The sequence below is a fragment of the Phaseolus vulgaris genome, chromosome 7 (genome assembly GCF_000499845.2).
Source record: "Phaseolus vulgaris cultivar G19833 chromosome 7, P. vulgaris v2.0, whole genome shotgun sequence".
NCBI lineage: Eukaryota > Viridiplantae > Streptophyta > Magnoliopsida > Fabales > Fabaceae > Phaseolus > Phaseolus vulgaris.
The window spans coordinates 25,641,492-25,712,499 of record NC_023753.2 but is presented as its reverse complement, the minus strand read 5'-3'; the positions used below and the strand labels follow the sequence as shown (position 1 = coordinate 25,712,499).

Here is a 71,008-nt window from a genome sequence, read left to right as displayed (position 1 = left end):
TTGCTTTAATTCTTGATGACCACAACTCCAAGATTGGAGCTTTGATACCAATTGATACAACTGGTACAAAAAAGTAAAAGAATTTATAACACAAAACAAAGGTACAGTTAAAGAGAATAGAGAGAAAAAAATGAATTGTTATTTTGTGTTGATTACTGAGAATTCAAGAGTCTCAACACTCTCCCAAAATGTGTTTCAAGAAACTTGCCATTACAGTAATAACATTGCTATTTATACACTAAATGTCTAATTGATTGAGTTGTCGGTCAATTGGGTTTGTTTTGTTTGTATTTCTTCTATACTACACTTTAGTAATAGGCCTTGCATTTTAATACTTGCAATCCCGGAATGCCATAAGGACAAGATTTTTCACGAAGCAAATATACCACATCAAATATATACCACATCAAATATTTGAACCTATCATGACTTAACGTCTTTCATGCAAAATGACTTAATAATCTAGATTTTATTTAATTAGAATGCTAATATTTATACATAATTCTTTATTTTGCAGTTTCGCTTTGTTGTGATGGGAAATATGTTTTGCACAGAATTAAGGATCCATAGGAGATATGATTTGAAAGGTTCATCGTGTGGACGTTCTTCGGACAAGATAGAAATTGATGAGAACACCACTCTTAAAGATTTGGATTTGAACTACTGCTTTTACTTGGAACCATCTTGGCGGGAGTCTTTATTGAAGTAAGTGATACTATATATTTTCTTTAATTTTGCATTAGCTCTATGTTTCTTCTTTATATAAAGATTTTTTATTGCTAGGATTATAAAGAAAATGGAGGATAAGTTGTTCACGACAAAGTAACAAAGGACAAAGAACAAAGAAAATAGACAAATTTGTATATCTTTTAATTTGTATACATGTAGGTTTATGAAGCAAATGTCTCTTTCGGTGCAGTTGAACCATTGACACATTCTAATATTATATAGAATGAATATATACAATGTTTAAGGAATAGGTCTTTTTTGTCCCCCCTCCCTATACAAATGTATTGTTGCTTAATAGAAATAGGAACTGCTTGTTTTTGTTTGAATTCCAAAATTTTGTTCAGTGAGTTTACTCAAATTTTATTATGTACCATGCTTTGTATCAAAATTAAATATTACCTCTTACAGTCTTGGTCATACTCATTGTGCAGGCAGATTGAGATTGACAGCAAGTTCCTGGAATTACAACAGATAATGGATTACAGCCTCCTTCTTGGTGTTCATTATCGAGCTCCCCAGCAGCTACGTCCATACAACCAAAGTAGGACTATAGATGGATTGCCGATTCTTGCAGAGGAAGGTGGGTATTTGATCCAGTCTAAAAAGATAATGATTTGTGATTTGTCTTTGTATGGTTGATATTTATTTTGGGCAGGTATTTTTAAGTATTTATATTGAGGTGTCTAAGATGTTTTCATGCATCATAATGAAACTAATGACCTGGAACAAAGAGACTATAAAGATAACGCCATTCCCCTAATTATTGATGTGACTAAAAGACGATATAAACATGGGTTGTTTTAGTTTCATTATGTAGGGTAGCTGATGAAAATGAGGGCTATTTCTGGAAACACTTTTTTCTTATCCCAAATTGGCTAATTTTTTCCATCTACCTTATTATTGACAATTTTATAGCCTAAAGGTTTTAAGTTGAAGGTGGTGTCAAATTCTCTTATGTTTTTAACTGGTGATTTATTGGTGAAAATCTCTCCATTGTTGCTCCCCTCAAATTGTCCTACAAGTGGTATCTGAGTTGAGGTTTTGTTTTGGTGACCACCTAAAATATGTACAATATAAGATGGGTGTTGGATCTTAGGTTTGTGGATCCCTTGCATCAAAAGTCTTTCTAATAAGGGTCTCAGGTAGTGTGTCTTGTTGTGGTAAATGACGGTACAGGGTAAGAGTCACTACTAAGGTATAAGTAAGAGTCACCACTAAGGTACCCATGAGTAGAAAATGTTTCCTCTTGAAGAGGAATGTACTATTGTGGAAAAGACTCATAAGAAAATGTTTCCTCTTGAAGAGGAATGTACTATTGTGGAAAAGACTCATAAGAAAATGTTTCCTCTTGAAGAGGAATGTACTATTGTGGAAAAGACTCATAAGAAAATGTTTCCTCTTGAAGAGGAATGTACTATTGTGGAAAAGACTCATAAGAAAATGTTTCCTCTTGAAGAGAAATGTACTATTGTGGAAAAGACTCATACTCGAGGGGAACTTGAGCTATGTAAGTAAATAAAAAGAATTATTTTATTGATAAAGATCCCACCAATTACATTTTCATTACCTCTATTTGTAACAATCAAACTTTTGGAAATAAGGAAATAAAAGTATGTTACCATGAATTAGAAGATTCTAAACATATTTTCTCCTAATCACTATGAAGATATTGGAGATATTTTGTCCTAATAATTTTCTATTTATAACACTCTCCCTTAAGTTGGTAAGTGAATATTGACCATTCCCAACTTGCCTGAAATATCCTAGAGTATGAGTTGATGAAGCCCCTTGGTGGAAATGTTTGATATTTGAAGTCCTATAGGAACAAGGGTTGTAACCACAACACCTCTGTCAAGATTATCTTTGCTGAAGTGTGTGCCAATTTCAATATGTTTCATCCTATCATGTTGTACCGGATTATGGGCGATGCTCATGGATTGCATAAGGATGTCATCTTTTATTTTAAGTTTATCTAGTATGATTTCATCTAGAGTCCTTCACACACACCTTGAGCAAAGACTCGAAATTCAGTTTAGGCACTAAAGCAAGATAAATGTATCATGTATTTTGCTTCTTGAGGTTACCATACTTCCTCAAAAAACATACATACTCAAAGGTTCATTTTCTATCAATAACAAAACTTGCATGGTCTGCATCAATGTATCATTAGGGTTAATATCTCTTCTTTCTTGAACAATAGTTCCTTTCCTAGGATTGACTACAAGTATTGAGGAATTTTGTCAACTGGTTGTGTATATCTTTCTCTTAGATCATGCATAAATTGCCTTACCACACTAATTGCATAAACAATGTTTTGTCTCATAATAAATAAGTTTTTCTACTAATATCCCATATTGAATCTTTTCAATAGGAGAACTCTCTTCACTTCCAATTTTATGATTTTATTCAATAGAAACTTCTAAGGTTCTGCAGCTTTACTTACCTGTTTCTTTGAGGAGACCAATTACATATTTTCTTTGGAAGAGGAAAATCTCCAGTTTAGAATATTTTTTCCTAACCTCCAAGTTAAACAACTCTTGCTCCGAGATCAAAGTGGGTTCTTACCTTTTTTGATATTTTTCGCCATAGAATTTGTATTCTTCTTCCTCAATGTGGGTTGGTTTGGTCCTATTTGTGGTGGTCATCACTTAGATCTTGAACATCTTGCAAAGATAGATAATGATAGGAAGAAGAGCTCCTCCGCTTCAAGTGCTTTTTCTATCTAAAGCAGATATAGACAAAAAAGATTTTGTTTCATGAAATGTGACATCCATGATAACTCCAATGATGATAATATTCGTATTCCTTTTTGTTAGAAGGATAACCAATAAATACACATTTAAGAGCTTTAAGATTTAATTTATTGCGAATAGGATTATGAGAGTTAACAAAAGTAACACATCCAAAGACTCGACAAGGTAAACTTGACAATAGAGGAGGAGAAGGAATAAAAGACATTAGAGACTCAATAGGACTAATGTCATTTAAGAAACAAGAAGGTAACTTGGTGATAGGGTATCTTACAATTAACACAACTTCTCCCCTATAAGTTTTGAAAACAAACATTTTGGGCTCTAGCTACTTCTAAAAGATTATGATTTTTCCTTTTTGCAACCCCATTTTATTATAGTGTTTACACATTTTAGTTCATGAATAATACCATTATGAGATTTTTTTTGGAAAATTCATGATTCACATATTCTTTTGATGATTTTTCCAAATTGATTTTAGACCAAAATGAAAAAATTAACCAAGATTTGAAAGACCTCAAAACTTTTCATAATGCATGTCCATGTGACATGAGTACCATCGTCAATAAAAGTAACACTATTTTGTCTAAAAGTAGATTCTAAATCGGTCCTCAAACATCAGAGTGAGTTAAGTCAAATGAGAAATTACTTTTATTATCACAAATGAGATGATGCTTTGACTATTGAAAAATATCACATTTACTCAACAATATCTTTGGTAAACAAACAAGAGAACAAGGATTTATTAAGGTTGAATGAGAGACATCTCTAAGTCTTCTATGATGAAATCATATTTGTGAACTTGTCCATGTTTTAAATGTTGCTTGTTGGCTTATAGCCTTTTGTTTTGTTTTGGTCCTTGGACTTCAATAGATATAACCTACTTTGCTCCTCTTAGTAATTAAAATCGTTTTCTTCATGATAAGGTCCTGAAACATTTGTTTCAAGAAGAGAGAAAAAAATTACTTAAATATTCAAATCTTTTATTAGATCCTGTACAGAAATAAAACTATTGGACAGATGTGGGATATATAAAACATTCTTTAATACAGTAGATGATTTTAAAGTTATATTCTTGTACATGCATATGGATACAATATCACCATTTGCAATTGTATTGAGTTGTTGTCTAGTGATTTTGACATACAAATTGAAGAGTATAAAAAATAGAGTCATGTGATCAATCTTTCTTGAATCAAGAATCCAAACTCCTAAGACACAGGTCCAACAATATCGAATGTATTCTTGCCTTTCATGGATAGGATATATAATCTAGACGACTCACTCATTGATTTAACCATTGTTCCACTTTCCTCCTTGTAGGCTTCATACTAGACATTGAAAAAAAAAACACGAAACAAAGAAGTTAAAAAAGGAACCTGTTTGGTAAAAGAACAAAAAACTCCGATGTACTCAATCGGAGCCAAATAGGGCGTTACCATCCCTTGAATTAGGAGGTCCTGACGACATTGTTCGTAGCGGCGAGGCGAGTGGGCTTCATTGCATAACAATGTGTGACAATTCTATTGACAATGCAATTATCGACGTGAGACAAACCTTTCTGGCCTACCATTGATCTCAACGGCAGCAATGCTGGCTGTTTACGTGGTAAGGAAGTAGGGCTCTGTAGGTCCGGAGCTGACACCACCAACTTGAATTATGTAAAGAAATTAAGAATTATTTTTTTTATAAAATCACACCAATCACATTCTTATCACCTCTATTTCTAATACTCAAACTTTAAAGTAAGGAAATAAAAATATTGTTAAAATAAATTTGAAGATTCTAAAAATATTTTCTCTTTATCACTATAGAGGTATTATGTATATTTTTATCCTAATAATCCCATATTTAGAATAATAGGTTTGGCTTATGTTTGGGTTTTCTTCTTAAACTGTAAGTCACGATTATTAGCAGTGTATTAAAACTAGGTCTGGACTGGCTGATCTGAAAGGAACCAAGTCCTTGGCCAGTCCAGTTGAACACGCTGTCTCGTTTTCAGTCAACTCTTAACCCAGTGACTGTTTCTTCCTTCTTTTTTCCTCTCAACTTTATGGTGTTATCCAGGTGCTTCATTTGGTTGACATATGATCGGAGTTTTACTCTACTATGGTTAGGCACCGTAGCATTTTAGAATATTTGTTTATCTTGTCATTATGCTTTCAAGTTTCAACATGATTTATATTCTTGTTTTTTCTACTAGAATTATTAATCATGGAACTGATTAATTTAAAATTTTCATTGATGGTCAACTAACAGACCCTCTAGAGGATGAATCATCCAACTATCCGCAAGGTCTTGTTCTGGTCCCTCGAGGTGCAGATGATAATAGCGTTGTTGTAGGGTCACACATTAGGGGTAGCAGATTGAGAGCTTCAGCTGCTGGTGACGAGGAGGTGGATCTACTTCTACCTGGTACAGCAAGGTATTTTCTTCAATATTTTTACTGGTTTATTTAATGTTATGTATAATGTATCATTTTCAACATCGTAGTGGTCCTTCTATCCTATTTTTATGTTTGATCCATGCACCTCCCAATTCGTTATCATTTGTATGTTCTCAAATATAAACAAATTTGGGATGTTTGACACTTCAACCTTCAAGGATAATTGTGGTGGGACAGAGAGATGATGTACTCATTGCCAATGAACTTTTTTGTTATCATCAAAGAATTAATTAAATTAAGTTTGGAGCAGTTGAGGGCTCCAACCCTTGTAAAAAAACACTATTCCTTACACAAAATCAGATAGTAACAGTTTGAAGACATACTAAGGCAAACATAACAACCCCAAATGAGTCTTAACCTGATGAATCAAGCCAAAAAAGCATTGCTGTCACACCTAAATGTTTACAGCCAAAGGATGCATGCGTGCTCCTGTTTGAAAATTAATTCTCGTTAATCTATCTCAATCGCGTATGAAAAGTGATTTTTGAAAAGCTAAAAGCTGATTGATAAATTTGATGCTGGAGAAAATACATGTACACTGCCACAAATTAAAAATGTTTGCAATTCTTGATCTTTATTAACACACTTCGGTGCTGGAATCTTTATGAATCCTAAACCTCTGTCATGCTCATTGCACATTGATGGATGGACTTGTTAAATACTAGAATATTATGGGCTGAGGGTTTTTCCTACTTTTGAATTTGTTATGCAGACTACAAATCCAGCTTGGTGTAAACATGCCAGCTAGGGCAGAGCAGATTCCAGGGAAAGAGGAAGTGCAAATGTTCCATGAGGCTTACGACGTCGTACTTTACCTGGGTATAATTGACATATTGCAAGCGTACAACATGACTAAGAAGATTGAACATGCATATAAATCTATTCAGTTTGATTCATTGTCTATCTCGGCGGTGGACCCTACATTCTACTCACGTCGCTTCCTAGATTTTATTCAGAAAGTGTTCCCACCACATGAAATGGCAGGATAACTGTGGAGGGTTAAAATTCAACCATTCTGTTTAGAGGGTGAACATTCCCACATTTCCTCCATTTCTGCATGCTGCATAATTCACTTTTTTTTTACACTCTGTATAATTTACTTGAATATGTTTATTATAAATATGCTAAGTTTTAATTTTAATCTTTTTTGTTTATTTTTAATTTAGTCTTTTTTAAATTTGATATTGACTAATTCTTGTGCCCTTCACTTAACACCAATTTAGTTATATGATCTAAGAGTATTCAAGTAGAGGATGTTTAACCCGTTGCTTAACAAAAGAGAAATTGTAGTGGAATACATCTTTGTGGCAACAAGAGTTCCTCAAATTTTAGCAGCATTGCTTCTACCAGGAACGGGTGGTTAACTCACTCCGTGGGGACCAAACCTATTATATTTAGCTAAATTAATATTTAATTATAATAATTAAATTATTTTAAAGCTGTCAAAAGGTGAAGTGTAAATAAGATATTATAAAAGTTTGACTGCTTTTATGGTTAATTTTAAGTTTAATTTAATTTTATAAAACTCTCTTAATATTTAATATAGATATTTAATATCTAGTGAATGTTTGATCTTCAATTATGTAAGAACTCTAGTGTGTTGCTTGTAAGAACTAGTTCAGAGATGTTCTAAAAACATATCACATATTTCACCATTGTCTTGTGTTTTGAGATTAAATGGTTTGTGGGTTACAACAATGTCTTGGTTACGGTAACAAATAATTTATCTTGTCACTATTATTCAAATATGTTTTAATTTCACGGAAAATTCTGATATTGACTAGATATGAGTATGAGTATGAGTATGAATTCTCAAACTTATTTTTGTTTTAAATTATTAAAATATTTTCAATTTATTAAGTAAATTAAAAAAAAATATTTTTATTATTCTCTTTAGTCTTTCATTTTGTTTCATTTGAAAAAAATCTTTTTTTCTTTACATAATTTTTCACTAGCTCTCTAAATTATTTGACTCATCGTGTATATATTAAATTCACTAAAAAGGTATTTTATTTCTCATCACAATCTGAATTACACATTGTTTTCCTTCTTTGTGGGTTTTCTTCAAACCTATATTTCATTTCAAGAAACATTAATATCAATTTTATCCAATCAAATTATTTTTAGGGTACATTTGATCAATTTTCTTTTTTTTAATATTTTTATTTGTTATTTTTTTGTCATGTGTCGAAATAAGTTTAAATCTATGAGCCAACTTGACTCACCATGGACTCAAATTGGATTAAGTGAGCTAAATTAAACATGATTCAATTAACTCATGAGTTAAACAAGTTGGAGGTGAGTTAACCCATAACCCAACAACAACAATCCTTTATAATTTTTTTCATATTTTTTATTATAATTATTTACTACTTTTAATTGTGTAGGTTGAGACTTTAGTTTTTTTAAGATCCAAATGTTCAATAGTGTTTGAATGACTTGTGTGCTTACTTTATTTGTTAAATTATATAATTCAATACTTTGACTTTTATTCACTATCCTCATTTTGTTAATTATGGTAAATGTCTAGTGAGATAGGTGAACACTCTCTTTATACTACAATGAATATGTAGGTTGAGTCCATCCACTTTGATGGTATTACAATATAAATATATGAAACAAATTGGGAGAACAAAACATGTTTACATAAACCAACTCACTTATTCCACCAATCCCTGATGATCGAGCCGAGTTACAAAGTTTCTAACCAACAAAAAAATGTGTCAAATGTTAAATTGTGTAAATTCTTAGTTTTTAAGTAATATAAAAAAATAAGTTTTTCTTCTCTCTTTAGTTCTTAATTTCATTTCACTTGAATAACTTTTTTTACACCATTTTTCATTCTCACTTTCAATAGTTCAACTCATTAAATATCTACTAAATTCACTTAAATTTTCAAAGTAATTTCCGCTAAGTATTTACAAAAATAATAAATATTATAATTATCATTTCAATTATATATAAGTTATTTTTATTTTTGATAAGAAAGTTGTTTAATTAATATTTAAAATAGTATAAAAATTTATACTCAACAAAAAAATTAATATAAATTTATACTTTAAAAACATAAATGGGTATAATCAAACTCCTCTCCTGCCTACCCCCATTGTGATCACTAAAATTGGTGCGTGGCATTGTTGACACAACAGATAAACATTGGAGCAAAGTAAGAAACATTCAGAGGGTACAAGTCTCATTTAAAGGGTGATAGCACATTAAATTTGGATTATAATGCGAGATAAATGTAATTACTGAAAAATATCAATATCAGAAAAGGAATAGTAATAAAATATTTTTCACTTTTATTATTTTAATTAACTTATTTACTAATTTGAAATCCTTACCTACGGATTAATTTGCACGAACACATAACATTGATTTTAGGCAAACTATTTTTTTTTTTTAAATACTGAATTTCTTGAATTCATAGGTACAATTAATATGAACACATACGAGGACTTACTTACGAATTACATTAACCTTACCTACCTACTATTTAAATCCTTCAAAATAATTCCTATCTCAAGGCCAAAATTTCTAACAAAGGGAAATTATTTTATAGTTACATATACATAAATTAATACATAGTATGAATTTAGATATGGAACATAAACATTCATACATATATTAATTTTGGTTCGTAACTAAATATTTGTGGATAAACTATCAATTTCTTGTATTGTTAGAGATGGAAACATGTTTAGATCGATTTCATGATCTCATAAATCTAAAATTTAAACCAAAAGTAATAGTTGAATTCATTCAACTTTCTTTAATATAGACTTTGATATATCAACCTAATATTGAAGATGAGCATATAAAACATAAAGCTCATACTCTTCTATTTTACTGAATAATCTTTATGTAATGAAATTTTATAAATGTACATTTTTATTTTGGATGATTGTGTGATTATGAATTTTGATACTATTTAATAATTTGATTTTATTATTTTTTGGATAAATAGTAGGTTTCTTTTAATGTTAAGTGTACATTAACCCTAGTTTTTCCTTTAATAAATACACGTAATAATTATTAAAACTAAACAAACACGTGCTCACTTGTATTAATCATTAATATTCAAACAAAATAATAGAATTAAAGTTGTTGACTAAAAAATGTATTTTTTGTATTATATTAAAAACAAAATATATTAATATTTATTATACTGATTTTTTATCTTTATTTTTTTAATTCAATATAATTACAATCAATTACCTTCTATAAGGGATATTGTCCTAAAATTGGTCTTAATTTAAAAATTGTGACTATGTCTTTCACCCTCATGCAACTACCATTGTCCAAAGGCCACATAATTGAAAAAAATATCTAGATGAAATTTCATATAAAGTCTAACTATTTGGATATAGATTAAGTGAATTATTTTAAAATTGGACTGATTATTGAATTATTAAATGACATGTGCATGATCTTGACTCAATTGTCTCTATTAAATATTATAAATATGTATATTTTTATTATTAAATAAAATTTTAAAAGTCATCACTATTAAAGATAATTTGGTACACTAATATTTATTTAAAAATTCAGAAAAATGATCATTTTTATTAGTATATATGATTATATTAGAAGTACCTTAAATTAATGACACAAGAGAGTATATGAAAGTTTTCAGGGTTAAACTTTAACAAAAATACAACCATATCCCTCAACGAAAAATTATATTTAGACTGAAAATAAAATGAAAAATACTTATTTTATTTTTAAAAATAATAAATGGCATCATATTGATAATTTTATATTGATATGTTATCAAATATTTTGGTAGGCTATATATATATATATGTATGTATATAATTTTTTTAACTAAATTTTTTATTTCAACTGGATATTAATCAATTCATACTTCTCGATTTTATTTCAGAACACTGGCTTAAATTACAATTGTAATATTTAAACCATTTTAAATTTTATAAGTTGAGTTATCTAAATTTATAAATAATGTTTAATTGAGTTTTTGTACTGTGTGTTGACCTTTTATCAAAGTAAAATAACATACTAATGACCCATGTTATTTTATTTTATTTTAAATCTTTGTATTTTTATCTGAGTAAAAATATTTCATGCAATGTTAAACAAATGCAAGTATAAGATCCAGATAGTAAATTTATAAATTTAAGGATAACATTACAATTTTCTGAAATGTGAAAAATTCAAATAACTAATCGATCATTTTTACCATTAATATTTGTTTTGTAAGAAAATCAGTTAAAATTTAACACATTTTGTAAATAACTATGTTTCTTAAATAAATTGTTAGATGTTTGATTCTTAATTATGCGTAGAAAAAAATTGTTGAAAAGGAAACATATACTTTAATGATTTTTATACTTGGAAAGAAATTAGTTGCACTATCTATCAACCTTTTTCGGTAACTCCTTAAATATACCTAATGTGAGAAAAAAGAAGAAGCAAGAACTAGAAATTTGGATAAACTCTTCCTTAAATTGAAGAATGGCTTTAAATTTCATGGTGAAGTAAACCATTCCAATCCCTTAGTGGGACACATACTTTGGACAAGATCCCATAATTCCCCAAAATGGCACCCAAAGGGTTGGAATTTCAAATAATAAAACTAAATATCACACATTAATATTAAGTAATTCCATCATGTATGAAATTTTTTTAAATTTAACTAAATTTTAAAAATTAGTTCATATGGAATTTATACTCATTTATATACACTATAAAACGTTCTTAATTTTTATTTAATGTTTATATAATGTTAAATATCCTTATTTTTAGATGAGATATTTGAAAACTATTATTGCATTTTTTTGTGTTTTTTTTCATTATATAATTAACTACATCAAATATTAATCTCTTTCTTCTGAATTATTCCATGATGATTGAATAAGGATTTCTTGTTATATGATTTATCTCTACAATATGTAAACATAAAATGTCTCACTACTAATCATCCAATACAATATGTAATTATAAACAATCATTTATTTTAATATTAATCACAGTTAATATATAATTTTGTGGTAAAGTGTTGTTAAGGAATTTTAAAGCAATTCTAAGTCTTGGTAATGTGTATTGGTAAACAAAATGAATTGTAGGTTGAGTTTGATTCTTTCTTCAAAACTCTTTATTGTGATACTTGTTTCTCATTCTAAATTGTTTGCCTTAAAGTTTACTATGTTGTCAAAAGAATTTTTTACCGTGACAGAAGAGGTTGATAATAGTAGTATAGAATAGGTGTACTGAGACATTGAAACAAATTTCATTCCACTACTGCACTTTGTTCAGGAAAATTACAATTGCTAATACAATAAAGAACATTTCAATCTACAACTTTCATTGACACTAATATAACAAAGAATCCAGTATACAACTTTTAATGATACTAACACAACAAAGAACATTACAATCTACAACTTTTAATCATACTAATACAACAAAGAACAATCCAGTCCAATGTTAAACATCACAGGTACTGTCCATGCAGAGGAATTGACCATGCCTTTCATTCTTCTAAAGGCAGATGCCAACCGTGGCATTTTTTATGGTCGAGCCATGTTCACCGACCTAGACCATATGTCTTAGTCGGTCTCCCACCGAGTCGTCCTTTTTTTACATGTACTCGTTTCTTTTTTCAGACATACCTGTTTCTTTGCCGTTTGATAACTTCACGATGGGTGTCCTTAAGGCGCTCAACGTGGCTCTTACTCAACTTCATCCCAACTCTTGGGCGTCCATTCAGGCCTTTCTCCTGATATGCGATGTTCTGTTCTTTCATCCCACCCCTTTTTTTTTAAGTTATTATACCTCTCACCCGGTCGAGCCGTCGAGCCTGCTCTGTGGCATTCATTGATCAGTCGGTCGGGCAACATCCTATTCAACTCCTTAACCACTTCGTACAAAAAATTCAAAGAGTGATTTTTCAAAATCTTCGTCTATCTAGAAGTCATGCCGTACTTCTTTGACGAAGCCAGTCGGTCGAGGTTTCCTATGTCTTGGACTAGGAAGCCTCAGAAGTTTAAGGAGTGGCCTTGTCCGACCATGAGTACCGAGAAGCTAGAGATTCTTTCTCTCTTCGACGAGCTCCTGAGGAAACTCCCTATACGGAAGCTCATAGCCGTGTACACAAAAATGGCTCCTTGGGCGGCCTTCAAGGATATGCTGGATTTTTCTAGTCCCGGTTGGATGTTATCTTTCAGACTAACTTGTTTTTTTCATTGTTGTAGAGATCATGGACCAAGACGCTCATCGGGCAAAGGGTTTGTTGGATGCTTTCAAGGAAAGGGTCGCCCGGCGTAAGGGCAGGTCGAGCATCGAGTCTTTGGCGGTCGGGAAAGGGTCGACCAGTGTTGTCCCTTCTAGAAGGAGCAAGAAGAGGTCGAGGGAGGGGCGTTACATAGTCATGACCACCCGCTCCCCCAGGGTGATGCCGACACCACCCACTCCTTGTCGAGCGACGATCAACATTGACTCGCCGCCAACAGATGACTTCAACTGGTCGATCCCCCTGTTAGAATACATAGCCTTAAACAAGATAGGGGGGGTGAACTTTTTATAAGAGATTTTCGAAAACTTTTGAAGGTTCAATGAAATTCTGTGTAGAAATCCAAAAGATGAATCAAGTTAGCCAAGAACACAAACTGTTTTAAAGCAAACCACAGAAAAACAATCGATTGTTTCTTCGAATCAACCGGTTGTCAGTTAAAACTTAAACAACTTAAAAACAGAATTTAAAGGAGTTTAAGAGAAAGAGAAATGCACACAAACAGTTTATACTGGTTCAATCTTACAACAAGAGCTACATCTAGTTCCCAGAAACCACTAGGTAATCCACTAAGCAATCAAACCAGATTACAAAACACCACACACCAAAGTAGTGACCTTGAACCCTTCAAGAAACACACTACCTTTGGCAAACCACACAAGAGTATTGATCTTGAACACCTCAAGAACACATAACACTCATTGGCAATACAACAACAGAAATACAGAAGGTTGAGAAAGGATTACACCTAATCACAGTACAATCTAAAAAGAATACAATTGCAATCCTATTCCACTCTCACTTGAAAATCCAAAGCTTGATGTGAATCTTGAAATCTTAAGATCAATTCTCTCAAACTGAATTTCTCAAAACTGTTTCTTACTTATTTGAAAGCATAAACAAACTATTTATATTTTCCAAAGATTGGTCAAAGTATTTAATGAAGGAGCGTATTCAATTAGAAATCATTTAAAAAAGATTCACCAATCAAAAATTGAATTCTGTTAGGATTTTCAAAGAAACAATTGGTTGAAACCACGAATCAACCTATTGATTTGGTTTGACAGTTAAGTAAACCAAGTCAAACAACTTTCAACCTTTTTCAAAACTCCTAAGAGTAAAACAACTGGTTGATTCGACATAGAACATGTTGTTTTTCACTTAGTTGGAAAAACACTTAATTTCAAAAAGGTTTTAATTCACATTAGTTTTAGATTCAATAAAAGAGTGGATCACACTTTAATCTATCCAGATCCCATCCACACACAGCAGCAACACCATCCTTTCATCAAACACCTTGGATTTGGATTCTTCAAAGCACTTGATCACTCTTGATCAACAATCTCCCCCTATTCGATGAAGACAAGGGCTTATCTGGGGGGTCCCCTAAGAGAACTTGTTGCACGGTAGCATCAAAATGAGGACCGGGGCCATCATGCCGAGGAGATCTCTTGGCTCGAGCATGAGCTTTTAGAGGCTCCGAGCAACCTAAAACAGTCTCTTGTGGATAACACTGAGTATGCAGAGAGGCTTCCTCGGGCAGACGCCGAGCGAGAGCGTCAGGTCGTGAAAATCGACTGAGAATGCCTTCATGAAGAAAGTTGTGGAGGAGGTGGACAACAAGAACTCGGTGATGCATGCCGAGAATTCTGAGCTGAAGGCCGAGAAGGGAGCGGTCGAGGTGGAGCTGGATAGGAACATCAATGAGACTTTGGAGCTACTCAACCAAAGTTTCTTCCAGGTCGTTCGACAGGCTCACATCCTTTACAACGGTCCACCACCGTCCGGTGAGTTCGACTTGGAAAGCGAAGTGTTTGAGGGTTGGATCTTGTCGAGGAACGAGGTTAGGGCCTTGGAGAGCGCAGTTCAACCCGCAACAACCAAAGGTGCTGAAGGCGAAGATCAATAGGTCTTAGGCTTTTAGTGTTTTGTTTCCTTCGGTCGGGATGTGGCCTTTTATCGCTTTTCCTCTGAGGCCGAGGTGTGGCCTCCTCCTATCTTTCTTTATGAATGTAGTGCTCACTTCTTTTCATATTGTGGCTTTTTTTATTAAGTTAAGTAGAAAGTCAGATAACTTAATTGAACAAAGAAGATTGAACAAGTTAAGTAAGCGATCAGATGACTTAATTGAACAAGTTAAGTAATTGGCCTGATTGTGCTTGTAATGCGTTTTAAGTTTTCGGTAGGGTGTGCCGATTTAGGCTTCGCCTTTAGGGTGTCAGTAGGGTATGCTGGTAAAAGCTTCATCCTTAACCGCACCATGTATTTCGGTGTCAGTAGGGTATGTCAGTTAGGGTTTCGTCCAGACCGAACAAAGGTTTTGCAATACTAGTAGGGTATGCCGATTAGGACTCCATCGAGACTGAACCGAGCTTTGTACGGTGTCGGCAGGGTATGCCAGTTAAGGGTTCATCCAGACCAAACCGAGTTTGTGAGGTACGACAGGGTATGCCGATTAAAGCTTCATCCATATCGAATCGAGCTTTGTGTGGTGTTGGCAGGGTATGCCTAGTTAAGGCTTCATCCAGATCGAACCGAGCTTTGAAAGATACGTGAGCTTTAAATTGCAAATAGTTTGAAGGAAAACACCTCGTTAAAACCTGTCCGATCGAAAACTCTCCTTAGGGAAAAAAGGTCGGATGAGGAAAGAGTGCGCAAATTTTATTGATTAACTATAGTAAAATTTGAGGTGCGTGACATTTCACGTCCTTGGTACAGATTTGCCCGATAATCACTTTAGGTGATACGTCCCCCCAATTGCTACCTCTCGGATGCGGAAGGACCTTTCCCAGTTGGATGAGAACTTGCCTTCATTCTTCCTCGCATTGTTCCTCATTCTCTAAACGTGGTCTCCCTTCTGGAAGCTCCTCGGTCGGACCTTGGTACTGTAACGTCTTGTCGCCCAAAGTTTACATGCTGCCTCACAGTCTTGCTTTTGTCGCGGAGCTCGCTGACCAAATCTAGGATGATCGAAAGACTCTCTTCGTTCAGAGTTTGATCAAACATCTACCCTCGGAAGGTGGGCTCGCCTACCTCAAACGGGATCATTGCCTCGGTTCCGTACGTTAAGTTGTACGGTGTCTCTTGGGTGGACGTTTAGGGGGTGCAGCGATATGCCCACAAGACTTATAATAGTTCTTTAGTTCATCGACCCTTTACTTTTCCGAGCCGCTTCTTCAGTTCGTTTAAGATGACCTTGTTGGCAGCCTCGGCCTACCCGTTGGTCTAGGGGTGTTCAACCGGGGTTGATATGGACTTGATACCAAGGTCATCGTAGAAAGATTAGAGTCCTCGATCGATGAACTGTCGGCCATTGTCGATTATTATTGTGTGCGACACGCCGAACCAACACACGATACTTCACCATACAAAGTTTTGCACGTTCTTGGCGGAGATGGATGCGAGTGGCTCAACCTCGATCCATTTGGTGAAGTAATAGACTCCGACTAGGAGGAATTTTGTCTGTCCTTTTCTTGGAGTAAAGGGACCGATGATATTCATCCCCCATATGGTGAACGACCATGAGGATGTCATGTTGTGTAACACTTCTGGCTTCAGGAGGTGCAAGGGACTGAACTCCTGACACTTGGTGCATTTCTTCACATATTTTACGCAGTCTCCTTGGAGGGTCGACAAATAGTAATCGACCCTGAGGACTTTGGCAGCCATTGTTCGGGCGCCTGAGTGACTGCTAAATACCCCCTCGTGGATCTCCTTGAGGACAAACTTGGCCTGGTCCTTGGTGATGCACTTCAACAACGATGTCGAGTAGCCCTTTCGGTATAGATCTCGGTTGATCATGGTGTACCTCAAACACTGCTGCTTCATGGCTTTCTCCTCTTCGAGCTTGCACGTTCTGTGTTCAAGGTATTGGACGATCGGGGTCATCCAGGTCTCGGTCTTGGCGTTTATGACCGCTAGGCATTCGACCTCTGTCACGCTAGGTTGTCTTAGCCAGATTTGCATGACAGACCTATGGTGACTCTTCTTCTTGGTTGTTGATAGCCGAGACAATGCATTGGCACGCTTGTTCTCTAGTCGATGGATGTGCTCTAGCGTTTCCTTCTGAACCGAGTGATGTTGTTGTGGACCAGTGATGGTACCTTTGGAGCAAAGGCTCATTCACTTCAAATTCCCCTTTGATCTGACTGATCATAACTTGGGAGTCGCTCTTGCAAGTTATCTCGCAAGCTCCCATGTTATACGTCAGGTTTAGCCCGGCAAGAAGAGCTTCGTACTCGGCTTGGTTATTGGTGCCTTGAACCCAAACTGGGGGGCTTGCTCTAAGAGGAGGTCCCTCAAGGACGACTCCTACTCCACATGCGGTCTTGTTTGAGGAGTCGTCCACGTACAACGTCCATCCAACCGAGATGTCCAACAAAGGTGTGAGCTCGGTGGAGAAGTCAGCCAAGCATTGGGATTTTATGGCACCTCTCGGCTCATACCGGATGTCGAACTTCGAAAGCTCAATTGACCACCCTATCATTCGTCCTACAAGGTCGGGTTTAGATAAAATTTTTAAATCAGGTAGTTAGTTCTTACCGTGATGGAGTGATTCTGAAAGTATGAGCGCATCTGCCTGGCCGTTAGGACTAGGGAGAGGGCCACCTTCTCGATCATCTAACATCTCGTTTCGACTGCATGGAGCGTCCGACTGACGAAGTATATTGGTCGTTCTTCAGAGACCGTCAAGTACACCATAATGGGTTGGTCACGTCTCGGCTTCTGGATGACTGCCGGTGATGACAAGAAATTATTCAACTATTGGAAGATTTCTTCACACTTCTCGTCCCAATTGAACTTAGCTGCTTTGCGGAGCAGCTACACCATCGGCCTGGTTCTCTCGGCCAGCCGGGGGACAAACTTGGAGAGGGTAGTAAGACACCCTATCAGCTGTTGAACCTCCTTTATGTTCTTGGGGCTCCGTATTTCGGCGATCGTTTGACACTTTCTCGGGTTGGCCTCAATCCCCTAGTGGGTTAGCATGAAACACAAGAATTTTCCTGCCTTAATCCTGAACATGCACTTCTCGAGGTTGAGCATAGTGTTCGTACGCCTGAGGGATTCGAAGACCTCCTAAGGTCTTTGATGTGTCGAACTTCACTACGAAGTCGTCCACGTATACCTTAATGCATCGGCTGCTAAGACCCTTGAAGATCTTATTTATGAGCTGCTGATAGGTAGCTCCAACGTTCTTTAGACCGATTGACATTACCTTATAGTAGTAGTTGGCGTCGTCATCGTGAAGGTTGTCTTCTCCTTGTCCCAAGGATGCATGCTTATCTAGTTGTAGCCAGAGTAAACATCTAGGAAACTAAGGATTTTGTGGCCGACCGCATCATCTACTAGTCGGTCGATGTTAGAAAGTGGATACGAATCCTTCGGGAAGGCCCTTTTAGGTTCGTGTAGTCCACACATATTCTCCATTTTCTGTTGGGTTTGGTGACCATCACCACGTTGGCCAGCCATGTTGTATAACGAGCCTTTCAGATGAAGTTGACCGAGAGTAGCTTCTTGGTTTCTTCCTTGGTTGCGAGACTCTTCTCCTCGCCATGGTTTCTCTTCTTCTGCGCGATCGGGCACGCTTCCTTGAACACTGAAATCTTGTGGGTCATAATATCCGGGCTTACCATTGGCATATCGGATGTCGTCCATGCAAAAAGCTCTACATTCTTCTTCAGCGTGGCGTGCATCAACTCGGCTTCGGCAACTGCTATGGTCATGCCGACACAGGTACTGTGTTCTTCGTCAAGAAGGGTCATTCGGCGCAACTCTTCTCTGGCTTCTAGCCTCTCCTCGGTCGTTCGGGGATTTAGATCCACCAAAGCGACTGTATGCTCCATCGGTATAGGTTGGTCTTCTCTTTGAGGAGACTCTTGTCCTCGAAAGGATTTGCACTTAGAGGATCGATCATTACGCAACGACTCCACCCTAAAGCTCTCGGCATAACATTCTCGTGCGACCTTCTGATCAACGTGCACCATGACAATGTCTCCTAACGATGAAGGGAACTTCATTGCCAGGTGGAGTGTTGAGATGATCGCCATCAACCGGTTGATGGACAGACATCTGAGGAGGATGTTGTACGAGGTGTTAGCGTCAATCACCAAGTATCTGATCTTGATGGTCTTGTTGTTCTTCCCATTACCGAAGGTGGTGTAAAGCTCAATGTAGCCTTTAGTACCGACCTTCTCACCTGCGAAGCTGACCACATTGTCGTCGTACAACACCATCTCTGCCTCAAGTATCCTCATTGCCCTGAAGGTTTCCAGGAGAGGATATCTACTAAACTTCCTTGGTCCACCAACGTTTTCATGATGGTGAATTTATTGATGTCGATCGATATCACCATCGGGTCGTCTTGCCGATAATCCACACCTTTGAAATCATCATCGGTGAAGGTGATGGGCGATATTCTCGGTTAGAACGACACCACATTCACCTGGTGCACCGCTCTGAGGTGCTTCTTCCGGGCATTGTTGGAGCTCCCACCGCCGGCGAACCCTTCGACGATAGTGTTGATGACTTCCCGATCACCTCTCCTTTCTTTTTCCCACGGGGGTCTTCTTTGTGTGGAGGGTATCCCTAGGCCGACGCTCCGGTCAGCGGTCGTCCCTTACCTTTGGGGGAGTAGTTTCTTCGCTTCGCGGGCTCGTCTCGCTTGGGGATCGTCTCGTGCCTCGGACATCCTGGACAAATCCCTGCAGTTGCCCAACTTGGATAAGTTCTTCTATCTTATCCTTAAGGGCTTGACATTCATCGGTGGAATATCTACTATTCTTGTAGTATCGACACCGCTTCCTACGGTCGGCGTTTTCTGGGCTTGATGACTTCCTAGGTGGAGGAATCAACTCGGCGTTGAGAGCCTCGTCCAGGATTTTACCCCTATCGGTTGTCAGGGGGTGTATCTTGAGAACCAGCTGCCCTGGTTCCCTTCTTCTGTCCCCACGGTTGGCCGATCAGCCATAACACTCCTTCTCCTCTTCCCTCTGCTGGCCTTTGCCCGGGCCTGGTTGCAGAACTCTCTCAGTTCCTCCAACTGCATGTACTTGACAACTCTCTTCCTGAGCTCGTCCAAGCTTGCGGTGGACTGCATACAAAGGCTGTCAGCAAACAGTCCCGGTCATAAGGCCGACAACATATGGTGCATGGCCACTTCCGGTCTAAGGTTCCGAATGCTCATTTCTACCTTCCCGAATGACAAAGGTTCTCAAAGACTCTCCCTTCTCCTGGTGGATACCAACCAGGGAAATGGAGGTCAGGTGGTGTGGTCCACTAGTGGCAAACTGTGTCTCAAACTTGGACATTAGCGTCGCAAAGATGTCAACAGAGTTGGGAGGGAGCTTTGTGAACTAGGCAAGAGCTCCTCCTTTCAATGATGTGGGAAACACTCGGCACAGGACTGCATCGTCCGAGGTATACAGGCTCATGTGCATAGTGTACGCATCTATGTGCTCATTTGGATCGGTCGTGCCATCATAGCGATCCCTGTTGAAGCCTTTCCACTTGTCTGGTAGTGGAATCTTGATGATAGAATCGGTGAAAGGGTGTCAGCGCACTGAATCCATGGTACCGGTCGTGTGGACAGACTTGTTAGGACATGACTCTCCATCCATCTCCTGCGTGGGGACGTTGTCCAATCGCTCTCAGGTTGGGAAGGGAGGTGAACAACCTACCAACAAGATTAGTCGGCACAATGAACGGTCCTTCCTCGATCAACTTCCTCTTCATATCCTCGTCCTTCCTGCGAAGAGCTTAGATCTCTTGCTCGTTCTTTCTGCTCACTTCTTCATTACTTTTTCTCAGCTCGACCATCTCTCTCTGCAAAGAAAACAACAACGTGGTCTGGTCAGCTTCGGTCATCCTCTCGCTTGCCATGCTTTTGGTTGATACCATCTACTAGTGTTCAAAACTTGATTTCTCTCGGCCCCATGGTGGGCGCCAATTTTTCTCGTGTGAGGGTTGGGGCCTGGAGAACTATTGAGAGGATTCTTCTATCTCCTTCTGTCCTTTGGTCATACTGTCCTCAAGTTCCCTTCCTTCGCTTTTCCTTCTTGGTCATATCTCTGACGCTCAAGTCAACAAAGACGTTTGGTACTCGGTTCTCAGAGCATTGTATATGATGACATACTTGATTCTTGGAATAATGTTATTTATATTACCTTTGGTGGGCTTTCCTTATTGGGTCAGGCTAAGGAGTTGGATCGTGCTTAGGGCTGCATTACCTACCTCCTAATCACCGATTAGCTTCGCTCACCTTGACTGAACGTAATTAGATTTGAGTTGTCGATCAGCCCAACGAACGTGGGCCTTGATTATCTTCGGTCGGCCCAATAATGAAAACCGAGACGTAATATCAGTCGTACTACCTTCATCAGTACAACAATATACATTTCAATAAACTAAATAAACTGATAAAAACAAAAATATATTATGATTTCAAAAATGCAGAATCACAATTATTGATACCTAATAGAACAGAGCCATATTCATTCTTCTTGCCATTCATGGAAGAAAAAACACCGAATGTAGAAATGTTGGCCTCAATAAGAGTCTTATGCACATATAAATGCTATAGAAAAGGCTCCAAACTTCACCAAATTTTAAATGACATTTCAAATTTAAAAATTGAATACACTTATCTTCTTTAACTCAATGCTATTTCTGTCCATTGCTGCAGATTTTTCACCATTACACTTTTGGCTAAAAAATGAAATTTGCAGACTTGGCGTGAGAAAATAATGGTTTACCTTCTTTCATTGGTTTTTTTTACCACGCTGGTGATTTTTCAACACTCCAATTTTGACTTGAGTGAGAAAAGAATGAAGGAACCACGTCTGTGTTTACATTTTGAAAACCTGATGTACATGTGTCTTCGTTACAACCAAGCACGCAACAGTATTTACACGATTAAAATTATGTAATTATGATATATAAAGACTGAATTGACAAGTAAAATATAAAAATTTCACGGTTAAAAAATACAAGGAATAAAAAAAGCACTTTAGTATCTAATAACTTAATTGATATCTTTAAATTTGAGGAATTAAAACCGTAGCATACACACGAACGAACCAAAAGTTGCTAAAATATTACAACCTCACAATATGTTAATCAATACCTACTAAATTAATTTGACAATTGATTAATTAACTAATTTCCGTTAAATGATTTTTTTAAAAATTGTTCACAATTTACGTCAGCATTAACAAAAGTGACAGAAGAATAATTCCAAAAACAAAAAGGTTGTAGTATAAAAAGAAATTAAGAAAAGAATATATACGTTGTTGTTTTGTTGTGGTGTTGTTGTGGCGTGCCATCTGATTATTGTTCGTTAACTCAGGCAAAGGTAGCCGTTTTCTTTAGCTTCTCTTTCACTCTCTCTCTCTCTCTCTCTCTCTCAAATGGGAAAACATCAATGAAAGATGCTGCTAAAGTTGTACCCTGTTGTATAATTACAGGCTACCTTTTCTCCTTTCTTTTCTCTCACCCCATTTTGTTCTCTCCCTCTCTCTCCCCACTTCCATAATATAGGTTCCTTTCTTTCTACTTTTCACTCACAAAGATATACATATATACAAACACAAACACTTTTTTGAGAAGCACTTCATTGTTGTCATCGTAATCATTGAGAGAAAGAGAGAGAGAGAGAGCAGAGAATGAGTTCTTCTTCTGGTCAGAGCAGTGGCTATGATCTCTCCTTCAAGATCTTGTTGATCGGTGACTCTGCTGTGGGAAAAAGTAGCCTCCTTGTTAGCTTCATCTCCAACTCGGTTGAAGATATTGCCCCCACAATCGGTATTTCATTAAAGCCTCTAAAAAAACATTTTTTTCTCACGCTTGATCCCTCCCACCTACGTTTTTGGACTTAACCATACAAATATAACGATTTTTTGTTTAAAAGAATAAAAAACGGAGAATTGTGAACTTCTCATGTGGGTTTCATGTGTGAGGTTGGGGACCACTTATGACCGTTTTGAGTAGCTGTTTTTTTACCCTTTTGAGTGAGAGTTCTTCTATGTACTATGTTTTCACTCTGTTATTACCCTTTTGCTTAATACTTTGGTTATCTGATATCATTCTGTACAAAATAACTGTTCAATTTACTTTTTGTATCTGCTTTTATCAAGATATTATAGTTATGATGTGATGTAATGCTATTTGTTCTTCTTCTGTTGTTCTGTGTTACGTAGGTGTTGATTTTAAGATCAAGGTGTTCACAGTAGGTGGGAAGAGATTGAAACTGACTATTTGGGACACAGGTAATAATTACTTGAATATTTAGGTGCTACACTTGTTCATATGAATGTTACCATTTTTAAGTTTCTGGCTTCATGTGAATTGATGCAAACTAGTATATGAAATGTTCCTTTTATTGTCTTTCTGTTGAATGATTTGTCCATTGACATGTATGGTTGATTGAAGTGGTAATTTCATGCCTAATAATATTACATCTATATTGCAGCTGGACAGGAAAGGTTCAGAACGCTAACTAGTTCTTACTATAGAGGAGCGCAAGGAATCATTCTTGGTATGTTAAAAAGGTTTATGTACACTTTTTTTTTCTGTATCGGACTCATTGTAGTGGTTCCAACTAGGACTGAACTCTTTTTTAACGCTTAATTTTATAGATCCAATAGGGACAATATAATTTTTCACTCGGGGCATATATGACAAGCATTTTTTTAAGGAATTATAACATTTGTTGTAAACCTTGTTTTAGAGCAGTTTCAGTAACTCGATTGGTTTTCAATTTGAGATAAGGGTAGTAAATGGTTTTTCAAGACTTCCCCTGATAGTTATTGTCTTTGTAAGCCACCAGTTTGTGATGAGTAAGATGACTAATGTATGTTTTTGAGCCATTGCTAGTAACATGTTTAATCCAACCTTTCAACTTTTATATATATAAATAAATATTTATTTTTTTCTTTTAGTTTATGATGTAACGAGAAGAGACACCTTCACAAACTTATCAGAAGTGTGGTCTAAAGAAGTGGAACTATATTCAACTAATCAGAATTGCGTGAAGATGCTAGTTGGAAATAAAGTTGACAGAGTAAGTTGTGTTTTATTCTTGTGCTATAATATATGATCCAAGGAAATGAATCAGCCGGTGATTACTGTGAAATCTTTACACAATGAAGTGTTTGAAAATAAAAATTATGAAATACAATGAAATATGTGGCTCTGAGCTAGTCTTCACTCTGCATTAAGAAAATGAAACACTGCTCGAGTTCGGTCTTCCACATATGTCTGCATGTAGCATGTTTTTTACTGAACTCCGCGTCAATTCAGTAAATATTGGGATGATGCATGTACTTTAGACAGAAATAAGTGCCATGTAGAACCTTTCATGTAGTCAAAACAACATGAACCTGTCATTAACAGCAATTTTACTGGAAACAATCTTACTTTGATAAACTTTTTCAGAGAAGAAAATATGGAGATAAAATAAATTGAACTTCTTTATACATTATGATCAACTTAAGTACTTAGCTTTTGTAGAAGTTCTCCGATCTAAGTTATCTAAAAATGGAGATACATAAATTGATTTTAACTTATGAAAGGAGTTCAATTCATTTTACCCTTTAATTTTCTTCAACTGGAAGTGCTAATGAAGAAGTTTACCATAACAAGGTCTAAACTTGAATGTAGTGGTAGGAGTAAGACCTTGGACAAACGCTGGCATGTCAATTCTCAAATATGAGGCTCCTTACATACAAAAACTTTATAATTTTTTTGCAATAAACTTTAAGAACATATACTTCTCATGATTTCCAGTTCTTGTTATGATGTATTCTGTTGAATAATTTCTTTAATACTTGATTTCTTTCTAAGGATTCTGAAAGGGTTGTGACTAAAGAAGAGGGTTTAACACTTGCGGAAGAGTTGGGATGTCTGTTTTTTGAATGCAGTGCCAAAACTAGAGAAAACGTGGACCGATGCTTCGAAGAACTTGCACAAAAGGTATTAGTTGAAGCATACTATTTATCAATTGATGTTTGTTCCATGTATACAAACTTTTTTTCTACATAACTTTGTTGTAGGGGAACACAGAATACAGTAACTTAAGTGTAAAACGCATTTACATAATAATAAGAATAAATGAAAATCAATGCTTTGTTATGGCAATTATAATTCTCGCATAGAGAGATTTTGCAGGTTATAGATTATTTAATAATGCTCAATCTTGAGTTGCACAGAGAAGGGAAGCTTTATTAACTCTGTTGAGTTTTTGTCTAATAACATCTCAGCATGTTCAAAAAGATATCAGTAAGAATATTATTTGTCTAATAGCATCCTAACATGTTACAAATGGTCTATTGCTAGTGCTTTATTGTGAGACAATCCACAGATAAATAAGTACCTAATTTTTGTTTAGGGGATCAGTAAGACTGGGCTCTGGAGGGTGAATTCTTCATCTGGGTTCAAGAAATAAAGCTAATATTCTAAAATATTTAAAATTTATATTGGAAAATCAAAATAATGTTGGAAGATTGGAAATGTTATTTGTGATATGTGGATGGAAGTGAAGTGGTGATATTCTTGCATGTAAATTATTTGCTGTGCATTGCTTTTTCATTTTCTATAGTGACAAATATGGCACCATTTCATAGATAATGGAAGTTCCCAGTCTTCTGGAAGAAGGATCTACAGCAGTGAAAAGGAATGTTCTAAAGCAACAACAGGAACCCCAAGCATCCGAAATTGGTGGTTGTTGCTCTTAATTGCTGCAATGTGTAAATTGAGTCATAATTGGTCCTATTGTTGTAATTTCTCTGTATACAATAGCTTCTTATGTAATTTCTCTTATTGTTGTATTTTCTTTACTGAATTAATGGGCAATTGACAACAATAGTGCCTAGTAGCTGGTGTAAATTTCTGTGTATTCTGTTATTGTTTCTGCCCTAAAATTGATCTAAATCCCAATATTATGCAGTTGCTGCTTTGTGTGTACCTCTCATTTTACATTATATATCATGAAAATTCTCTCATTTTAATGTTTTGATTGGATTGGAGAGAGAGTTGAAGATTGATTGAAAATGAGAGACTTGTGAGAATAGGAATTAACTGAATATTAAGACCTTTTCTACAACAGCTGGTTAATATGTGAAGCTGAGATATGAAGCAGAGATAACCAAAAGAAAATGAAAATGGAAAAGAAGTGTGAGGAGTAAGCAACTGAATAAATTAAAGGGGGAAAAGACCATTCCAGAATAAATTCTAATTTGTTCTTGAAAACTCCTTTTTTAATGATAAATCTCATTACATATTGTTCTGGAATAGTCTTTATATGTAAGAATACTAAATTGCTTTAGGAATATTTTTGAATGAGTATTAATTCATTTTGGAATGGTTTTCCTATAAACGATAACAAAAAATTAAGAGATCGCATCAAAATTTGAAAAGCCATTAAAAACAAATATGATAAAGGCTGTTTTTCCGGTAACTCCGTATATTTTTCTCATCTCTATAAATTTTCAAATTTCAAAAAATATGCTTATGTAATATTTTGAATTACGTCCTCTAGAAATATTTTTTTAAATTTCTAATTAATCCAATCTATAATCAAGAAGTTTTTTTTTAAATTTTTAATTGACTTTTAGATTACATAATTCAATCCATAATCTATAAGTCTTTTTTTAGATGCATGATTAGTTTTCAAATTATGTAATAAGTTTTTTTTAACTTTCGAATTACATAATCAGGACAACTTTTTTCAAATGCGTGTCCGGATTACATAATCTAAAAGCTACTCTATAGAAGAAGGATAAAAATGTATTTTTACGTTTTGTAGGGGGTGGCAGAAGAACCTAAAGAGGTGCAGGAAGAAACAGTCGATAACAAAAAATTAAGAGAGCCCATCAAAATTTGAAAATCCCTTAAAAACAATATGATGATTCCACATTTTGGGAGGTAGAAGATGATATTTTCACAGACTCTTTCTTCATGCACCTCCATATGTTCTTCTGTCACCTTCATAAAGTAGCTTTTGAATTATGTAATCCGGACACGCATTTGAAAAAAGACTTCCGGATTACATAATCTGGAAGCTAAAAAAGATTTTCAGATTATGTAATCCGAAAACTAATCATGCATCTTAGAAAAGACTTCCAAATTATGTAATCTAGAAGTTGATTACGAATTTGAAAAAAGATTTTCAGATTATGAATCCAAAATATTACAGAAGGATATTTTTAGAAATACGAAAATTTATGAAGGTGGAAGAAGAAGATATAGAGGTGTAGGAATAAACAGTCATTTTCACGGTGCAGGAATAAGAGATCATTTTTCTTTTGTTGTAACTTATTTATGGCAATTACTTCCTGCACTCGATCATTTGCTTCCTGCACCCGACGAAATTTTAAAAACCCAACTATGCCCTTGTCTTCTTTAATTAGAAAAGCTGTGAAGGTTTCTTTGGAAAAGTTGTGACGGTGGTGCTTTGAGTTGGTTTTCTTCATTGGTGGTGCTTTGAGTTGCGTAGGAGGTGGATTTACAGTGGTGGTGGTGCATTGTTGTGAGGTAAGAACCGATTTAAGCTTCTTTATTGCATTTTGTTCGAGCTCAGCTAGTGACGGATACCGATATCTGGAAGTGTTTTTTAACGTTATGGATGTAAGCGTCCGTAAGTGAGTAACATTTTCTGCACCATATCACTGCATTACAGATATAATTATCCATAGTTGTATTTTGAATTATGGATATCCATATCCGTAGTTGTATTTTGAATTATGGATATCCATATCCGTAGTTTATTTTTGAATTATGGATATCCATATCCGGAATAGATGATTATTTTATCCAAGCTAAGTTTTTTTTTTTTTCAGCATTGTGAATGGATACACAAGACTCATACATGGGAATTTCAGGAGAGATTGATTTGTGAGATGTATTAGACGATGTTGATATGGAGCAGTCAATAACTTACAATCGTTAGATAATGAAGATATGACACATAAGTGTAGTGAGGCATTTACTACAAATGAGGTAATGTAAATGTTGGGGTTTTGAATTTTATTGTTTATGAATGATTTTAAAATTTGGCATATGTTATTGTAGGTATTTCGTGATCGAGATGAGCTGTTAGAGTGGGCGAGAAGTGTTGGTTATAGTTGTGGGTTTGTTATTGTTATATTAAGATCGGATACATGGACGGGCCAACGAGGAAGGATGACATTCGCATTATTAGGTTGTGAGAGAGGAGGTAAATACAAGCGGTATAAAAAAGACGTAGATATAAGTGGAACGGGAAGTAGGAAGTGTGAGTGTCCTTTCAGATTGCGAGGCAAACCAGTCAAAGGTGGTCAAGGGTGGATGGTTGAATTAATTTGTGGATCTCACAATCATGATTTGGCAGAGACAATGGTAGGTCATCCGTATGCTGGAAGGTTAAGTGTAGAGGAAAAGGTTATGGTGGAGGATATGACTAAAACTTCAGTGAAGGCAAGAAATATTTTACTAACAATGAAAGAGAGAAATGAGAAGAATGTGACGACGATAAAGCAAGTTTATAATGCAATGTGTGTTCACCGAAGATCACAACGAGGTCACAAAACAGAAATGCAACAATTCATGTTGTTACTGGAGCGAGACATGTACGTGCATTGGTGTAGGTGTGAAGAGGTGTCAAATGTTGTGCATGATATATTTTGGACACACCCAGATTCAGTAAAGCTAGTGAACTCATTTAATATTGTCATATTGATGGATAGTACGTACAAAACGAACAAGTATATGATGCCTTTACTTGAGGTTGTTGGGATTACATCAACTGGTTTCACTTTTTCCGTTGCATTTTGTTTACTAGCAGCAAAAAAGAAAAACAATTTTTTGTGGGCCCTTGATACACTTAAAGGATTGTTTTTGAGAATTGATTCTTACCCTAGGGTGGTAGTATGTGATAGAGATATTGCCTTAATGAATGCAGTGAGAATCGTGTTTCCTGAAGCTTATAATTTGCTATGTCGATTTCACATTGATAAAAACGTGAAAGCAAAACGTAAAATGTTGGTGCATCCAAGGGAGGCTTGGGATCAAGTAATGCAAGCTTGGGGATCTGTTGTGGATTGTGATATTGTTGAGGCCTTTGAAGATCGTGTCAACGCTTTTCAAGTTGTTTGTTCTCCATGACCTATATTTGTTGATTATGTGATGGATACATGGTTACGTCCACACAAAGAAAAATTTGTGAAGTCATGAACAAATAAGGTAATGCATTTAGGAAACACAACAAGTAACAAGGTTGAGGCGGCACACTGGAGCCTAAAGAGAATTCTTCAAAATTCTATGGGGGATTTATGTTTCTGTTGGGATTCGATCAATAAGATGATTATTTTACAACATAATGCAATCAAAGCTTCATTCCAAAAAAGTCTTCATGTGGTGGGACATCGATTTAAGGTTACAGCTTACAAAAAATTGTTAGGTTTTGTGTCAAAATATGCTTTGAACCTTATTTCTGAAGAGCTTGATAGGGTCAAATTAGTGGGGTTTGATAAAAATCGGTGTAGATGTGCTCTTACATGTACTCATGGTCTTCCGTGTGCGTGTCAATTGGCTTCATTTGGTGTGGGTAGCATACCACTTAAATCAGTACATGTCATGTGGACTCGATTAAGCTTTGAAGATATTGCAAGTGAACAATGTTCATCTGAGTTGTCAATTGACAAAGAGTTTGAGATGATCGAGAAACGGTTCAAAGAGTTGGATGTTGCAGGTAAGGTTAACATCAAAACTAAATTGCAAGAGATAGCCTTTCCAAAGAAGACATCTATTAACGCACCACATGCTAAGGTGAAAACAAAAGGTGCTGTAAAGATGGCTCGTCCTACGAAATTCATGAGATCAACTAAGCAAATGCCTTCTTATTTTGAACATGTGGATTTCTTACACTCGTAAGAGGATAGTTGTTCGACTAAAAAATCTATGGAAGGACACTTACCACAAATTCTACCACCAAAATTCATTCCTTTCTTTGATCAGTTCCCTGCAGGGTATCATCCATACATTCTTGATGTTGTGGACGTTAAGGCTGATGGCCATTGTGGGTACCGTGTTGTTGCTGTCGAATTGGGCATGGGAGAGGAGTCATGGGTTGTTGTTCGAATGAATTTGTTAAAAGAACTAAGTGAATGGAGACAAGAATATGTTGAATTGTTTGGTGGTGATGAACGATATGAATACTTGAAGAAGTCACTTCCATAAGTCATTAAAATATCCGCACAACAATTACATATACCGAATAAAAATATCCGCGAGTCAAACTATAATTCCGAAAAAAAAAAATATCTGCAAGTCACTTATCTTGTTTTCTCCGACGTTCTCTCCGGGCTTCCTCTCCATTCAAGGGCTCCTTCGCCGTCGCAGTTGATGGTCTGTCGTCGAAATCAAATGGAACGAAAGGCTTGTTGTGCTTCCCTGCGAAAACCAAGAGGAAGCTGGTGCAGATGAGTTGCGGCTGCGGATTGGGTGCAAAAGTGAGGGTTGGGTGTAGGTTTTTCATTCACATTCTTCACTTAACCTAATTTAATATTCATTAAGGGCACTTTTGTCTTTTCACGTCAATGATCAGGTGTCCGTTTGAATTGATCAGGTGCAGGGAGAATGTGCCCTTATTTATTTGGCAAAAGCCCAACTCAGGTTTATATATTGGTCTGCAGAGTGCTTCTTCCTGCACCTCCATCCCTTTTTCAGCCACCCCCATAGTAAACTTGATTTTACTATTATGCCCCTCAGTAAAATAATATTAAAAATTTAAAAGTAAACCTAATTTTACCCCTTTTCACTTTGTTTTAGCACTTTGCTTCCTTTCACCACCACCAGCAGAAGCGCGGCGGCACCCACCCCTCTCCTTCAAAGAACCAACAGTTCACCTCCTTTTCTTCAAACGACCAACAAACCTTCATCCTCTCCCAGCAGCCCCCATCCTCGCCTTCAAAGGAGCACCATTCACTTCCATTGTAACTCCAAATCACTGTTCATTGAGCCTCTTCATCCCACACTGAAAAGCTAAGTTCCGGATTCTTTGTAGAGGAATTGTTTTAAAGCATGCACTGTCTTTGTTCCGCATCACAGAGATTTTTAAATCCGGTAGTGTGTAGTTAGGTTCCGTATTTAATAATCCGGTAGTCTTTTTCAATAGTTCCAAATCCGGTAGTCTTTTTGAATAGTTCCGGATTACATAGGTTTTCAAATTAAATAATCTGGTAGTGTTTAATTAGTTCCGGATTATATAATCCGGTATGTGTTTTTTAATGTTTCGGATTACGTACTAGTGTTGTTGGTTAAGTTGGTTTCAGATTAGATAATCCGGTAGTATTAATTTTAGGATTTCGGATTAGCTAATCCGGAAGTGACTTTTTTTGGAGTTTCGCGTATGCAATCTTGTTTAGTTTATTTTGTTTCTCATTGAAGAACTTTTTTTTAGATTATGTGCCATGGTTCACCTATGACAGATATGCCTAAAACAAGAGGTGATGGATCTCAAGGTCATGATCGAACAAGACCAACGGCATCCGTCCGTAGAAGAGATCGAGGTGTTGTGGAGGAAAGAATTGGTGTTGATGTTAATATTGATAATGACAATCAACAAGAATTACATGATGATGGGCAAGTGGACCAGGGAGAAGGGTTTCCTGGAGGACCTTCTGATATGTCTTTGCTGGTAAATTTTGCTGACCATGTTGTTGTTAAGCTTTGGGATGGTGAGGTAAGAACGAAAAAACCTTCAATTAAATTGTTTTTGTTAATTACTGTTTAAATTGATTTAATTATATTAAATATATACAAATTTTGTATTAGGATCGGGGAGAACTTAAATTGGTATCCCACGGTAGGAAATTACGTAAATTTGGGATGCCAAATTATAGGAAATTACAAATTTCTTATAAAAAAATTCTAGATTATTTAGTTTGTGCAATATAAGTTATAAGGTGGGGGGACAGGGGGTTGTTTTCAGCCTTTGTTGAAAGGTGGCATGCTGAGACAAACTCCTTCCACCTTCCCATAGGTGAGATGACCATCACACTTGATGATGTGTCATCTCTTTTACACCTCCCCATTTTGGGTCAATTCCCTACGTATGTGCCCTTAGAGTACAACGGAGCTGCAACTATTTTAACTGAGTTATTAGGGGTGGAGGAGGCTCGTGGGAAGGCTGAGATGATGCAGTGTCGAGGCGTCCACGTACGATTGAGTTGACTTCGAGATATATATTCGGAATGTTGCGCTCAAGAGGCTTGGGAGTGTGCTACTAGAGCTTACTTGTTGCATGTGGTTGGATGCACTATTTTTGCAGATAAAAGTGCCACATCTGTATCTGTTTCGTACTTGTTGTTATTCAACAATCTTCGTATGTGCGGTTGATAGGCATGGGGAGCAGCAGCACTTACACATCTATATGAGCAGTTGAGGGATGCCTTCTACTTTAACACAAAGCAGTTGGGCAGTTATGTGACACTTGTTCAAGTATGAAACCATACAAATAATTAGCAATCACATGTTACATTCCATAATTTTTTGTATTAAATATTTTATAATTAATATGATCAAATTACGCAGGCATGAATTTATGAGCACTTCTCGGGCATGGGAAGAAGGGATATTAATCCCTCATATGACGAGGTACATCCGCGGGCAGCACGATACATTGTTGCCCATCAGATTTGTCCGGTTGGTGATGTGCGGGTGCAGTTGGATGGGCTCACACACGATGACGTCATCTGGACTCCATATGAGGACCACAGATTGAGCAGGCCATTTGAGACCATTTATTTATTCTCGGGTCACCTACGATTGGGCAGCTTATCACAGAGACATATGCCCGAGCGTGTGTTGCGCCAATTTGGCTACGAGCAGAGCATTCCACCATCATCGATGCCGACTGAGAGTCCTGGTGCACATGTCATTGATCAAAGGTGGTTGCAAATTGATCATCACTTGGTGACAGGTTTGACAGCTGCTTCTAGTCCATCTGCATGTGTTCCTGAGTACATGTCTTGGTTCAGGACGGTGTCACACCCATACATTCGCAGAGGTGAGCTTGGAGATCGACCCAATGTTGTACCACGTCGTCGCCTTCGTAGTCCAAATGTTGAGCAGGCAGGTCTCTCGTCTCAAGATGAGCGTGCACATTCGGTAAGTTTTTTTTATTGTTATGTGATTAAACAATATATTTGAGAAGTTTAATTTATTTTGAAGTTGGTGCAGGGTATATTTAGGCGCATTGTTAGTATTCTCCAACGCATGATAGATTGTCGTCAGGTCACTGAAGGCACTGATGCATATGAGAGTACAGAGGCAGCACTGCATTTAGCCCGAAGCGTGACAGATGACGGAGCGGTGTACACTAGACGATTACGTAATGTTCGTGGACGTCGTTGATATTTTTTTTTATTACATGATTGTAATAATAATAACTTTGTTGCAGTGTTTGCTATTTTATTTTTATCTGACATAAACACGAATTCATTATGAATCGGAACTGAAGTAATAAATTATGAATCAGAAGTTAAGTAATAAATTATGAATCAGAACCCCACATGATAAATTATGTCTACATCAATCGTCTCCAAGGTTCACATATGTCGGACTAATACTAATTAATTGGGTAAAAGATTGCATCTTACCAACGTAATATGATTACCATAACCTTGTCTGTGGGTAACAATGTGTACACCATAAAATGTCAGCAGTAGGTATGGGACAATCATCAACCATTTTTACCTGCACAAAGTGTGAATCATATACATGACCAATACATAGTAATCGGTGTAGACCAACATCGGTAGGGGGTGCAGTACGCAATGGGAAAATAGTAATATTTTGTTTCAAAGACAAACAGACTAAGATAATATTGTATCTGCTTGCTATTAAGTATCCCATATTCGGTATTGTCATGCATTTGTCAACACTAGTCTGCAAAATACAATAATGAAATTAGATAGCATACAAGTTCAATTAATCAATGCACATGACTCTTATGAATATACACTTACCACTGACAACTCATCCTCTAGTAGGTATCTCTTGATATGTTCTACCCGTTGATGACCACCTAACAATGTTGCTTATTCTTCACGCCACTGAGATATTTCTTTGAATAAATCCATTCTGATAAGTGGCCATGACTTTTCACCCATCCCCAACAAGGAGGCAATAGCACGAAACTCACAATGTCCATCCGCTTTAACATCTATTACATCCAAAATATAAAGGTGACATTTCAGATGAAATTGATTAAGCATGGGAATTGCATTGGTGTTGGCTGTCACCTTAACCTTTCCCTTAGGAGTCTTCAAAGATGATAAGCTATCATTTACTATATGGATGCGATCTACATGCTCAAAATATGAAGGGGTGCGTTTTGTAGACCTCTGAAATTTGTTTGTTTGACTCTTTTGGGATCCTTTTGTCTTGACTACATTAAGTGGTGCACATAAGGTTGTCATGTCTGGGTAGGCAATTTCACGCAACTTGTTTTTAATTGTCACTTTGCCACACATGTCAACCTGTTTGAACTGGGATAGATTGACATCTCATTCTTGTTGAATTGACAACTCAGATGATGAATCACATTCAGATAAATCTGAAAAGCTTAGTCTCGTCCACATAACATGAACTTCATTAAGAGGAATGACACCCATAACATATCTAGCTAATTGACAAGCACATGGTAATCCGTGAGTCCATCTAAGTACACATCCACAACATTCACTATCAAACCCCACATCATTGACCCGATCAAACTCTTCAGCAATGAGAATCAAAGCATGTTTAGATACAAAGCCAACCAACATTTTGTACAACTGCACATTGAATGTGTGTCCTATCACATGTAGACTCATTTCAAAGGATGCCTTGATTTCGTTATGTTGAAGTATAATAACATGCTTGATAGCATCCCAACATGAGCACAAGTCTCCCATGCTATTTTGTAATATTCGTTTCAAAGACCAATGAGCTAATTCAACCCTGTATAAGTATAAAACATAAAACAATTAGACATTATACATGTTCTAAACAAAGTAAAGGCATTGATATACCTGTTTGATGTTGTATTTCCCAAATGCATTAATGAATATGTCCAACACTTTACAAATTTTTCTTTGTGCGGAATAACCATGTGTTCTTCACATATTCAACAAGTAATGGCCACGGTGAACAAATAGTTTCAAAACTTTTAACAAACTCATCAAATTTAGCAATATATGTACAGTCAATGATAGTCCTCCATGAATCCATCACAACTTCCCAAGCCTCGACAGAATCAACCAACATTTTAAACTTTGCTTTAACATTCTTATTGATATGAAACCGACAAAGAAGGTTTCTTGCTTTAGGAAACACAATATTGATGGCATTCATCAAAGCAAGATCTCTATCACAAACAATGACTTCAGGCCCCACATGCGATATCAAAAGTGACCCTCTAAATTTTTGTAGTGCCCATATGAAGTTCTTTTCCTTCTCGCTAGATAAGAATGCAAAACCAACAGAAAAGGACAAACATGTACAAGTCACACCAACAATCTCAAGCAAAGGCAGTCGATATTTGTTTGTTTTGTAAGTCGTATCCATCAAGAATACAATGTTAAATGCATTCAAAAGTTTCACAGCATAAGGATGAGTCCAAAAAATATCACTAACAATATTGGAAGACTCATGACACGTACTCCAGTGAAGATAGTTGTCACGGTCTAACAACATCATTAATTGTTGTAATTCATTTCGTGGTCCTCTAACTGATCTCTTGTATGAGTATCTTGCAATTTAAAGGGACATTGACATTTTCGAGTACTAGTTACAGTAACCTCCAAACCATCCTTATACTTTTTGTAACTACCCCCCCCCCCCCCCTCTTTCACAGCCTAACAAGACATATGTTTTTCTCCCTTGCTTTCCATTTGCTATGTCAGACCTAATAATGACAATAACAAAACCAAGTCTATAAGCAACCATACAGACCCATTCAAGTAAGTCTTCTCACGAAGGAAAAACCTACACAAAGTTATTCCAACAATATTACAAAATCACTTCTTCAAATTATAAAGCAATAAACATAAATAGAATGAAATTTTATTCACCTCATCTGTTGTAAAATGAGTACCATAATCCTCTTCAACTAATTCATGTTGATGCACAAAATTCATTAATTCTTCCATATATATCATTTCTACTTCATCCGATCTTTTTGTAATCAATCCAACCTCCATGTCCATACTTACACCTTCATTCATAAAACATAAATTTCTATTTTATTCTAATTTTCATAAATTCACACAACTATGCAAAATAAAAACAACATTCAATTACCCTTTTGGATTGTGTAATCCATAAGTAAAATAGTACCTTCCAGATTAGATAATCCATAATGCATTTCACAACTTCAAAGTGACTTCCGGATTGTTTAATCCATAAGTCAAATTAAAACAGCAAATTATCCCGGATTACATAATCCATAAGTCATATTTAAAGTTCTAAAATGACTTCCAGATTATGTAATCCATAATTCATTTTGTACCGAATTACACAATTCGAAAAAGTTAGTATGTTTGTTCCGGATCCGGTTTACCTCCGGTTTAACTAATCCGGATCACTTTAATGTTGTCTTACGGATTGTAAAAACATTCTGGATTATAGGGGTGGATAACATGAAGTTCATTGCACGGATTATACAATCCGGTGATCTTGCGGATTAACCCAATCCGAGTAAATAAGTGTTTAAAGCACCGAAGACTTACCTTACAATGACGAACTGAGAATACGAGCCATGAAGACCACCCACCACAGCAAAAGCACCACCACCACGGTTACCACTGACACTACTACCACAAGCACCACTATCACCATGACTACGGCAAGCAGCAAGCACCAACCACCAAGGACCAAACACCTTCGTTTTCACTATGCGAAGAAAGGTAAAACAAATTTTCTATTTTTATCTTTTTTTACTAAAGGACAATTTTGGAATTTTAAAATTGTATGGAGGTGGCTGAAGAAGGGATGGAAGTGCAGAGAAACACTATAGTTCCTAGTCTGGACGCTCATAGAAGTTCAATTTTTTATTTTATCCTTAAAAGATATATATTAAAATACAATCTAAAATATATAATTCAGAATGTATTAATATATTTAAAAATATGCATTCCAATCTAAAAATACATTTTATAATATATTAATATATTTTGCATTATACACTTGAAATGTAGATTTTCGAATCTAGAATATTTATAATGTTATATATTTTATAATATACATTTCAAAATACATTTTAAATCTAAAAATATATTATTAAATATATTAATATATTTTAGATTGTACATTTTAATTTAAAATGTACATTTTGAAATTTCCAAATGTGCAATTAAAATTTATGAATCTGAAAATAAATTTCAAATATAATATTAAATTATACAATCTAAAATATATTCATTAAATTTAAAAATAGAATATATAATCGTATTTTTTTAAAAACAATTTGTCAAATTCACTCTCGAGTTACATCACCCTCGAGTTATATGTTTAAAAAATTTCACCAAAAAATTGAGTATATAGTTCTCAAATTAAAAATAAAATACCAGCTAAGTTTTTCTATTGTGTTTGGATGTAAAATGAAAATGAGGAAGAAATAGAAAAGGAAAAATGGAAGATAAGACTGAAAAATGAATACATATTTCAGTTATTTAAATTGAAAAAAAAAAGGATAGAAAATAAAAAACAACTAAAAGTACTTTTTATTTGTTTAATTAAGGGAGAAATGATAGTGAAGAAATTATGTATTGTACATTATTAGTGATTATCATTTTACGCCCTCAAAATTAATGCATAATGTGCCAACATATTATTGCTATTTTTTGTCTATTAATAATAAGCCAAAAACTTATATGTTTTTTCAAATTATTTTTAACTCGTTAACAAATCTTTAATGGGTTAAGAGATAAAATATGTTCAATTGTCACTCAATGTCATAAAAAAATACATCTTTTTGGCATTTCATATTTTTATTAAAGGGTGTACATAATATGAATTACATTAATTTATTGTTTTAATCAATTGAATTAATGAATTAGATTTTTATTTTTATTTATTTATTTAACCACTCAATTTAATTATAACTGAGTTCAACCATTGAGTTAATTAATTAGAAATACCATCAAATTTTAATAAAAAATACTTGAAAAATAAATCAACATTTTCAATATCTCTCGATTTTTAAAAGTTAAAAAATACTTATAACAAATAGAAAAATAATAATTTTATAGTAAAATTAGTATACAATTATATACTCAGTGAGATTTATGAAATTAGTAATCGTATAGCTTAAACAACCAATGAAACGAGAAGTATACCTATCCTGTGTCGAATGGTAAATATATATTTCAGATATAAGTAATACGGGAATCCTCCTTTTTATCTCTCCAATGTTAAAACTCCAAAACATGTTCCTCTATTTGATGTTTGAACTTGGGAGAAAGAGTATAGTGTATGCAATACATATTTTATGGTCCAAAAAGTGTAGCACCTCTCTTAATGAAATCAAATCTACTGACCAACGTCATAAGGCGATTAGCATGACATGGCAAGGGCGGCAGCGTGAAGCAAACTCCAAGCATCTGAGCTCTGATCAGGTAAATCTGCCGGGGTCTGCCAAAAATTATGTTAGAAATTGATGAACAATAGAAATGGGCAATTCACAGTGATCTTTTTAAGTTAAGAAAACATTTTCTACCTTTACTAATAATTGTAACATTGTCACTTAAAAAGCAAAAACAATAAAATATTTTGACCATTTCATATATAAATCTTTGAAAGGAGGAATAACGTGAACAAATAATGTTTTTAAATTACCAGTTGAAACAAAGTGTTTTCTCAAACCAAAAATCTCCTAAATTTCTTAAGTTCTCTCAAACAACGTGGACAGATAATATTTTGAAATTACCTTTCCGTATAAGTTTTCCTTTGTGGAAGATGCCCCATTAGACAGCAACAACCTAGTTACATCAACATGCTCACCTCTTGCTGCATGATGGAGAGGCTGAGAAAACAATCACAAGGCAATGATGGGTAGCAAATCAGGACAAATTCATCAAACATGATAGAAAGACAGTTACGATAGGAATGCCTATTGAAATTGGCATCAAGAAAGTAGCCAAGTAGGAACTCAAAATTTTTGAAGGGCTAAGAAATACTCACAGTATCACCCTCAGAATCAACTGATTCCAGCATTCTCTTTATATGTTCTGCGTCATTTGCTCTGTTTAGTAGCTGTTGGACTATCTCAGTAAATCCTGTTTAAGACCATTTAAAGAAAATGACATTGAAATTCTTGCTCCTAATAAAAGATATAAGTTCAATTTATAGAACAGATTTGAGAATCAAACTACCTCCAGCACAAGCATCATGCAAAGGAATTGCACCATCTTCGTCCTTAGCCTCAATGTTTGCTCCTCTTTCTAGTAGCAGCTGCAGTTTATCAAACAAGATCAACAATTCATACAATTGGAGTAAAAAAAAATGCAAGAATAAGCAAAGATAATATACCTGAACACAAGCCAAATGGCCATATAAACATGTCAAATGAAGAGCAGTATCCCCATCCTCCACTGGCTCATCAATACTACCGGTCAAGTTATCTGCAGTATACAGCAAGAGGGTAAGCATCAATAAAAATGACACCCAGTATCAGTACCCAAGTGAGGATAATTTTTAAGATATCTCTGCAAATTACGCATGTTTGGAAACATGTTGAGAAGTAAGAAACCACATCACATTCACTAAAGAAACATAAAAGCTATAACTACTAGCTTCTAAGTAAGAAGGAGAACCACTTCTGAGAGACATGAAAGCAAACAAACTATACATCAATCTTCTAAAAAAGTTAAATTTTTACTGCTAATGTACCAGACAAAGGATTAAGGTTTTAAATTGCATTGGCAGTCGCAGTTTCACAACAATCCTCCATATTGAAATAAATCATCAATTTAGTCCTATGACTCTCATCTAAGCAGTCCTTAAAGTAATGAAATAATGAGTCGTCCCTATAATTATAAGCCATGCTACGTAGTCTTTCAAAAATATTGCAAAATCCTTCAAATTAGTATATCAATGTTAGTAAAATATTTCAATACAGGGATTAAACTAATGGATTTTCAATACTTTAAGGACTACATTAACAGTTTTTCATGCTGCGGAACATTCCGTTGATGCAGCCACAGTTTACCCTAAAATCCTCATGGTTGCGGCCGAAATTGTGGATGCAGACACTATTTTAAGCCCTTAATGAAAACATAGAATTGTAGCACTAAGACACCCAAATTTTTCTTTTACAATTTACCAAAGGGTGACAAATATTTATGTCGACAAACTCGTACTCTCCATGAATCAATTTTGAAACATAAGATATAAAAACTCATTCTCTAGTTTGCTAGGGTTTGGCTTGAAGTTTGAAGAAGCAACGGAGAGGTTGCAGCAGGGGCAGGTCTGACAAATTATTACAGAGTTATAGAGAAACAAAAAAAAAATAAGAGGAGAGAGAGTTACGGAGAGATAACCTAGAGCGAGGCGGAGGGCGTGGACGTCGCCGACCTGCGCGGCGGCGGAGAGGTCGCGGAGGTGAGGAGGGGTATCAGTGTAGTCTTCGACGAGACCTTCTTCTTCGAAAAGGGCGTTATCGTCTAAGTCCTCTTCGTCGTCGTTCATGCCGTTGCGCCTCCCTGGAACCGCCATTGATCTTCTTCTCCTCGGTGCCGCCGCCGCAATTCCTCTAAGCACACAGTTTTCAGAAGTAAAAAAAGTGCGCTGCCCAGTGGTGGGGCTGTGTCACAGTATATTCTCTTAAAAAGTGAGATGAGAAGGGTTTAAATAATTTTTTGCCTTTTTTATTTATTTTGTTCAGTTCAATTTTTTATCTCTTAATTTTTTAAAATACAATAATATAATATTTTAATATTCGATCAAGTTTCGTAATTTTTTTAAATATAATAGTTGTATCTTAAAACAATTAAGAAACTTAAGTAAATATTTTTGTTAATGTTAGAACTAAATAAAAAAAGATAAAAAAAGTATAAACTAAAAAGGGTAATTAATTCATATTTTTTATGATTTATTTTTTATTTTAATAATAATATTTTCATATTTTTAAATAAAATAATAAATTACATTGAGAGTTGATACTGTATTGTCAAATTTCATTGAGTCTCAGCTTTTTTTAAAATTTATACAAATCTATGTTTATTTTAAAACATTACATTGGTTTCATAAGTTTAAAATTTTTACATATATGATAAGAAAACCATTATAGTAATAAAAAATAAGAATCGTAAATGTTATTTGAGATTTTTTTTTAATTTTTTACATGTATGATAAGAAAACCATTATAGTAATAAAAAACAAGAATTATAAATGTAATTTGAGATTTATTTTTCCAAAATATAAGATACTTAAGAATTGGTACTTAAAATTTTTAGATATTAATTTAGAAATAACTTTTTTTTAGTTTCTAAAATATCTCTAATTTAGTTATTATAACAACTAATTATTTTTTTCTCTAAAATTAATTTTTATTTTATATTTTTCTTGAATTGTAAATACAACTTAAATATCATAATTATATATCTCGACTAAGACTTACAAACAAATGTCTCAAATACATGAACAAAATTTGAACAAAATTTAAGAATCAAAACTTTTTACAAAACTATTGCTATTAAATCTATCCCCACCTCATCATAGTTTGGTAGATAGAAAATGCTATAATGTATCCTTTTAGTATAATTTTTTGGACACAAACACGAATAATACGAAAAACTATTTTATGTACCTTATTTGAAATCCATGTGCATGCTTTAGCAAACCCAAACAAATCCTCACATCCACTACGTACTAATTTTAAATAGTACAACATTTATTTGTTCCACATGTAAGTAACTACAACCATCTATTTTTCAAAATTTCATTAAACAACATACTTAACTCACCTTAAAAATTAATTTGTTAATAGTGATTTTTTTTATCATATAAAAATATACGTTAGATTTAAAAAGTATTATCATGTTGTTAAGTTTTTGTAAATATATTTTGAATTAACATGTTAATAGGTAATTGTCTTGTAATAATATATTTGAAGTGTTTATTTTTTAAAAAAATATAAGAAATACAAATAAACATTCAAATTATATAAAAAGTAAACAAAAACTTTCTTTAAGAATTTATATAAATTTATAGCTTTGTCAATGATAAAAAAAAACAAGAAAATATATAAATCATTTTCATTAAAAGACCAAAATATAAAAATTGAACTAAATTATAAATATTAAATTTAATATTTAAAAAATATATAAGTAAATCACTAGTGCAAAAGAGTCTTTTAATATCGGTTAAAAAAATTATATAAAGACAGTTCGGAAATAGTCATTATTTTGGATTGTAAATCAATTATTTATAACGACAGTTGTAGAACTGTCATTATAAAACCACATTAACGACGGTTCTAAAAGTTGTTATTATGTTAAACAAACAATGAAAAAAAATTTAAAAATATATTTTTAAAGACGGTTTCAGTTAAAGTTCTCTAATGGAACCGTCGTTATAAATGTATTTTTTTTTTCAAAAATGTTTTTTTTTTTATTATTATTATTATTATTATATATATATATATAATATCCTACATAAAATATCAAATTTTCAGAATAATAATACAATATGAAAGTTTACATACAATACATTAGTACATATAACATTCTACAAAAAGTTTTATTAGTATATGAAAAAGTTTTATGTCATTCTAATAATTCATCTATCCTAAAGTGTTATACATGGTTACCTAGGTGCATCAAAGTGAGTTTCTTTGCATTTGCACTTCCCCTCTCACTCAACATGTTATATCTAAAATAAACACTAAAATAATAAGATTTAATCTTAGAACACATAACATTATGTAATATATGAGTAATAAATTTGTGAATGTAATATAATCATAATTGTTTGATAAATCTCTAATTTATACTAGGAAACATTATGCAAAATTTCAGAATTTTCTGATAAGTGAAACCCTAAACCTTAAAATACTTGAAAAATACCTAAATAATACTTAAAAATAAAAAAATAGCAAATGGTGGATTTTTGGAATTTTGGTTGACCCTAATCTCCTTTGGGGATTGGCCACGTGATTCGTTACCTCGATTTGAACAACTCTCATTTTTTATGTGTTTCCATCCGAATTCAAATTATGACCATTTGAAGTTTTTTCATAACAATTTTGCCAACTCCAAATCTATCACTCTTCTCTTCAATGTCAGGACTCCTCCATCAAATATCCACTAAATCAAGTTCCCAAAAATCCTAAACTATTAACTAATCAACACATACATACATGCAAAATATTAATATTTATTATAAAATTAATTCAAAAATTTAAAACCCTAAACCCTAAAAGTATCAACCTTCTATAGTGAGAGCGCGCGCTGACAAAATTTCGCTTTTAATCACCTGTATAACGACGATTAGGTGGGGAAACCATCGTTATTTCTCCCTCTGTCTATTATTAACGACGATTATAAAACACAACAAATTTAAATTATTTAAAGAATTGTCACCGTGCTTTTTGTTACAATGGATTTTTATCAGCTGTTGTTGTTCTTAGTCGTGATTAAGCCTTTTTTAACTAGTGAATTAACATTGTAAAGAAGTTTAAAATATATAGTTTATATATATATATAATTATTTAAGAAATATAATTTGAATAGTAATAATAGGTATATAATAACATAAAATAATGGAATAAGACTTATCACTTTTAATACATTACAACTCCACCTTTTTACATAATATGTATTTAAAAATAGAAGATCAGCCTTATTTATTATATTCTTAGCCTATAAATTCTGAAGACCTTCCTCTACCCATCAATACACCGGCTAGAATCTTCATGTGAAGTGGAATATCACACAGTGATGTGGATATATACATACATATTATATATATACGAAGTACATGGTATTCTCACCATCAAACTCGCCTTGTGTCTTGTCTAGGCTGAAGCAAGATTGTCAGACAATGTTCCCTTAATAAAATAGTAAACAAAATTATGATCTAATCATTCATATATTTTGTAAGATAGGAGAAGGTGACGAGTTAGTGTTGCAGACAAGTAGGCATTGTTGCATTAATGGAACATGTTTTGTGTGAAAGTGAGAATAATTGAGAAGGGTTTAGGTAGGATTATTTAATTAGCAGTGAAGAAGATGCTTTGCTTTAAGGCTCTAGCTGATGCTGCTGGCGTTGCTGTTACGTGCCCCTCACAAGCCCTCCATTCCATCACAATTCCTTACGCTAAGAATCTCTCTTACCCTCTCATATCTATATACTCTATACCTTACACCACCAATTCATTACTCCACTCATGCCCACCGTCCATGCACGTATACTCCACCACACTCCACTACCTTTTTCTTTTCATTTTCTTCATATGCTTTTCTTTCTAAACAAAATTTACCCTATAACTCTTCCGGATATATTCACCTATATAATCAAACTTTTACATGCATTCTCATCTCACTCTAATAATTTAACTGACACATTTTTTATCAAGTAAAAACTAAAATAAAGAACAAATATTTCTAGATACTTGGAGAGATATTAAACATCAAGTGACAGAGTCGAATTACCACAATTGGTCTGTTTAATAAAGAAGGTGGTTGACTTTGTAAGATAAATACTTTAAGGTTCTTGATGTGATTGCTTCACTTCACACAATATGTTCAAATTTTAACGTGAAAGAAATAACGAGGATAATAATGAGGGTGTCTACAGTGATGGCGGAGTCATACTCTCTCTATCTGTATATATAAATATATAAAATATACAGTGCTTTTTACCGACACCAAATGATTGGGAAAGACCATGAAATATGAATCACATAATAATGGTGATGCATATATGCGGCGTGATTGTTGGATATTATTGTCCAGTGAAGTAATGACAAATGTAGAAAAGAAGTGGTGGGTCAACTGCACATGAATTCTCCTTCTCAGCAAGTGCATGAAGCTACTAATAATCATCAAGTCGTGGCTGCAACAAGCTAAAATAATAATTAATAGTACAGAATAATCTGCATCACAAGTCATAAGGATCATGTCCAAACTCTAATCTATTTCTACGCCTATTTGTTAACTCATTCATTATTAATTTCGTTGGGTGCAAATTAGTTTAAAAAAAGCTGTACATGTAGGTAGCTAGCTATCTACATGTTAAGAATGAAGAGAAACACTAGACGAAAGGGAAATAATTCAAAAGGAGATAAAAAAAAGGCAAGGTGAAAGTTGCAAATTCTGTGTGGTTCCAGGCTTGCAAACCAATCCTCCAGAAAGGAATCGTAGAGAAAAAGTAATGGGTTTGCTTCAAAGCCAACCGAATCTCACCCCTTGCCTCACCTCCTCATACTTCACATTGCATCTCTCTCCCTCTCTTTCTCTCTCTCTCCCTCAATCTGATCTATAATACTTCACACCCTTCTGATACATTAATATTCTCCTATATCTATAATTTTCAAGTTAGAAAAAGCTAGACTTGGAAAGCCAAAACACGGTTTTGTACCGTTTCAATTCACGGGATGTGCCTTTTGCCTCTTCCTTAAACCCTTTACCTCACACCAACCACCAACATATATTAACATCACTCTCTTGCATTCTTCACACACCACAATATCACAACAACAACATGCAGACACAAGAGGAATTACAAGAGGTTTCCAAGGATCAGACGATGATCAAAGGCAAGCGCAACAAGCGTGAAAGGGCACCATCCCCTCCTAGGTTTGCCAAGCCCACTTCAACCTCAACTAGCACTAACAATTCCATTGATAGTGCCACAACCTCAACCACCACCAACACCCCAATTGAATCAATAGAAGAAGAAGACATGGTGAATTGTCTCATTCTCCTAGCTCAAGGCACACACCACGTGGCAGCAGCTACACCAGATCAAAATATCAACTACAAAAGGTCAACAAACCCTCGAGTCTTCCGGTGCAAGACTTGCAACAAATGCTTCCCTTCATTCCAATCGCTTGGAGGACACAGAACCAGCCACAGGAAGCCCAAGGAAAACAGCACTTCTGTAGAAGAAGCTCCTACTTTTGTTAGAGACAGTGATCCCACCACAAGCACCACTCTCTCCTTGAAAACACCAAATAGGGTTAATAGTTTGACTAGCACCAGCACTGTCGCCGTGAGAGTTCACCGGTGTTCCACCTGTTATGCTGAATTCTCTTCTGGGCAAGCCTTGGGAGGCCACATGAGGCGCCACAGAAATCTTGTGAATGCTTCTTCAATGACGTCCATGAGTGGTGATGGTGGTGGTAGCCAAGAATATCAAGGAGCTAAGAAACCCTTGAATTTGGACTTGAATCTTCCAGCAGCACCAGAGGAAGATCAAGGAGAATCCAAGTTTTCGTTTCAGCAAAGAGAAAACGTCATTGTCTTCTCTAATTCTTTGGTGAATTGCAATTACTGAAGTTGTAGTCTGTGTTTTTTTATAAATTAGTCTCACAAAGAACTATTCAGTGGTAATTGAACATACTTTATTTTATTTTTTTGGTCTGAATGTATATGGGATTCTTTCCATTCATCCTATGGCATAGAACACCGAGCTACGAAACGCTGGCTTGTGGCTATTAATCTGAGAGAACAAAAAAACTCTATGGCATAGAATGAAAATTGAATTCATTTATTGGCTAATTGCTAAACAGATTTATGTGATTCAGTTTAATCTTTTGTCACGCTGTTTATTATTTTAATTTAAAATTGTTTTCCTTTAATTTTTTTCTGAATCTGATTGACCATGAAGATGCATGTGACCAGGAAAAAAATTTATCTTTTAATAATAACCTTGAACACGTATACACCTTTAGAAATGATGAATGTAATGAAGAAGAATAATAAATTGAGTACAGAAAAGTTAAATCTCACATAAAACCAGTGCAAAATTAGTGTAAAAAAGATCAGGATAATCAATTGGCACAGACTAACATGGACCACCATCCCACAAATTTCAACGTTTTGAGTTAATCTCAACCTAAAACTAAAATGATTATGATGTACCCTCCACGCTAGACTTTTTTTCCATTTCCATATTTCAACAACTTCATATTTGGGTTGCCGTTAACCACTTTACGCCGCTACCAGTGGGGGCCATTTCTTCCTGCAAAATAAGTTCACTCCACTGATCTTTCTGTTTTGTGGTTGTGATGGGTTGAACGACAGCAGGAGCATGACAGTGGAAACGAGTGCTTGGTTTAGCCTAGAATCTGCCTTATCAATTGGGTAATAAAATAGAGGGAGATAGAGAAAGCGTACGGAAGCAAACAAAAAGAAACTTTGATTGGAGTTGCGACCAACAAAATAAAACAACAGACCAAAAGCTATGAATTAGTTTCTTTGTGCTTCCAATTTGGTGCAGTAGAAAGTTGAGTTTTATGAAACTTATTTTAAAGTCTTAGGTTATCCATATACTTAGTCTGCTCTTTTTCATGTTTCAACCAGTTACATCAATATGATATAATTAACTTTGACAATTCTATTTTTTTTTTATATAATTACATTATAATTCTTAATATTATAAATTCTTAATATTATTATTTTAATATTTTTTTTATATGGCTTAATTATAAATTTATTTTTTATTACATATATTTATATTTAAATCAATTTGATCAATAGTTGTCTAGAGCTCTCATATTTCTCTCAGTAAAAGTATCATTTCTTTAAAAAAAAAAAAATATTTTAAGCGATACGTAGACGATGTCATATTTTGCTCCCTTCAACCGTACGATTGGCCATTCTAGTAAATTCACTATAAAACTTACTATGAACCCTCTCTAAGACAACTTAAATAATGCAAAACTATGGCACTCATACGGAGAAGGACCAAACTTTGTTTATAATGTTATGGTAAATGCCTTCCATGACTCAAATGGTTGGCTTTTTAACATCACCTCTAACCAAGTTAATTATATCCTCCTTATCCATATAAATTATTCTGATAATCAATCTACGATTATCTATGATAATAATAAAAGAACTTATTAATTATGAAACATAAACATAGTTACGAAACATCCACACACAAATGCAGATGCTGCATAGATATAGTTAAATTACATATTATAAGACACAAAACACGACAATAATATATGGGTAAAAATAACTATTTTTTATTTAACTTGTTTTTACTATCACACCGTATTTTAAAATGTAGTGACAATTTTTAAATTAATTTTATGAATACAAATTGTAGGAGCTGCATTCTTAAATCAAAACGGTTGATTTATTGTAATAGTCACATTTTTAAATCAAAGCTTTTGATTGAAGAATGTGGCTATTTGTAATATTCGCATTCTTAAATCAAAATGTTTGATTTATGAATGCGGCTTTACCTATAGCCGCATTCTTAAATCAAAGCATATGATATAAGAATGCGGCTATTACAAATAGTCGATTTCATAAATTATTTTTAACCCTAACTCTGAAGCATGTTACTTACGTTTTCCATACTTTCTTCCTCTTCTTTCCCGCTTTGTTCCTACTCACACCTCTTCTTTCGCTTTGCGTTTGCTTCCGCGTGTCATTGTAAGTTCTCGAGCTCTGTTTCTTCTTCTTGTTGGTCTCTTCTTCTGCATTGTTCGTTTCTCTTACTTTTTTTTTTGCATTGGTCGAAATACTGTTTCATTGCCTTCATGCTTCTTGGGTGTGTTTTTCTTTGCTCTGTCGCTGTTTCCGTCGGTCTCATGCCACTCTTCACCAACGTTGACTTCACGCACAATGTTGGTGGTGCTTTAATTTTTTTAAATTTTTTTTTAATTTTATGAATATGTTTATATTTTATTTATTATAATTTGTATTTTTTAAAATTTTATATTATTTAATATTTATTATAATTTGTATTTATTATTAGTTTATATTATGTTAGTTGTTAGTTTATAATATAATTATTGTGTTGGTATTGAGTTTGAGGGTGTTCGACCCTCGATAATTGATACGTGCTGGTATTGAGTTTGGGGGGTGTTCGACCCTCAGCAAACACGTGAGATGTAACACTTATTAGATACACTTGAATGACTATTACAAAATATAATGGATCGAATTGGATTAATTATGTTCGCATAAGTGATGAGTATGAAAGAGGAGTAAAAGAATTTATACAATTTGCGCAACGTAACGCAAATTATAGTGGTCATGATGGAGCAAAAATCAGGTGTCTGTGTGTTAAGTGTTTGAATGGAAGGATACTAGATGTTAAGATAATCAGGCAACACCTTTTATGTGATGAGTTTCTTCAATCTTATACAACTTGGACATGACATGGTGAATTATTAAATTGACCATGTATTTTCGCAACTGAAGAATATGTGGGGTCTAACATGGATGATGTAGTACATGATGATCGATTGGAGGACATGATTCATGATGTGGTAGATGAGTCTTTTGCAGAAGCGCATGGATGTGGAAGTATGTTAAGCGATGCAGAGACTCCATTGTATCCTGAATCAAATAACTTCACACGATTTTCGGCAGTGTTAAGATTGATAAATTTGAAGGCAATAAATGGATGGACTGATAAAAGCTTCACGGAATGGCTTCAATTGTTGAAGGATATGCTTCCAGAGGGAAATACTCTACCTAATCGTAATTTAAGGCCAAAAAGATTCTTTGTCCAATGGGTATGGAGTATAAAAAGATACATGCATGTTCTAATGATTGTATATTATACAGAAAAGATTTTGAATTGTTAAAAATTTGTCCGAGATGTGGGTTATCACGTTACAAGTTGAAACAAAAAGATGATGATACTATTGAAGAGATAGAAAAGCATGGATCCCCAATGAATGTTATGTGGTATCTTCCCATCATTCCAAGGATGAAGCGTTTGTTTGCAAACCCAAACGATGCTAAGAATCTTAGATGACATGCAAATGAGAGGAAATGTGATGGCATGTACCAATATTCAACAGATTCTATTCAATGGAAGGAATTTGATGATGAGTTTCCAGAGTTTGGTAAAGAATCAAGAAATATTCGACTTGGTTTAGCTACAAACGGAATGAATTTGTTTGGTAATATGAGTACAAATGACAGTTCATGGCCTATTTTACTAGCTATTTACAGATTACCTTCTGGATTGTGCATGAAGCGAAAATACATAATGTTATCTATGATGATATCCGGTCCGAAACAGCGAGGGAATGACATAGATGTTTATCTAAGTCCCCTAATTTAAGATTTGAAGTTAATGTAGGATTTGCTAATGAAACTTTCAAGCTGCATGCCATGTTATTTTGCACCATCAATGACTTTCCAGCATATGGTAACTTATTAGGGTATAGTGTTAAGGGTAAGAAAGCATGTCCAATATGTGAAAAAGACACCGATTCTCGACAATTGAAACATGGAAGGAAGATAGTATATCTTCGGTATCAGAGGTTGAAAAAGGCCTTTAATGGACATCCAGAGACTAGTGGTCCACCAACTCCATTAACTGGTGTTGATGTTTATGAAAAGGTAAATAACATAGAGCACACCTTCGGTAAGTAAAAAAAAAAAAAAGTATTTGTGACAAACATTTGGAAGAAAAAATCAATCTTTTTTTATCTTTCGTACTGGTCGAGGTTAGAAGTCAGACATTGTATAGATGTAATGCATGTTGAGAAGAATGTGTGTGATAACTTAATTGGTACACTTCTTAACATTAACGGGAAGACGAATAATGGTCTAAATGCTCGTTTAGATTTGATTCAGATGAACATACGAGGCGAGTTGACACCGATAGAAATGGGTAAGCGTACATATTTGCCCCCGCCTGTTACACCATGTCAAAAGATGAAAAAGTAAGTTTTTGTCAATGTCTAAAGGGTGTGAAAGTGTCATAAGGACATTCCTCAAATGTGAAGAGCCTAGTGTCAATGCAAGATTTGAAGTTAATTGGGTTGAAGTCTCATGATTGCCACATCTTCATGCATCAGTTGTTGCCGGTAGTTATTCGTGGGATCTTACAAAAAAAATGTTAGACATACCATAACATGTTTGTGCTCATTCTTCTTTTCCCTATGTTGTAAAGTCATTGATTCATTAAAGCTAGATGAACTTGAAGATGAAATTGTTGTTATTTTGTGTGAATTGGAGATGTTTTTTCATCCATCTTTTTTTGACATCATGGTTCATCTAGTTGTGCATCTAGTAAGAGAGGTTAGATTGTGTGGACTAGTGTACTTAAGATGGATGTATCCTGTTAAGCGGTATATTAAAATTTTGAAAGCTTATGTGAAAAATCATTATCTTCCAGAAGCTTCAATGATTGAAAGGTACATAGCTGAAGAAAGTATTGAATTTTGTTCAGAGTACATGTCAAAAGCAAATCCAATAGTCTTCCAGCTAATTCATGGCACCACAAGCATTTTACAAGTAAATGGTTACGTGGTGTGAATATTGTAAGAAAATTTCGATCAGAAGTCTTGTAAGTACATTTTTATATATTGAACAACACAAATGAAGTTATACCTTACATAGAAGCTCATAAAGCCATTATGAAGGCAAATAACCCAAGACAAGCAGAGAAATAGGCCTTTTCTCATACAATAAAAACAAGAAACAACTGGTTGTTTCGACTTTTCAACCGGTTGTTTTTCTGCAATGGTTGGAAAAGGTTTTGAAATGCCACTATTCTTGCTCTGGATTAAAACCAAGTCCAAATTTTCCAAAGACACAATTTTGAGATGCTAATACATTCTCAAAGTTGGATTTTCCTTTTGAAAGTTTATCCACAATTTTCACAAGATAATGAACCTTATTTCCAAGAGATTCACAGTTTTTACAAAAGCTTGAGTCACACTCACAATAAGAGTTTTTGTAAATCAGTTTAAGAGTTTCAAAATCATTTCTGGAGTTTTCCAACTCTTCTTCTAAGGTTTTGACTTTAGTTTCCATCCAGTTATTTAAACCTTTCAACCTATTGTTTATGAGGGCCAATCTATTAGCTTATTCATGAGTTTCTTTGAAAGCTTCAAGAAGTTGACTATAATTTTCAACATCACTGGAAGAGTTTGAACTTACACTACTTGATTCATATTCTTCCTTTGCCTTCAAACACAAATTGACTTCTACATCTTCTGAGGAGGAGCTAGAGGAAGACACCTCATTATCTTGCCAAGCTTTGTATGCCTTCTTGGCCTTGCCTCTTCTCTCACTTTTCTTGATTTCTACTTTCTCTTTGTTCTCACTATTGGGACAATCTGCTTTGATGTGTCCCTACTCACCACAACCAAAACAGGTATATTTGTTAGAGTTAAAATCATTTGGCTTCTTGCTATTGTACCTATTAGAGGAGTGATTCTTCCTGCTGTTCTTCTTCAAGAATTTTCTAAATTTCTTGGACAGTAGTCTGAAGGTATCTTCATCACTATCATCACTTGACTCTTGACACCTCCTATGACCAACAGTCTTTAGACCAATGTTTCTAACATGCTTATCTTCATTTTCTTGAACAAACAACCTGTCCATCTCTAACTCATGCTCTCTCTAAGCTTCCCAAACAATGAAATTGTTGTCATGGAAGTCAAATCTCTAGATTCTGAGATTGTTGTGACCTTTGGTTGCCATGTTCTGTCAAGACATTTGAGAATCTTGATATTGAGTTTCTCTTTCTCAAAAGTATTTCCAAGAATCATAAGATGATTAATAATATGAGAGAATTTTTTCTGCACTTCAGAGATTGTCTCTCCCTTCTGCATTCTAAACATTTCACACTCTTGAATGAGAGCACGCTTCCTTGATCTTTTCACATCGTTTGTTCCTTCATGAGTGACTTCAAGGATATCCCACATCTCCTTTGCAGATGCACACTGTGATACCCTGAAGAATTAATCAGAACTCAATGCAAATGTTATTATATTTTTCGCAATCTAGTCAAACTTAACTTTCTAGTTTGACTTAGTTTATTCAAACCAAGGTTTTTCAACACACACATAATTTTTTTTTAAGTTTATGGAAAAAAAGGGCTATTTTCAATAGCATCACAAATCCCTTTATCTGTTGATTCTACAAAAAAAATCATTATAATCTTCCATAATTGATAGTTTACACCACAAAATAAAGGTAGTCTATTAATAGAAGCACCGTCCCCAAAGGGTAGTTTATTAGCCATGAAAAAAAGATTTTTAAATCAAAACTTGAGTGACTTTCAAGCACCTAGCTATTGATGCCAATTGTTAGAATTAAAGGATTTAAACATGAGGGGAGGTGGGGTGAATTGTTTAATGAAAGATTTTCAAAAATACTGGACAAGAATGAAGATTAATGAAGAAGCACAAAAGAAGCAATCAGATTAGCCAAGAAACAAAACTGTTTTTAATTGATTCCAGAAAAGCAATCGGTTGTTTATGTGAATCAACTGATTGTTTTTATCATCAATTTATAAAAACACAATTCAAATAGTTTAAGGAGTGAGGATAGAGAAATTCACACAAGAATTTATATTGGTTCACTCCTAACATGAGCTACATCCAGTCCCCTGCAAACCACTGAGAATTCACTATGTAATCAATCCTAGATTACAAACACACAAACACCAAGGTGATCTCGAACCTCTCAAGAACACTCACCCTCTTTGATACACAATTCACAACAAGTTAGAACACCCTCTGACTGTATACACCAACACCTTACAAGTTTTACAAATACGAAAATAAATACAAGTAAGAATAGGAAAGATCACACCTCATACAGAAGAATTACAGTAGTTTCCTATTCCATTCTTAACCAAAGCAAAACTTTAAGCAATCTTGCAATCTTGGAAAACTTTCTTAATCTTTTTGGTAATCTGATCTCACATTATTCAGAGATGTAAACACCAATTATATAGTATCAAAAATAGCCGTTTAAGACTTTTAATTAAAGGCCAAAACAGTTTAAAATCATGGAAAACATATTTACCAGACTTAACAAATTCTATTAAGCTTTTTCAAAAAACAATCGATTGAAAACTCGTTTCAACCGATTGAATTGGCCTTGACGGTTAGGTCAACCAATTTTAGCTTTTTCAAAACCACTAAGTGAAAAAACAACCGATTAAAACGATAAACCAACAGGTTGTTTTTCACTACTTTGAAAAACACTTTTCTTTTGAAAGAACTTTATTGATTCAGTTTTGGATTAAGCTAAGAGTAGATTGACAAATTCTAATCTACCCAAAACCCATATCCACAAGCAGCAACCCAACCTTCAAGCAAACTTCATGGATTTGGAGACATCAAAGCTTTAAGTTCAATAGATTGAAGCCTATTATACCAATGAAATGATTCTCAATTTATAAATTCTAAATTAGCCAACTTATCAGCACATGCATTCCCTTCACGAAAAATATGAGTAACCCTAAACTTGATTTTCTCACAGTAATTAAGACAAATATTTCAACGATTATGAAGTATCCACGGAACATTAGTCCTAGCAGTAAATCCAGTAGAAACCAAGGCAGAATCACATTCAAGCCAGACATTAGTAAGCCCCATCTTTTGAGCTTCCTCCATAACATGTATAACTCCATAAAACTCAACAACCATGGCAGTCTGAATTTCAAGAAACACAGAGAATGCACCAATAAACTCCCTCATACTCTCACGGAAAATACCTCCAAAAGTAGCAAGACCAGGATATATCCCATAGCAGCCCCATCAGTGTTAATTTTAACTCAGCCTGGTGAAGGAAACTTCCATCTAACAAGAAGAGGATAAAAAACTTTACCAGTACGAGTATTAATACCAAAAAACTTAATCACGTTGAAATCAACATATCATTCTTCATTAAAGCAATAGACGAATTTCCCACTAGATAAGTTAAATCTTTAATTACCGAAATAGCCCTAGAAAGATCAATCTTATCCTGAAATCTAGCATAATTCCTTATACGCCATATCATCCAAATAGAAAAGGTTATCACAACAAGATTAATCAATTTAACCAAATGACTACCATCACTCTTAATAAAAGAAAGAAAATCATCCTTATTAGAAAAATGAGAAGTAAGAAAAATCTGTCGAACCCAACTCCAAATATGCAAAACATTAGAACATTTTAAATAAATGCTGAATAGATTCCTCGTGCATTTCAGAAAGCGTACACATATAACATAAATGCAAACCTTTATTTTGAATATGCTGATATGTAGGAAGCCGTCCATGAAAAATTTAATTAACACTCTCAAAACTCATTCAAATGGATTCTCAATAATAAATATATTTAATTTATGAATTAAATTATAAATAATATAACATAAAATTCATTACTATATTAATATTTCTAATTTTAAATAATATATTTAATTAATTTTGATAAATAAGATAACATTAATTTATATTAATAAAAATATTTTCAAAAAAAATATTCAGATCTGTAATTTAAATTAATGTAAAAAAAATAAAAAAAATATAAACAACTTAACTGGACATAAGATAATTAATTGACTAATATAATAACTGAATTTCAAATAAAATATCCACATCTAAAAATGAAATATAATTAATTGACTAATATAATAACTGAATTTCAAATAAAATATCCACATCTAAAAATGAAATACATGTAATCTAATAATTTCTAAAACATTTCAATTATAAACACATTTAAATTAAACTACAAATATATTCAAGTCAATTACAAACTTATTCACATAAATAACTACTTTAAAATAAATTAAACAAATTAAATTTGTAATAAAAACATCCAAACAAAATATAAATTTAAATCACAAATTTAAAACAGAAACAAAATATAAGTTAAAAAAATGACATACTTGAACAACAGCATAACAAAAACACAACCAGGAGGAAGAAGAATTTGTGCTTAAAAACAATAATCGATTATGTCTTTAGTTACAACGCAAACATAATCGATTAAGCTCATATTTACACATCTCAGATAATCGATTATGTATTCAACATAATCAATTATCAACTATTTTCAATAACATAATCGACTAAGTGTTGTGTTATTTTTAAGTGGTAATTGATTAGGCATGCTACAAAACTCACATAATGGCTAACCTGAGATCAAATATGTAGTAAAAAACTCACTCTTCTACCACTATGCTAACTCACGAAGCTCTCCAAGCCCACCCAAGCAATGCATAAGTCTATTTGAATGAAGAGTTTGTTTGCAATGTGTGTTTCCCAGAACCATGTTTTTATATAGGTCGTGAATGAGCAACATTATCTATGGCCTATCTACTCTGATGCACTGCATTCATGACATTCATCACGTTCATGGTGGTCAAAGAGATTTCCTGTACCAAATTCAGGAATCTCTAAAATGGAATAACATGTTGTCATGCATAAGTGTACAATGGTGGTGGTGGTGTTGTCTTGCATGGTAGTGGATGAAAGTGGTGCAATGTAACATAAAATCACTTTCAAAACTTGCATAGAGATGAAAGGAAGATAGGTTAATGGTGGAAGGGTATGAGGGGTTATGTAGGAGGGATGGGTGATGTGTAATATAGAATTATTTCTAAGATTGTTATAACTGTTCTTTATCAATTTGTATTACTTATATCCTAGCTGAAAGCTAGGAAAGGTTTTCTGGTTTCTGGTTGGAACAGGATACCATGGTTTGCGTGGACAGAATGTTACAAGATGGAGAACTTATGGTTAATTGTTGTGCTGGAAGGTGTGTACTAATACAAGGAACAGCTTGTGGAGATCCTGTAGCCACAAAGGACTAACGCATTGTTGCTGTCTTTATTCTTGGTGTGGTCTGGTATGGGGGAATGGTGCTGTCAAAGGTTATTCTGCTGCACAGAATTCTAAGTAGCCAAATACAATTTGTGTTTTTTTTCTCTTAGTGCAGACTTTGAGCTACTATTATTTTGTTTTAATGTTGATGTTGGTAATAGTATTAGGAAAAACTGGTGCAGAATTTACACCTGTGTACACCAGTTTGAGATCAATTAGTTGTAGGTTTTTGACATCTAAAGTTTCAAAACTTTTGGGTAATTGATTTTGCTCTATATCACAAGGAATGTAACTTTGTGATTGTGTATATGGGTTGGGTTACCCCTAAAGTAACCCTCTAATTTAATTTATTCATTGCTGATAAAAAAAAAACTTTCAAAAAAATGAACAAAAGTAAGGGTAGCATGGTATTTATTCTTTTGTGACGTGACTTTTTTCTCACAAATTTCTTTTTTTTTTCTTCAAGCTTCAGAGGATCAACGAATCATTCAACTTTATCTCCCCTCACTCCCTCACCTTCAACTCTGTCTTGAATCAAATGAGGTGACACCCTCTCATCCGTCTTCAACTAGAGTGTCACCCTAGAACCAAACAGTGTGTTAATAAAAATGTGTTAATAAAAATATTTGGATGAAACATTCATTTTAAGAAATATAAGGTACTTTCTCATTTGTTAAAGATTGGTGGAAGATGAAATTTTGGACTACTACTCATCTATGACTAAGTTTGGTTAGACTACCTCTTTTCCTCTTTCTTTTTTCATTTTAAAAATGTATACTTTATTCAGAATTTGGTTAAACGAATGTATTTTCTCTACAGTTTTGTTGGCAAATTTGCAAGGATTAAAACAATGTACAGAGGAGAACATGTCTACTAGGGATTGAAACCATAAAACAAGAATGAATGGTTGTTCCTTTTTTCTAATGCAAGTGGAAGAGTATTGACGGTTGAGCTCGAAGATGTCATAGAGAAGAAAATGAACAACGTCAAGATGAAAAATGCAAAGCGTGGACAAGAATGTAAAAACCATGGACAAGAAAATGAAAAACACGAACAAAAAGATGAAAAACACAAATAATAAGATGAGAACAACCAGAGAACAAAATGATTCTAAAATCCTAAACACAAAAAAAAGAAAAATACATTACATAAAAAATAAGTCAATTTTTAATTCAAATCCAATATCACATCAAAGTTATATAATTATTCTACACCACAAGAATGTGAGCATTTGTCATTTATCATTTTTCTATATAACTTTTAAAATATTTTTCCAATTTAAAAAATTCAAAAAGATTAACTTTAAACTTAAAATATAATTAATTCTTTAAAAAGACAATACTTTTTCGTTTATTTTCCCCTCCTATATGAGGTGGACGGAAAGCCCAGACGTATTTTAAGCTTAAAGAAAGACTCAGCAGTGACTTAGTACAGTGCCGGAACCGGCTACAGCCAGTTTCTCCGGCCACCATGAAACTGAACTTAGTCCTCACCACCCAACTCATCAACCCACTTCCCCACTGTCAGTAGCTTCATACATCACCGTTGGATCCTCATCACACGGACAATGGCGCTCCGCACCTTCATAGTCCGTAGGACCCAAGACGACATTCACAGCGACACTTGGAGAGCCGCTCTCTCCGAATTCATCTCCACACTCATCTTTGTCTTCGCTGCCTCCGGCTCCACCATCGCCGTCAAAAACCTCAGCGCCGACGCGCCCACCGCTCTCGTCATCGTCGCCGTTGCCAACGCCTTCGCCCTCTTCGCCGCCGTCTCCGTCAGCACAAACGTCTCCGGCGGCCACGTCAACCCCGCCGTCACCTTCGGCTTTTTCGTCGGCGGCAACCTTACCTTGCTCCGCTGCATCCTCTTCTGGATCGCTCAGATCCTCGGCTCCGTCATCGCTTGCTTGCTTCTCAAATTCACCTCCGGCGGACAGGTACAATTAGCGTCACAATTACCCTTACTCAATTATACTTATTCAATTCTTCTTTCAAACACGTATCTTAGTTTAGAAACACTTCTGTTATAGGTAACTAAATAATTGCTTTTACACGAGATTCGAACCTTAGTTAATCACATTTTCAATAGTCGAACTAATTTCTTGAATTAGGTGAGATTCATTTAAGAAAATGAATCACACTTCTGACAACAAACTTAAGAAAAATAAGATTATCGATCAAATCATACATTAGTTTGTTACAAGAATGATCCAAAATGAAATAGCATTGTGTATGAATTATCAGTTGATACGTGAGTTTATGGAGCCGGATAGCGCTAGTCATAACAGTCTCAATGAATTTGATTATGATAATCTAGGAGGTGGATTTAACCTAATTCAACCTCACAATTCAACTCCAGTTATATTTATGATTTGAATTCTTCTCTAATTGAGATCTTCAGAGATTGAGTTTTGCTATGGTACATGACAGAGAGTACCGGTTTTCGGACTTTCGAGTGGTGTGAAAGTGGGAAACGCTTTGGCGTTGGAGATGGTGATGACCTTTGGATTGGTGTACGCGGTATATGCTACTGCCGCTGACCCCAGGAGCAGAAGGAATAGTTTGGGAACGATAGCGCCAATTGTGATTGGCTTAATCGTTGGAGCGAATATTTTGGTGGCTGGGCCTTTTGATGGGGGCTCCATGAACCCGGCTGCGGCGTTTGGGCCTGCACTGGTGGGCTGGAACTGGGAAAACCATTGGGTTTACTGGGTTGGGCCTCTCGTTGGTGGTGGGCTTGCTGGGTTTCTTTATGAGTTGGCTTTTGTTAGCTCCACCCGTCAGAGGTTCCGCAGAGATTACCGTAATTATTATTGAAGAAAAAGGAAAGATGAAGGTTCTTATGTATAATGATGATTTCACTTGTGTATGAATGATCTTGGTTTATTCTTGTGATGAATTGGCTGTGATCCATGAACCTGGTACTTGGTTGGTTTTCTCTTTCCTCAGTTGTTACATTACATACATGGTCTAGCTCTTTGCAGTTAAAACTAAGCAAAACTATATAACTGTAATTGTTACAGTTAATACAGTTTACAATATTTGGATTATTATAACACTCCCCTCTAATCCAAAATATCTGCTGACTTTAAGCCCCATAGACTTCTCAGCTTTTCAAATCTCAATTGCCTAAGTGATAGTGAAAGCATCAGCTACTTGATCCTCAATGCAACAATAGACAAGTTCCAATTTTCCTTTACATAGATAGGCAAATAGCAGATTTATTATCAACAAACAGTTGTACTGGTTTTTGTGCTCCAGTTTCATCTCCTCAAGCAGAATTTCCAGAAATAAGCACTGACATACGACTTCTGCAGATGCAGTGCACTCGGCTTTCCAGGAAGAGAGTGCTATAAGATTTTGTTTTTTCGAATGCTAAGAGATTGGTGCATTCATATACTTGAATAGATAGCCAAAAGTGTTTTTTCTCTCCACCTTATCTCCATACCAAAGCTTCTAGGACAACTCCATCCTGATTTGTTTCTCTCGGGAAAACTAAGCCAAAGGCAGTTGTACCTTTTAGATACCTCAAGATATGTTTAGTTGCAGCCATATGTGATACTCTAGGATCATTCATGAATCTTCTAATTAATCCAACTCCATAGCTAATGTCTGACCTGTTGTTACAAAGATACCTAAGATTGCTATAATTTGCTTGAACAAAGTTGCATCCACTGCCTTTTCATCCAGTTCTTCCGTCAGCTTCAATTTGCAATAACTGGTATAGGAGCTGCATTGCAATTCACCATATTAAACTTCTTTAAAACTTCACACGTATAATTTGTCTCATATAGCAATATTCCTTTGGGAGTGTGTACAAATTCCAGACCAAGAAAATAGCTGAGAGTCCCTAGATCAGTCATCTCAAATTAGAAATTCATCTTCACCTTGCATTCTTCAATCTCAATCTGCATATATCCTGTTACAATCAAATCATCTACATAGGGACACACAATTAACAATTCTTGTATTGAGTCTCCTTCTCATATACATCGAATTCAACTGTACATCTCACAAAACCTTCCTTGGCTTGGAAAGTATCAATTAGTTTATTACAAGCTCAAGAAGCTTGTTTAAGGCCATATAAGCCTTTTTCAGTCTATACACTTGTTCTTTCCCTGGCTGCAGAAATACACTTCTTCTCCCAGAGGACCATTTAGAAAAGCTAATTTAACATTCAACTAACATATAATCCAATTTCTCCAAATAGCCAGAACAACAACTTGTCAAACAGTTTTCAACCTTGCCACAGGAGAAAAAATCTGTATAATCAATTCCCTATTTTTGAAGAAAACCTTTGGCAACTAACCTAGTCTTGTGTTTAACAATTGTGCCATCTAGTATGAATTTAACCTTAAACACCCACTTCACATCAATAAAACATTTATCCACTAGCTCCCAGGTTCTGTTTTTCTCAATTACTTCCAATTCTTTAACCATAGCAAAATCTTCATGGGAAGTATGAATTATTTTTTGTCTTGTGTGTTTAATTTTATTTAGAATAAATTTTGAGTTGTTTGACAGGTAAAACACATTATCAAAAAGTTATTTTAATAAGATGAGAAATTTGATGATTTATCATACCAAAAAATTACATTTATTAATTGTTTCATGCTTTCATACTATATATGTTTTACTTCATTTTTTTTATATGTTACACTCTAATACATTTGCTTATATATATGTTTTGATATACTTGTTGCATGCATCTTGTCATAAGAATTCTCTTATATGATCTCATATTTTTGCTCCAATACATATTAGACCTTAACATATTATTATACATCTTTCTATGAAATATGCTTTGATATATCTTTTTTTAAAATACTTAAATTCAAAATTAATAGTTGTTTGACATCGTATAAAAGGGAAGAGATTGTTAGATCCAATATAAAACCTTAATTTAAAGTTTCGATTAGTGTAAATAAAGATAAGTTTTTATCTTAGTTAGGACAAATTCACTTGTTTTGGCAAAATTATTTATCTCATACATTAATATAAGTTGTGTGATTATATCATTAATCTAGATTTTCTTTTTTATGTATAGACCTTACATATATTTGTTTAACATGTTGCGTTTGATAAGTGTATCAGAACTATCATTCACTTAGTAATGGCTACATTAAGCAAGAATGTAAAAAATAGTTAATTGGAGTTATGATATTCACCATGGTGGGGGAGATATGAGTAATGGGTCTATAAATGCCATTTTTCCATAAAGTAGATATCGGGAAGCAAACTCACAAATACCATAAATATATATGCAATAAAACCCCTAATAATAAATATTGAATGTAAAGAAAACTTATCCCATTACAGAAGCAACCCATACGCTTTCCCTCCTCTATCCGTAAGATTATAGTCATCATAAAACTTTCCTTCATTTAATTACTACCCACTCTCAACCGCAAAAATTATATATTATTAAAGAACATGAAGACTTTTTTCTATTAAGATTCTCATATGGAGTTTTTAGAACTTCATCAATTATGCTTGAAGAGTAAACTGCATTAAGAAAATAAATAAAAACATAAAAGCGAATTGCATACCCAACTTGGTTTCTGAAAAAATCTTGAGTAATAGAAGTTGCCATGTTCTCATTCTGTTTTAAATGCAACGTCGATTCTTATACAATGGCTAGCAACATACATATCTCAAAGATTCATTACATTTAACACAATTCTAATATGTAACATTTAAAATAGTATATGCATCAGAATTAATGCAAATTATAATTATTTTAATACTAGTAATCATCAATTCTTTTGAATAAAACATAAACTAATATAATTCATAATGTCATTTTAAATTGAAGATTTTCTTTTTTATTATTACTCAAATTTCAAAGATAATATATATGTATTCGTGTCTCATGAAAAGAAAAAAGTTTAAAGAAAAGAAAGGAACCTTAAAGCACATAAAAGTGAAAAGAGTTGAAAAAATACACGGAAAAAATAAGTAATTTTTGTTTAAGGTTTTGGGACATATTAGAGAGAATATTTGTGTTATAAATGTATATTATTTTGTTTTAATGTTACTATCAATTCCTTTTTATAAAGTTATAATGTAATAGTTGATACTTTTTAAAAAATACATTGTCCTTTTCCAACTTTCGTGTATCTATTCCTCAAAATACTCTTTTTAAAGTTTTTTCTTGGATTTTCTGGTATTGGAATCATTTCATTAAAATAACTTATTTCAGAGTCTCAAAATTGATATTTATTATTAAAATAATTTACTTCATTAAAAGTATTGAGACATAAAATTTTCTCAAATCATAAGTGGTAGAACAGTATATCCTAAATTTTATGTTATAACTCTTATAAAATGTTTTGAGAACTACATGCCAAACAAAATTATATCTAATATTAATTTCTATCCACACATTTATTTTCCAATAGACACCAAAAACCTACTAGAGATAAGAGATACAACTATTCCTTCTATATGAAGGTGTTTTAATTGGTTTGGGGTAAAAAAAATTCTTCATGTATTATTATTTTATATTTTTGTGTGTTTACTTGTGAAAAAGGCTAAACAAACATAAATAGTATCACCTGTCACACTATAGAGGAATGTGTGAGAGAATGAAAAGGCATTTATATTCCTATAAAAGATGAAGTGTTGTAGCCTTGAAGGATTTTGACAATTCGCATTTAACACAAAGTGACATTTCAGAGTTACAAAGTGACATTTCAGAGTGAGATTTCTGATATCTATGGCCCTATCTTATAAAAACAGTTTATAACATAAGGTTTAGAATTATTTATATATTATAAAATGTTGTTCTTTCTTCTTTAGTCGATGTAAAAATCTTTATTATTTTTTTAAATTAAAATCTACCAACTCATAGATGATTCACGATAGTGATGATAGTCATTATACTTTTAAATGTCTTTAATTTATTTGTAAATGTAAAATCTTCAACAACATCTAAATTAATTTCTTGTTTGGTCAAAGGGACCATAAGGTATCAACAACTTGCTACTTGCCACCACAAACGTGCTTATTATAGGCTCCTATCATGCTTTGCCACTCATTCATTGTCTTAATGCAACTTCTTTTTTTCTTGCTTTTGCATTGTAGCTACCTCTGCATTCTACCTACACTCTACTTCCTCAAATTCCCCATATCTCTGGATACTCACAAGAAAAACTCTATTAATCAATCTTTTTCTGCTCCTCTTCACTTTAATGGATGCCTGTCACCACTTGTCTTCCATTGATGAGTCTTCTTAATAAGACAAGAAAATTGGAACCAAGCCTAGCTCCCATTTGTTGAATTTATTGCAATTCATCGTCTAGCATTGAATATATATACACACAATCAAACTTTTAGGCCAGTACCTCATTCATTGTTTCTCTTTCACATCTAACAACAAGCATGAAGCTTTCAAGAGTATGTATAATTCCAATTTTGCTCATGCTTTTGCTGGTTTTGTTAGATTCAGCATCAACAAGAGCTGAAGACGTGGAAGAAACTGGTAACTTTCAGGCAGAAATTCCCTTTTTTACTGTTATTACTGTGATTAGAGTTGAAGTTTTTGTAGTATGAGGTAATTCTTAGAGAAATGTTACATTGCAGTGGACGAGAGAGAGTTTGATTACATGAGAGGAAGTGAAAAGGGACCTGGTTACTGGGGAGAGTTAAAGAAAGAATGGTCAGCTTGCAAACATGGAGTCATGCAATCTCCCATAGACTTGTCCTGTGCCAGAGTCAAAATCATCCCTCGTTGCCAACAACTCTACACTGATTACTTTTCTTCTAATGCCACCATAATCAACAGAGGCCATGATCTTGCTGTGAACATCTCATTATTTCTCTTCTTCTTTCCTCTTACAATATCACAATCTTGGTTAAAACACTGTCTAACACTGAACACAAAACATCCTCATAAAACTCAAACTTTTGTAATTGTTTCATGATGTGGTTGCAGGTATATTGGAAGGGTGATGCTGGCTCAATTCACATCAATGGAACCGAATTCTTTCTGAAACAATGTCATTGGCACTCACCTTCTGAACATTCCATCAATGGCAGGAAGTCTGTGCTGCTTCTTTCTTGCTCAAAATATTTAATAATATAATGATTTTATGGAAAGTATAATTTGTACTTTTGTTTTTAAGACATGAAATAATAATTGAATTTGAAACATATATTAAAATGGTGAGACATCATATTATGAACTATGCCTTTTTGTTTTGTTGATACAATAGGTATGACTTGGAGATGCATATGGTGCATGTAAGTCAGGAAAAGAAGATTCTTGTGGTTGGTGCTTTCTATAAAATTGGGCATCGCCCTGATCGTTTTCTCTCTCAGGTTGTTCCAATTTATACTTTATGGTTTCATAATTTGAATTGTTATTCTAAAAGCAACGAACAAATAATGTGTGTGAAAAATCAGCTTGAGAAAGAAATTGTGCACCTTGTTGATGAGGAAGTAGAGAGAGAAATTGGAGAGAGAAATCCCTCAGGAATACAGACAAGAGGCAATATGTACTACAGATACTTAGGCTCTCTCACAACTCCTCCTTGCACTGAAGGTGTCATCTGGAACATTGATAGAAAGGTACAACTTACTCAAACCATCCTTTTTATAATTTGCCAACCCTTAAATTTGAGTTGGAACATATGTAGTAGAGATACTAAGATACACACTAATACAACATAAATACGAAGATTCTAAAATGTAAGATATGATAACACAAATTTATATTATATAATTGTTAATTATATAAATTAATTATAAAAATTTATGTACATAAATATATTTTAATTTTTTTAACAGAAATACGTTTTTTTTTAATAATTCAAAAAGATTTGTTCCTTATTTTTATAATCCTAATAAAAAATTGTACATTAAGTTTGAGTTTTTAGAAAATTAATGTGATTCTCTTTTTTAAAATTGTGTTAGATCTATATTAGAATTGTAAAAAATTTAACAAATATTTTTTTGAATTAAACACTTAACCGATAAGTATCCTACGAGTGTCATACAATTGTCATGTCCAGTATGTGTGTCCGACACAAACACGCCATTTAAGAAGAGTGTACGAGCTTCATAACTCTTTATGATGTGATAGGTTTAAAAATAAATATATATAATAAAAAATAAATTTAAAATTAAATATTATAAAAAAATATTAAAATAATAGTATCGGAAATTGTAATGTAATTATATAAAAAATGTTTATAACTATATTAAAGGAAACACTTTTATTAATATAACAATATAAAACAAGGTCACTGTGTTGCGTATAAAACTTCTATATATAAACCCTAGATTAAGGATTAATAGAAAATAGTTTAAAATAAAACCGTTAAAATAATTACAAAAAATACGTATTAGAAGACGATTTAACTCGTTTTAATATTACTAAAGTGCGTTTAGTAGACGTTATTTTTCTTCTTCACATAAAACAGTTTGAGAATTTGACTAGACTCTTCAGCACATAGACTATTGTATACGATATATAATTAATTATCACAATTTAAAAAAAATCTAAAATATTATTTTGGTTTTCTTTTATGATCTTTTTTTAGTTTTATCTTACAAGTTTAAAAAACACTTTATTATGCAATGAAAGTTAGTTTTTTTAAAGCCTAATGAAAATTAGTGAAATTAGGAATGGGATTACGGATCTTGTCCTAGTCAATGCATCATCAAATGTCGTTTATAAAACATGAAATATATGTTAAAAAAATTATGTTTAAAGTTTCTAATATGTAATTTTTTAATATTTTAATAAATTTAAAAAATAAAATATATGTTTTGTTAGTATTCTTAGCTTATTCTATAAAATGAATTTTTGTAATGCTAATAAAAATTAATATTGAAATGAATTTATACTAAAATATTTATATATTTTACATTTTGAACTAAACTTATTTATTTCAATTAATTTTAGAAAAATATTAAAACTTTTTTTCTTTTTGTTTATATTTTTGTCGAATTGGCTTATCGGTTATAAATAAGATGAATAGGATTTTTTCATTGGAGGACCAACTCAACCCATTTTTACTTATCAAACTCAATGAAGGTAGACCACTCTATTTTATCATCTAAATTAAATATGCATTTATTATGTTAATCAAAATTAAAAATTAATAAATCAGTGAATATCTTAATTGTAATAATTGATCTTAACATATTATCTTTAGATTGAAACATTCAATAATTTATATAAATATATATATATATATATATAATTAAATTGCTGAGTATTTGTCTTATTTTTTATTTGATGTATATAAAAATGATTTTGAAATTTCCAATTATCCTAGCAGATAAGGACAGTGTCGGAAGCACAAGTGAGGCTTTTGAGGGAAGCAGTGCATGATGTAAGTCATTCAATGTGCCACTATTCAATCTGTTATTCCAATTTTAATAAGAGAAATGATAATTGAGTACTTCTTTCAGAATATTTTTTAAATTTAATTCCTCAAATCACAGTTTTATCTCATTTTCTTTCGAATATGACCAACTTTTGCAGCATGCACAGAGGAATTCAAGACCAAGGCAGCCACGTAACCAAAGAGATATATTATACTTCAGATTCAAAAGCAGAGCAAAATCAAAATATTAAATTTTGAGGTTGATTTTGGGGTACATTTCAATGATGACTTTTTGATATATTTTGCTTTCTTTTATGTCTGTATATTTTTTAAATATTTTTTTTTTATATTTTGTTATGTTCATTTAGTGCGAAGATATTTGAAAGTCTCAGTTAAGAATGTTCCACACACTTGAAGAATAGTTTGATGGATATATAAATGTAATTTGGTTTTGAAATTGAAATAATGTATTAGTTTTGAAATAAGTTATGGTTCAAATAATGTTCAAGAAATAAGATACTCTCTAACTATGCTTCAAGTGATGTTCAAATTTGAATTTGTACAAGGGTCGGACACCCTTTTTGAAATATTTTTTTACTTAATTAATTAATTATCTATTAAAAAATTTAATAATTGTTGATATTTTTGTCTCTATGACAAAATAAACATGTACGTGTGGTAATTCCTTATATGCACCTAACATATCAATTTAATTTATTTAAAAGTTGTAAATTATGTTAATATTTTAAATTTTAACTCTAAATTTATTTAACACATTAAGTTTTTAGGAAAGGGATGTGTGAGGATTTGAGGGAGTGAATGTGTGAGGAAAATGTGAAGGAAGTGAGGATGTTTGGATTGATGTATGTTAGGGTAGATGTCTTAGGAAAGTTTATAGGAGTTTGTGAGTGATGTGATGATTGTGAAAGAATTTTAATTTTTTTAAAGGTGTGAAATGTTACTTTACAGATTTATCTTTGCCTATTAAAAGAAAATTAATAATAAAATGAGTTGTTTTTGTTTAAAAATGAATAACTTTCACATATTTCATAGATTTAAAAATTATAATTAAAAAATATGGTAAATGTAAATATATATAATATAAAAATTATAATTAAAAAAAATATGTATTCAACAAATTAAATAAAAACAAAACTTCAAGTAATAAAATTAGAAAATAAATGAAATCTTATATAAATAAAAAGATATTATTTTTTAATATTAAAAACCCTCTAATAATGAAAAATAAAAAATAAAAATATAACATAATTAACAATACAAAAAAATTTCATAAAAAACTATAATAAAATAAATTATAACTCATAAACATAATAACTATAGAAATATATTAATATAAATACAACAAAAAAATTAAATAAAAATAGAATTTCAAATAATTTTTTTAAATATTAAACATATATTATAAAATTAGAAAATAAATCACATCTTATATAAATAGAAAAATACTATTTTTTAATATTAAAAAACCTCACAATAAAGCAATTTAAAAAAATACTACAACAACAAAAATATAACTTAATTAACCAAGGATTTCATAAAAAATTATAATAAAAAATAAGGATAAAAACGTATTAGTAGTATAATCCGATATAATATAGTTAAATAATTAATTATTATTATTTCATTTTATTAAATATTTGTGTTAGTTAAATTTATTTAATAACTAATATTTATAATGAAGTGTAGTTTTTATTAATAAATTATGTAAAAATATGTGAAAAATATATTTAAAGAAAAATGAAAATAATGTGTTGGAGTTTTATCCTTATGGGTTTTCAGCCTCTTGGTGGATGAGGATGACATAGATTATAAAGTTATAACCTATTATGAATAATTTTATAGCGTAGAGACCAAATTAATAAAATTTAAATACGAGTAAATAGAAGAAAATTGTGAATCATTTAAATAATTCGATAAATAACACAATTACTTAAAGACTTTGATAAATAACACAATTAAACAACAAACTTCGTAAAACAACACAATGATAAACAATTAAGTTTGATAAACAACACAATCAAAACAACAGAGTTCGATCAACAACACAATGATTTAAATACTCAAATAAACAACACAACCAAACTAAAATGAAATGCAACCTTAAAATACAACTTAAAAACCATTCAATTAAGCCGAGTCATCATATTAAACAACTTTGTCATTCTTCGTTGGGCAGGTAATCCAAATAGTTGCTTGACCTTAGCTGGGTTTTCACACAAGAAGTCGTAGCATTGGTCCATTAGATTTTCATCACTAATGTTCATGTCAACCAACAAAGACCAAATATCATACTCGAAGTACTAGTAGGACGCTATGCGGCGTTGATGGTGTACATGCTCACCATAATAATTGGTGCGTCTTCTGATGTCTGCAGCTACATCTTGTGTTGCGGTCGCCTATATAAGAGCAATCTCAACCAAATAAGTGGCCACTTCATTACCATGCTTCATGTAGAACCCAAAAACCACAAGGTTATTGTTTAACATGGAAAATTGATTTTCAATGACATCCACCATGGGTGCTTTTCTCTTTGATCCCTTTAATGAGGAGGTCTCACCCGTTGTCTGAGAGGGCGTAGATTGAGTATTGCTTGGACTATTAGTTGATTCGACATGTGGTCCAGGTGAGCGGGGAAGATCCTCATCAGGAGCATCGTGAGCATCAAACTTCGGCGGTTGTGGTATGTAATCCATGTTATTATCACTTAGATTGACACGTAAATTTTTCGTTGGGCCATGTCTGGTTGCCTGTCGAGGTGTCCTCCACTCATTTCTGGGGGCTCTTTCATTCGACCACAGCTCCTCCATAAGGTCATAATTGCGAATGGAATTGACACACCATTTACCAGCAGAAGGCTTTGCCTGTAACCAATAAAATGTCAATAAAAATATTAGTAATAATCCTTTGTTTAGGGTTTAAAGAAATGTTGTCAACATTATTAATTATGGTACTTGGATCAAGCTATCACAGACTTCGTCCTCTGCCTCAAATTTTTTACTACTCTGGTTCCATGCAAAACCACTAAGACTAGAAAACAAATCGTGCACCTCCCTCCACCTGTCCTTCAAAATTTTTTGACGATTTTTGACATGATTTTTTGTTATGGTATGCATTCCAGCCTCGTGTAATGCCATAACAATGTTGTTATAGCCCTGTGTGGTCCAACTACCATCAACTCTTGAACCTCGTTGTGCCTCTTCCACCATTGCACTTAAAAGTGTTAAGTCCATATCCACGACCCACTTAGTAAACTCTCTTAAATTGCCTGATGAAACTGCAACAACATTTTTACCGCGATCCATCTAAAAATTGTAATCAAAGTTAGGGCCAAATAGAGTAAGAAAAATTCAAAATAAAATTTATTGCATAAAATTAATTGTTTATAATGTTGCCACATTTCATTCGCTATATTGTCTCTAATATGTGAACCTATCCTATAATCATCCTCACGAGGTTGAGCAGCTGAAACTTGTAAATCTTGTTCTGGCAATTCATGATCAACTTCTTCAATGAAAGAATCATCATTGTCCACCACACGCAGAAAGTTATGGATAATACAACAAGCACAAACTATATTTGTGATAATGTCCAAAGAGTAATGTGGCTCGGTCCCACTAGCTATAATTGGGAAACACTTTTTCAAAACACCGAAAGTTCTTTCAATTACATTTCGCAGTGACGGATGTCGATGATTA

General features: G+C 33.8%; 10 protein-coding genes across 13 annotated transcripts in view; 7 read left to right on the top strand and 3 right to left on the bottom strand.

The window, feature by feature from the left end:
- LOC137828925 (phosphatidylinositol 4-phosphate 5-kinase 9) overlaps positions 1-7,066 on the top strand; it is a 17,236-nt gene extending 10,170 nt beyond the window's left edge. For all 3 annotated transcript variants that reach the window (XM_068635683.1, XM_068635684.1, XM_068635682.1), the window contains 4 exons: positions 518-705; positions 1,161-1,309; positions 5,739-5,904; positions 6,638-7,066. In XM_068635683.1, coding sequence (XP_068491784.1) covers positions 518-705; positions 1,161-1,309; positions 5,739-5,904; positions 6,638-6,914 — 780 coding nt within the window. In that variant the 3' untranslated portion in view covers positions 6,915-7,066. The remainder of the gene's footprint in view (positions 1-517; positions 706-1,160; positions 1,310-5,738; positions 5,905-6,637) is intronic.
- Positions 7,067-22,458: 15,392 nt separating this feature from the next.
- Positions 22,459-26,134, top strand: LOC137828923 (ras-related protein RABC2a-like). Its single transcript, XM_068635677.1, has 6 exons — positions 22,459-22,975; positions 23,371-23,439; positions 23,643-23,708; positions 24,112-24,233; positions 25,016-25,144; positions 25,795-26,134. Exons 1-6 carry the CDS (start codon positions 22,837-22,839, stop codon positions 25,903-25,905), a joined length of 636 nt encoding a protein of 211 aa, XP_068491778.1. The 5' UTR covers positions 22,459-22,836; the 3' UTR covers positions 25,906-26,134.
- Positions 26,135-28,129: 1,995 nt separating this feature from the next.
- LOC137829313 (putative protein FAR1-RELATED SEQUENCE 10) lies at positions 28,130-29,311 on the top strand. Its single transcript, XM_068636119.1, has 2 exons — positions 28,130-28,168; positions 28,241-29,311. The coding sequence occupies exons 1-2, from the start codon at positions 28,130-28,132 to the stop codon at positions 29,309-29,311; spliced, it is 1,110 nt and encodes a 369-aa protein (XP_068492220.1).
- A 3,456-nt stretch (positions 29,312-32,767) lies between these two features.
- On the top strand, positions 32,768-33,562 carry LOC137829312 (uncharacterized). Its single transcript, XM_068636118.1, has 2 exons — positions 32,768-33,316; positions 33,389-33,562. Exons 1-2 carry the CDS (start codon positions 32,768-32,770, stop codon positions 33,560-33,562), a joined length of 723 nt encoding a protein of 240 aa, XP_068492219.1.
- Positions 33,563-34,716: 1,154 nt separating this feature from the next.
- LOC137829311 (protein FAR1-RELATED SEQUENCE 4-like) lies at positions 34,717-35,887 on the bottom strand. The gene is made up of 2 exons (XM_068636117.1): positions 35,301-35,887; positions 34,717-35,152 (listed from the first exon to the last, which is right to left on the bottom strand). The coding sequence occupies exons 1-2, from the start codon at positions 35,885-35,887 to the stop codon at positions 34,717-34,719; spliced, it is 1,023 nt and encodes a 340-aa protein (XP_068492218.1).
- A 2,648-nt stretch (positions 35,888-38,535) lies between these two features.
- Positions 38,536-41,028, bottom strand: LOC137828922 (uncharacterized). The gene is made up of 6 exons (XM_068635676.1): positions 40,732-41,028; positions 39,722-39,813; positions 39,565-39,643; positions 39,374-39,468; positions 39,120-39,215; positions 38,536-38,824 (listed from the first exon to the last, which is right to left on the bottom strand). Exons 1-6 carry the CDS (start codon positions 40,904-40,906, stop codon positions 38,747-38,749), a joined length of 615 nt encoding a protein of 204 aa, XP_068491777.1. The 5' UTR covers positions 40,907-41,028; the 3' UTR covers positions 38,536-38,746.
- Positions 41,029-45,359: 4,331 nt separating this feature from the next.
- LOC137829647 (zinc finger protein ZAT5-like) lies at positions 45,360-46,952 on the top strand. The gene has a single exon (XM_068636497.1). It carries the CDS (start codon positions 45,896-45,898, stop codon positions 46,688-46,690), a length of 795 nt encoding a protein of 264 aa, XP_068492598.1. The 5' UTR covers positions 45,360-45,895; the 3' UTR covers positions 46,691-46,952.
- Positions 46,953-58,283: 11,331 nt separating this feature from the next.
- On the top strand, positions 58,284-59,879 carry LOC137828916 (aquaporin TIP1-1-like). The gene is made up of 2 exons (XM_068635670.1): positions 58,284-58,892; positions 59,386-59,879. The coding sequence occupies exons 1-2, from the start codon at positions 58,518-58,520 to the stop codon at positions 59,770-59,772; spliced, it is 762 nt and encodes a 253-aa protein (XP_068491771.1). The 5' UTR covers positions 58,284-58,517; the 3' UTR covers positions 59,773-59,879.
- Positions 59,880-64,132: 4,253 nt separating this feature from the next.
- LOC137828915 (alpha carbonic anhydrase 7-like) lies at positions 64,133-67,777 on the top strand. Of its 2 annotated transcripts, none has more exons than XM_068635669.1 (7): positions 64,133-64,438; positions 64,540-64,757; positions 64,892-64,998; positions 65,172-65,277; positions 65,362-65,526; positions 67,245-67,298; positions 67,451-67,777. In XM_068635669.1, exons 1-7 carry the CDS (start codon positions 64,339-64,341, stop codon positions 67,541-67,543), a joined length of 843 nt encoding a protein of 280 aa, XP_068491770.1. In that variant the 5' UTR covers positions 64,133-64,338; the 3' UTR covers positions 67,544-67,777. The 2 variants fall into 2 exon arrangements, with proteins under 2 accessions (XP_068491770.1, XP_068491769.1); XM_068635668.1 differs by having other exon boundaries at positions 64,205-64,438; positions 67,242-67,298.
- A 1,932-nt stretch (positions 67,778-69,709) lies between these two features.
- The window catches only part of LOC137829310 (uncharacterized), a 2,228-nt gene continuing 929 nt past the window's right edge, over positions 69,710-71,008 (bottom strand). The window contains exons 3-5 of the mRNA XM_068636116.1: positions 70,783-70,931; positions 70,286-70,615; positions 69,710-70,174 (exon numbers count right to left, since the gene is read on the bottom strand). Of these exons, the coding sequence (XP_068492217.1) occupies positions 69,710-70,174; positions 70,286-70,615; positions 70,783-70,931 (944 nt within the window). The remainder of the gene's footprint in view (positions 70,175-70,285; positions 70,616-70,782; positions 70,932-71,008) is intronic.

What these genes read in the sequence shown, in the direction of transcription:
- LOC137828923 (XM_068635677.1), top strand. Translation starts at nt 22,837, where the DNA reads ATGAGTTCTTCTTCTGGTCAGAGCAGTGGCTATGATCTCTCCTTCAAG. An exon ending in AGATATTGCCCCCACAATCG is followed by an intron (nt 22,976 to 23,370) that starts GTATTTCATTAA and finishes TGTGTTACGTAG; the next exon opens with GTGTTGATTTTAAGATCAAG. An exon ending in TTGGAAATAAAGTTGACAGA is followed by an intron (nt 24,234 to 25,015) that starts GTAAGTTGTGTT and finishes TTTCTTTCTAAG; the next exon opens with GATTCTGAAAGGGTTGTGAC.
- LOC137829313 (XM_068636119.1), top strand. Translation starts at nt 28,130, where the DNA reads ATGACACATAAGTGTAGTGAGGCATTTACTACAAATGAG. An exon ending in AGGCATTTACTACAAATGAG is followed by an intron (nt 28,169 to 28,240) that starts GTAATGTAAATG and finishes ATGTTATTGTAG; the next exon opens with GTATTTCGTGATCGAGATGA.
- LOC137829312 (XM_068636118.1), top strand. Translation starts at nt 32,768, where the DNA reads ATGGGAAGAAGGGATATTAATCCCTCATATGACGAGGTACATCCGCGG. An exon ending in AAGATGAGCGTGCACATTCG is followed by an intron (nt 33,317 to 33,388) that starts GTAAGTTTTTTT and finishes AAGTTGGTGCAG; the next exon opens with GGTATATTTAGGCGCATTGT.
- LOC137829311 (XM_068636117.1), bottom strand. Translation starts at nt 35,887, where the DNA reads ATGTTGTTAGACCGTGACAACTATCTTCACTGGAGTACGTGTCATGAG. An exon ending in GAATATGTGAAGAACACATG is followed by an intron (nt 35,153 to 35,300) that starts GTTATTCCGCAC and finishes ATACTTATACAG; the next exon opens with GGTTGAATTAGCTCATTGGT.
- LOC137828922 (XM_068635676.1), bottom strand. Translation starts at nt 40,906, where the DNA reads ATGGCGGTTCCAGGGAGGCGCAACGGCATGAACGACGACGAAGAGGAC. An exon ending in CGCCCTCCGCCTCGCTCTAG is followed by an intron (nt 39,814 to 40,731) that starts GTTATCTCTCCG and finishes TGTATACTGCAG; the next exon opens with ATAACTTGACCGGTAGTATT. An exon ending in GCATGATGCTTGTGCTGGAG is followed by an intron (nt 39,469 to 39,564) that starts GTAGTTTGATTC and finishes GGTCTTAAACAG; the next exon opens with GATTTACTGAGATAGTCCAA.
- LOC137829647 (XM_068636497.1), top strand. Translation starts at nt 45,896, where the DNA reads ATGCAGACACAAGAGGAATTACAAGAGGTTTCCAAGGATCAGACGATG.
- LOC137828916 (XM_068635670.1), top strand. Translation starts at nt 58,518, where the DNA reads ATGGCGCTCCGCACCTTCATAGTCCGTAGGACCCAAGACGACATTCAC. An exon ending in AATTCACCTCCGGCGGACAG is followed by an intron (nt 58,893 to 59,385) that starts GTACAATTAGCG and finishes GGTACATGACAG; the next exon opens with AGAGTACCGGTTTTCGGACT.
- LOC137828915 (XM_068635668.1), top strand. Translation starts at nt 64,339, where the DNA reads ATGAAGCTTTCAAGAGTATGTATAATTCCAATTTTGCTCATGCTTTTG. An exon ending in TGAAGACGTGGAAGAAACTG is followed by an intron (nt 64,439 to 64,539) that starts GTAACTTTCAGG and finishes GTTACATTGCAG; the next exon opens with TGGACGAGAGAGAGTTTGAT. An exon ending in TCTGGAACATTGATAGAAAG is followed by an intron (nt 65,527 to 67,241) that starts GTACAACTTACT and finishes CAATTATCCTAG; the next exon opens with CAGATAAGGACAGTGTCGGA.